General features: G+C 38.1%; 3 protein-coding genes and 1 pseudogene across 6 annotated transcripts; 2 read left to right on the forward strand and 2 right to left on the reverse strand.

Moving 5' to 3' along the window:
- The first annotated feature begins 15,154 nt into the window (after positions 1-15,154).
- Positions 15,155-18,340, forward strand: LOC103719262 (zinc finger protein SHOOT GRAVITROPISM 5-like). The gene is made up of 3 exons (XM_008808415.5): positions 15,155-16,114; positions 16,257-16,656; positions 17,297-18,340. The coding sequence occupies exons 1-3, from the start codon at positions 15,970-15,972 to the stop codon at positions 18,063-18,065; spliced, it is 1,314 nt and encodes a 437-aa protein (XP_008806637.2). The 5' UTR covers positions 15,155-15,969; the 3' UTR covers positions 18,066-18,340.
- Positions 18,341-26,524: 8,184 nt separating this feature from the next.
- On the forward strand, positions 26,525-28,664 carry LOC103719261 (putative clathrin assembly protein At1g25240). Its single transcript, XM_008808414.5, has one exon. It carries the CDS (start codon positions 26,868-26,870, stop codon positions 28,143-28,145), a length of 1,278 nt encoding a protein of 425 aa, XP_008806636.2. The 5' UTR covers positions 26,525-26,867; the 3' UTR covers positions 28,146-28,664.
- An 8,612-nt stretch (positions 28,665-37,276) lies between these two features.
- Positions 37,277-39,242, reverse strand: LOC103719260 (protein Barley B recombinant pseudogene; annotated as a pseudogene). 3 transcript variants are annotated; one of them, XR_015986918.2, is made up of 2 exons: positions 39,033-39,242; positions 37,277-38,907 (listed from the first exon to the last, which is right to left on the reverse strand). The product of XR_015986918.2 is annotated as a protein Barley B recombinant pseudogene, transcript variant X3 (transcript). The 3 variants fall into 3 exon arrangements; XR_015986917.2 differs by having other exon boundaries at positions 37,277-38,634; positions 38,752-39,242; XR_015986916.2 differs by having other exon boundaries at positions 37,277-38,634; positions 39,033-39,241.
- Positions 39,243-57,589: 18,347 nt separating this feature from the next.
- LOC103719259 (homeobox-leucine zipper protein ROC8-like) lies at positions 57,590-61,609 on the reverse strand. Its single transcript, XM_008808408.5, has 10 exons — positions 61,136-61,609; positions 60,926-61,043; positions 60,595-60,783; positions 59,893-60,351; positions 59,709-59,810; positions 59,410-59,619; positions 59,142-59,322; positions 58,796-59,064; positions 58,606-58,695; positions 57,590-58,500 (listed from the first exon to the last, which is right to left on the reverse strand). Exons 1-10 carry the CDS (start codon positions 61,228-61,230, stop codon positions 58,120-58,122), a joined length of 2,094 nt encoding a protein of 697 aa, XP_008806630.1. The 5' UTR covers positions 61,231-61,609; the 3' UTR covers positions 57,590-58,119.
- Positions 61,610-72,089: the final 10,480 nt, after the last annotated feature.

Here is a 72,089-nt window from a genome sequence, read left to right on the forward strand (position 1 = left end):
ACTTTATTGGCTTGTTTTTTTTTTTTTGGTACGGGGAATGAGGAAAAGTCAAATGCAAGTCAATGGCGTCTTTGACTTTTTTTTCTTGGAAGGAAAAGCGGGTGTGTGTATGCAATGATTGTATTTGGTGGGCCTACAATTTTAAACGCTTCTCCTTTTCTTAACTTCCATGCTATCTCTTTTGCGTTCGCCTTTTGTTGGCTGCCATTTTCTCAAATGTCCTTCACTATATGATGGAAATATGAAAGCTTAAAAAAATATAAACATAAGTTTATTTTCAGCATTTGGACACAGTTCAACAATTGTTAACAAATCAAGTCCCAAAGTAATTGAAAAAAATTATGAAAAGAATGAAAAAAGTTGTCATAGTCGAATATTAGAATAATAACAATCAAAATAGAAGTATAATCTTTCTAACACGTTAATGTTTTTCTTTATGGTGGCAAGAATATTAGTATCACAAGATTATAACACAAATAAATCATCAAATCTATGTACAATTTGTGAACAATTGGGTTGTTTTGGATGAATTTATGGTGGAAGAATAGCTTGCACAACCCATTCAACCTGAGAAAAAATTGAGAATAATCTGAGATTTTTCAATAATCTTTTAGCAGCTTGGAGAATAATGTGATCATGCTTGTAATAAATATCCGTGGAAGTGAAATAAAGATTCCAACTTTTGGCTAATAAAGATACAATATTTGTCAAGGATTAAGACTCAATTTTGATTTCGGTTGCAACAATTTTTAGTGCTATTTCGGTTCTAAAAATTTTACCTCAACTTTCAGTTTTTTGGTAAAAGAAATGGAAAAAGTGAAATAAGTTTAAAGTAGTAATTCCATAACATTTTGGAGTGCTATTCTTTTTTGAGTCAAATTTTATCTCTGCATATGAAGAAGCTATTTCTGTGGTTTGAACCCATAATCTTCGGATCACAATAGAGCAAACATTCACATTATGCCAATTCTCACCCTCTAATTTCTTAAATTATAATTATATTTTTTTATTATAAATAAATATAATATTTATATATTGAGCTTAAGTTGTTTAGAATTTATTATATTTAGCAATTGTGATGAATTTTAGTGCTCAGCATAACCCATTTTTGCCATTCTTGTTTATAACTCGCAATTGAAGAAAAATATAATGTTTTGAGAGGCCTCCCATTTGTCAAAGATTATATGCATCATCTATAAGCCAGTATCTCCTCTCTAACTCAAAAAAAAATATAGAAATGACTTTATGAGGTCATATAGACTATATACTGAAAGAAATGAAAGTAAAATGTTATTAAGGATATAGTTCAGAGTTTTGCCCCTTCTCTTGTACAGAAATGGAGCTATCATGGTATTCTAATGGTATAGTACCAAGGAGAAAGCCTAATCTTAGAATCTCATGTATTCAATATCTTAAATTGTTCACTTGCAGAAATTAATGGAACTTGAGACATAAGACAAAGATGGAACGAGCAGCAAGGACGTTTACAAGGAGACAACGGAGTCTAAGAAAGTATGATATAAAGAGGTTAAGACCAAGGAAATAAAGGATCTCAAGGGGGAGCATGAGGATCTATCGGGGAATATATTTAATCCTATATTTATTGTGCATTGTGAGGTTTTTTTTTTGTACTTATATAGGGTCAATAAATTTAAATAATATTTTTTGATTAACTTTTTTGGATGAAGTTTTGAATTGTTAGAAATAACATTAGAGCAGCTCGATCATTGACCTATATGAACTAGGAGATATTGCAGCATAGGCTCCTTTTGTACTAACAATAGATGGATTATAGTGCTTGTGAATGGATTTGAATTTTTTTTTAATCTAATGAGAATATGCTAGAGCTTAAACAAGATAAGCATGTGAGGACTAATCTAATTCACATGTTTAGTCTTAAGAGTGTCGACCATTTTTAGGATGGCAATGCTTAACCGTTTAATTATTTACTTATTTTAATCCATTGCAAATCGGATTATGTTACTTATTTAATAAAATAGTTGTATTTTAGTTAATTTTTTTGATTTATTTTAATAAATAGGTTAGACTTGGATTGATAGATTGTTTATCTATCATGTATCCAATCTAATTCATATCTGCGATCTGGTTGCCACCCCTAGACAATCTTTATATTCCATCCAATTGGACTGGAGCTGTACATCTTATCTTAGAAATCCTCCCTCTGTTCTCTCCTAATAAACAAAAAGAAAACAGTTTTTTCTTTGCTCAGCGAGCAAACCAATGTTTAATCAAGCAAAACTTTTTTTATTCAATATAAGTAATTTACTCCTACTATTCTGAATAATAAATACATGAAACTTCCCTCTTTTACACTAAAAAATATCAATAATTTACAATCATCGCTTCACGTTCTTCAAATGAATTACAAAAGCTATGGATCAGAGTTTTTCTCTTGCTTGCGTAGGAGGGATGTGATGGGATGTGCAAAGCTTCCTCCACAAACAACTTCCGATCTTAGAGAACCGCAGGACTGCCTTTCTTATAATAGTATACAACAGGATAGAACTATCCATGCACGTAGATCACCTTAACGTGCATGTTCCCTTCAACATTGTCTGCAGATTTTGCAGTCTATATGTCACAACCAATAGAACCCTTTTTTTTTCCCTTAAAGACAATATACAAAGAGAATCTTTACAAAATGAGAATAGTTTTCTTACACTTTAAGTTAGATCTAGGAAATTTGAATCATATCTAGGTGCAATCAACAAGAATCTTCACCTTCAACTCCTCCCTTGAGAAATGATGTTTTAGTACCTAAGTCACCTAAACAATGTGCAGAGCCTCAGTTCTATATATGTTACACAATATAATGTGATGTCAACACTATAAACTAACCCTTGGATACCCATAACATTCTGGTACGATCTTAATCCAACCACATTTTTGGGGCTCAGACAGACTGAAAAAAAGAATTCGGCACTAGAGCATCCCATGTCTCTTTTATAAGAGTTTGCATATTATGATCTGAACCTTATGTTATTGCAGTGCTTAGATCACTATTATTTATCTGAACCTTATTTATTTAAAGTTATTATTTAGAAATTAATTTCGCTATTGATATTTCAAATAGGTCTAGCGGAGTCGCCTAGCGAAGTATGACAATGAAAAGAGATAAGTAAGCTTTATACTCCTTACTAATTTTTGAACTTTTAAGTAACTCTAACACTCCTTATTAGTTTTCAAATTTTTACTTATTTTTTAATATTATGAAAATACAAAAATAATATTAAATGTTGATGATATCATGTTTTCTTAAAATCAATGATCAAGTATACGATATTATGAAACTCATGATTTATTGCGAAATAATTGTTCCATGATTGTTTTACCGTTAAGCACTATTTATAAACTATGAACTCCATATTTATGAAATTTGTATTTTTGTTATGAAAAGAATAATTTCATGATTATTTTACTATTAAATACTTATTATGGGCTATGAACTCTATAAAACTATTTAGTATTTTATTCATGTATGATTCAAAAAATATTTTAAACAAATTATTTTAAGAACTATTGGAATAGCTAAGGGCCCTGATACTACAACTTGAATATGGAACCTACATGCTGATGCTCATGATTTCAATAGTCATACCCAAAAAAACTCTCAAATAGCTATGTATGGCCTCTAAAAGAGGGGTAGATCGACATCTAGTTCCATATGACTCTGCTAACAGATAATAGTAGTTGGCATATAACTCTGCCAGGGAGTAATAGAGTTGGCATATGACCCTACCAGTGAAAAATAATAGTTGGCATACGACCCTATATAGTTGGCATACGACCCTACCAACGGATAATAGTACTTGGCATACGACCCTACTAGCGGATAATAGTAGTTAGCATACCACCCTACCAACGGGTAATAGTAGTTGGTGTTTGTCGGTTACGACCCTGTCATAGGTATAATAGTGACCTTAGCATTTCGTTTGAGATTAGTAATTTGATCAATGATATGGTTAAATGGTAAATAATTTATATTTTTATTTATGCTATACGCTTGGAACCATGTTTATGGCATATTGATGATTTATATATGTATAATTGACTTTATGACTTACTTTATCATATGATACTATGAAATGTTCTATTTTGCAATAATTATTATTTTCACATTATGATGTATCGATTCATGCAAAAACTTATGCTTGATCTGGTAAAGTAGTAAAATGTTTACTTACTGGGCTGTGTTACTCATATATCTATATTCTTATTTTTCTCTCTCCAGACGAATAGGGTCGATAGGAATGTAGAATGGTGCAGATTTGGAGTTCGCACTAGCAAGCTTGACCAATTTGTGAAAGAATTTTAGTATTTTAAATCGACTATAAATTTGTAGTTAATGATTTTTTGAATATTGAGGATTATGAGTTTAGTATTTATGTTTAGATTTATATACTCTGAATCAATATTGAATGCATTAAATGGACAATGAAATTAGACTTTTATTTATTACATTTTGTTGAGAGGAATTTGAAAGTTAAATGAAACGTTTGGCTTTGTATAATCATGGATTGTATCCCTCGGTAGCACGATCATATCATGCTTCGGATCTATGGCGCAACATATTATGAGGTTGTTTTTCTGCCAAATATTATCTCATTTTAAGTGCATATAAATGTGAGAAAGCTTAGATAGGGTACACATCAGTATTGGAAGGGAAAGTGCTGTGCACTGTTGTGTTGTTTTTTTTTTTTCCCTTGAGAACCAGGGCATCTTATTCTGTCCCCTGCTGTCTTCCGTCGCTCTCTCTTCCCCCTTCCCACATTCCTATCTAGATATGATTTCCTCTTGGCCTTTTGTTCTCCCTCGGTGGAGGAAGCTTGGCTTTTAAGGCTCCACTGACACTGCCCATCCCTCGCTACATGCTGTCAACTTCCTCTTTTTCCTCCGCGCCCTCTTTAAAAACATCACTCGCGTTCGCAACAAACGTAAGCAAATGGGGAAGAAATGAAAGAAAAAAAAAAACTCTGTTCTCTTTCCTTATATACTACAAAATTATAGACAAGAGGTGTGGCCTATTCCTTGAACCTGTCCTTTCCAAACCCAAATTTTGTGAAATAAGTGAACTTATCTGTCGTTCTGCTAAAAATTTTCTTGGGTCCTCAAACATCCAGTGTAGCTCAAGTTTATGATATTTACATACAAAAACCTCTTAGTGGGGCTTTGTTCTGAAGTCAAATGATTCTCTATGATGCATGTTTTGCACTATAGAGTGTTGTGCAACTCTGGACAACCCCTATATCATCTATTTTGAAGATGGACAACTATGGCTATGCTTGCAACTCATCGTGTTTGACATCCTCTATGACCATTTCTATTGCTGTGATATGTTATAACCGTCCATCTTCGAGATGGATGATGTGGCAGCTTCATGACGCACGACAACATACCCCACAGGTTTAACCTATAGGACAAGTAGGCCCAAGAAAAATTTTAGATAGTACCAGTCTAGATAAACTAAGATACTAGAACTTCTTATAATGATAAAAATTCACAATACGAAGTCCAACATTATTTTAAACTCGACTTATGTTGACTACATAATATTTTATTAAAAATACAAGGGACTGCTTCTAAGACCTAGTTTTCTTGCTCAACCCAGGATCCCATCTACACTATTTGTTGGTGTCTAAAAAGGACAAGAAAAACGAACGTGAGCTAATAGTCCAGTAGATCACCTATATCTCTTGTTCGATCAAACATATTGTGCATGAAATATCGATTTCATAATATAAGATTTTCAAGCATGCTGATGAATGCAAAATATGTAAATCATGTATATCAATATAACTTTCAAAATTTTTTAATGCATCTAATTAAGAGATAGATTTTCTAAATCAATGTAGACGAACCATCTATTTTCTCTCCTAATTATAACTTTGGCCACGATCAGCACATGGCAAGATCTCGAAGAGGCTAGATTCTGACTACAACATGCCCTCAATTAGCATATGCTAGTGATCGCTTCATTGATGACCTAGAAAGAAACTAGCTTTGAAATCACATAGAAAATATGCTTCCATCAGCATATGCCAGCAATTAGCCTCTACTGGCCAAGCTCGAAAGAAAATTAAGTATTATAAATATTCGAATGTAGGTGTAGAATTAAGCAATAAAAAAAAATTATATACATGATAAAATACTAGGGTAGCGGTGCTTATTGCTTAACTCACAAAGCACAAGAAAATTATCCAACCATATTACGCACAACCTAGATAGAATGCATTAACTATTAGGTTTAATTTCATTGAAAGAAAACATAGATAACAATTTAAAATCTTGGGCATACGAAGGATCCTTTGGTTCATGGAGCCCACCTCAGGTTCCACAATTCAGAAATCTTCTAAATCAGGAGTTGTGACACCAAATCCATTGGTTAGTGGCCAAGATCTGAATGCACAATCTTGACCTAATTTGGCCACGAACAATTTTCTATAAATCTAATATTTATATTTATCATAATTAAGTTAAACATCCATTTAACGAAATTGATCCTAAATTCTATTTTTTTCTCTGAACATCACCATTCCAAATTAATTTATCAAAATTAATTAAATGAGAGGATCACAATTTTTATCAAAATCTAAAATTTGAGATCACAGAATAAGATAAGATTAGATGATTTCCTGGACGACCACTCTCCTACAAAATTTGAGATCATATGATTAAGGAGGAAATAAAATAAGAAAGATGGATTCGGTATCCTAAATCTGATTAGATTTGAGGGGCACCCAACAAGATCAGAGGAAGATCCGATCCGAGTATGGACACATCGGCCAAGGCCATTGATGGCCCATGGGTGGGGGCCTCACAACAGGAATCAATGGTAAAAATAGCATCAGGGGAAGGAGGAGCAAGAGAGAGAGACGAGGGAAATAGAGAGGAGGTGGGGGGGTCAGGACGCTATCTGCATTCTGTGCCATGGCCACAGGGTGGGCGGAGGACCCACCTTGCCGGCCACATGCACCTGAGAGAAGAGGAGGGCGGGCCCGACGGCCATTGGGGTTGTGTCAAGCATGGTGGCGATCGACGAGAGGAAGGAGATAGCCGGCTTAGCTCAAATCAGTCATCCAAGAGAGCGACCATGTATGACCACCTTGCCGGCCGGCAAGATGAGCGAAGGCCAGAAAGAGGGGAAAAAACGAGTGAAATCCGGCAGGATGCCGCCTGCAAGATATCCGTGGGAGGAGTAGAGAGAGAAGAAGAAAAGGATAAGAGTTCCCGGCGAGTTTACTAGGATTGGAAATGAAAATTCTTTGCTTGAAACAAGGCAAGGTGGTCCTTCCATTTCCTCGCCGGAATCTGGCGAGGAGAAAGTGGTCAGCGCAAGGTCAAGGGCTGAGAAGGTTGAAGGAGGTGAAGAGATGATATATGGATTTGGGCAGTGGTGAAGAGCATTTGAGGGAGCGAAAGGGAAGAGGATTTGAAGATTTGGGCAAAGATTCCTTAGCATTTCTGCACGCTCTCGCCGATCGAGATGGCGCTGACCCGAGATCTCCCCGGAGGTCTCGTCTTGACCACCGCACATTGGTGGGGCTTCAGCCACTCAGGCCGGATTCGGCATCCTTCCCGGCTAATAAGTTACTGCTAGATTGACTCGGCTGACTCGGTTGAGTCGAAGCCGAGCCGGCCTGAGTTGGAGGCGGAGTTAGGGACAACACTTGCACCTATGCTATTTCCATCGTTATCATTTGATTATTTTATTTCTCGCTAATCCAATACCAGTGGCATGCTCACACAATCACCAACTTAGTTGGTAGCTTGTGCTCCTATCTCGACAGGATAGAGGGCAACAGGCATATGCTCAAAATGATTAGAAAATTTTCAAATATAAGAAATAGATGACTATTTGGACTTAATTTGGTAGGATACAAATTGGTTAAACTAGAGAATTAATAAACAATTTTGTTTAATTTAACTTATCTAACACATAAACTGACAAAATTTATGCCAAAATATTAGAACTAAGTATAGAAAATTGATCAATATTGAGGGATGAATCCTCTAATGTTTTGGGTGGGGATTGATCTAAGTTTGACCTAAAGTTTACTTAGGCTTTTAGTGTACTTTTGGCATTTTTTCTGGTCTTAGCCTAGGAGAATTTGGGTGCCACTGGGTTAAGGTTTTTGTATTTCCATTCTTAAAGGAGTTTTCTACTATCCAAGGATTCCTCATGCCTAGGGTTGTCTAAAAATAAACTATAATGAATGGTAAATAATTGAAATCAGCAAAAAATAGTGACAAAATATAACTTCCAATGAGGAAAGTTTTTTCAATATAGATGTTTGTCTTTTTTTAATGAGACAACAACAACTGATCAAACAACCATTCTTCTTGAAGGATTCATGTGCATTATATATGAAAGGATCACTCATTTACTATTGTCGAACAAAGACTTCTTTCCCATGGACAACTCACATGTACCCCGCCTGCCAGGTACTACTGTCTATATAAAACTCTTGGATGATAACTCTAAAGTGAGTAACATTGTGCAGAGCATAATAAAATTTAGCGTGTTATTTGTAAGAAATAAGGAAACTTTGATATGTACCCTCTCTGTTCTAACCATCATCCTTAGTGCGTATATAATATATGCTTATGCTTATCTCTACAATTATCATGCTAAAATATCGAAGCTTCGTTTATGCTCCTGAGCCTTCATCAGTTGTGGAATATTGCCAATTGTCTATTCTCAAGATGTTCGTTTTGTATATATTAGTATCCAGCATGTGCGATGCATGTGTAAGAATTCTTTCTCAAGGAAATGTTTCGTCATGAATAAAAGGATAAACATATATTTTTCCTATTCTAAGGATATGATATTTAAGAATTTAAATGCAACATCTGTTGCTTTTAAACATTGAGCTTTAGAGTTCCGTATTGTAGGGATCCTTACACACTTCTTCTGTTTAAGTACCGACATTCTCACCAAGCTAAGAGTCTAAATCTATTCAAATCCAATCACAAATACATCAACTCTATTTTCTGTCACTTCACTTGATTCTTCTCGGATAGAGAGTTATGTCCGGTCAAAATATTATCCAAAAAGAAAACTTTCAATTCGACCAGCCTATTTTGGGGTCTAAATGGTGGAATTTCATTTCAGTTCAAGCTTCTATTGTAAATCTCGAAAAGATACCCAATTTTAAAAAAAGATCACCTTAATCGGGTATCATATGATCAAGTTATGCCCTTCAAAAGTTTGGCATGGGACTCGACTTTTTGATGCGGTCGATTTCACTTCTGAACCCTCTCTAGCCCTGCTCGAAGTGGACAAAGCGTTCCACATCAAGTTAGTGATCCTCCTGAATATTCTTAGTAGCCAAAATTATCTACATTGAGTCTGGTGATCTTTTTGAATGTTAGTGGCTAAAATATTACATATCGAGTTTGGTGATCTTTTTGAATACTCGTAGTGGGCAAAGTAATCCACATTGAATTTGGTGATCATTTTAAATACTTGTAGTGGTCAAAGTGGTCCATATTGAGTCCGGTGATCTTTCTATATTAGAGCTCTCATTTTTTAGAAAATTTAGCTCCCGCTAAATCAGAACTAAAAATGAGAAAATGGTTGCTTTCTTGCTTTGTGGCTGAACCACTTAGTTTTGCTCGAAGATAGAGTGGTTGGTGCTCGCATTGAAGGCGTCACCAATCAAAACACAATCTTGGTGCGTTGGGCTATCTTCTTCTCTAGTTGCCAGAGATGTATCATCATTTCATCATCCATTGAGATAGAACTAGCAACCATACTTATCTTTATCCTTTAATATACTTCAAGCATGGATAACCCCAGAGATGTATCATCATTTCATCATCCATTGAGGTAGAACTAGCAACCATACTTATTTTTATCCTTCAATATACTTCAAGCATGGATAACCCCTCTCCTTATTATTTGTACCGCTCACGCATCTGAACCGTGCACTAAGGCTCTCATAGATGTAGAGGACTAAAGCTTTGATACCAAGTTGATTCAATCAAGGAGAATAAATATTTTTTCAATCTGCTTGACTCGGATCTCTCAAAAGAAAGATAGAATAAGATGGAAAGAATCGCAAAAGTAGGGTAACACAATTTGGGTTAGATTTCTCTTTTTAAATTTAGTAGGACTTTTTTTTCTAAAATAGACATCTCCAGTAGAAATATTTTAAAAAAAGCTAAAAATTTTGAAGAGATAGATCTTAACTTCTAATCAACTCTGTCTTCGGTCACCTCACTTAATTGTTCTTGGATAGATAGCTACGTCCAGTCAAAGTATTATCCAAAAAAAAAACTTTCGATTTGACCAGCCTCTTTTAGGATCTAAATGGTAAAACTTCATTCCAATTCAATTTCGTAGTTGTAGATCTCAAAAAGATACCCAATTTCAAAAATAGGTTATCTCAATCGGACATTATATGACCAAGTTATAGCTTTCAAAAATTTAGTATGCAACTTGGCTTTCCACTGTGGCGGATCTCGCTTTTGAATCTTGTCCAGCCCTGCTCGTAGTGGACAAAGTATTCTACATCGAGTCTAGTAATCATTCTGAAACTCGTAGTGGCTAAAGTGATCTACATCAAGTCTGATTATCCTTCTAGATGCCCGTAGTGGTCAAAGTGTTCCACATCGAGTTTGGTGATCCTCTTGGATATGCATAATGACCAAAGTGATTCACCTCAAGTTTGGTGATCCTCCTGGATACTCGTAGTGGTCAAATTGGTCTAAATTGAGTCCGATAATACTTCTGGATCAAAAACATAGCAAAGTAGTATTAAAGACAATACTAAAATAATATATTGGTCAATGTTGTAAAAATACATTACCCCCTATCCCGTTAAAACAATATGATCAAGCTTAATCTAATCTCCTATAATACAACTAGATCAATTTAGCATATGCAAATTCACATGTGATGCATCGACTGTTATATAAATAGTTGAGATTAAATACACAATTTTTTTTTATTCTTTATCCTTGATGGTGGTATACTTAACAAAATAGTCTATAAGCCCCTTGCCTGAAACAAGGGTCTTAGATCCGCTCTTTCTTAATTAGATAGAAATATTGTAATTTTCTCTCTAGAGTCTTTAAGAGAGAAACGAAGACAAGAAGACAAAATTGGAACATCATAAAGTAAAGCCATTGATTTTTTTGTTGGTTTCAAAAGAGGGATTGTGGGGCAATTTTTTTAACAAGGAATGCAATTACTAGCTAGCAAGTTGGGGAGCCATAAAAATTTTAACTATTGAATTTTTAATTTGCTTTACAAAATATAGATAATAGGACCAACTAGAATCAAACTGATCCTTAGATAAGGTGGAAACTTGAACCTTAATTAAGATCCTTATCAAATTCAAACAACAACACACTGTAATCAAAATTTTAGCCCACTATCGAATTTTTTCAGTATATAACTTCATGCGAACATGTCTCATTCTTACAAAGCAATTTCCAGAGATTCTCCATCAACAGCAGTATTGTAGCTTTCTAATTGCCTTTGGGATCATAATCCTAGCCAAGTGATGATTTGTGGTGCTCCGGCCCGATTGCATAGATCATTCCTGTCGGTCTCACAGTCTTAGCTTTTCCAGTCTTTACACGTAGGTCCACTTGTTATTGCAAAGGTGAGGTGCTACAACCGCCCAAGCCAAAGTAAGTAACGTGCTACTGCAACTCTCCAAATCATGACCCAAGATAAAATAGATAAAGATGAGCTTAGTCTAAGTCATCTACCAGCAAGGCTGCAGAAAAGTGAGAAGAGAGACCAAGGAAATTAACAAAAATAAATTAAAAAAAAAAATATTGTTGTTAGAAGAAGATGAGATCAGCGAGAGTTTGGGATGAATTTAATTTAAATTAAGAAGCCATGATTAGATTAGGGATTGAGAACGCTTGGGATGGATGATTGCCGGCAGTATTCTCTTTCAAGGGAATGCATGTGTTGAGATCCCCCTTCCATCATACACCCATTTGCCCTGACCTAATAAACAAACCAGAATACAAATTTACTTACACAAAGGCCAACCTTGATTAATAAATCCAAGTAAACGCGGCTTTCTCATATTCTTTTGTATGTGAGAGCATGCGACTCTTTTCTAAATGCTTGATATAATGCCAAGGCTTCAATCGCATGGCTTTACTTGACAACTGTGGATATTAGGATAAATTATGCTATGAAAAGTATAAAAAGCATCCTTTTCTTGATGTGAAAGTATAAAAAGCACCAGATAGCCGAATCCTGAGTATTCTCAGCTCACAACGTGCTAGCATTTTATCAAAGTATGCCTAATAAGAAAAAACTAGTGGTCTTTTTTTTCCATAGAAAACCATTATATAAACCTTTGGATTATTTGAACAATAAAAATATATAGGTCTCTTATTGTGGACATCGAGTCTAGTTAATTTTAAGCACTAGAAAGTACAAAAAAGATGCAATCATATCCTGAGCCTAAATGTTAGCCTCTTTGAGCAATATTAATCCCATAATAACTAAATTTTTTCCAATATTGACCATTTGATTTGCGAATCTTTTACCCCACAAATTCAAGTCGATATCTTCTTGTAAAGCCTTGATGGATATTTTAAGACACTAGTTCAGAATGCCTATTTGTGGATTTATGTGTCCAAAATTCATTTTGTAACAATATAGGGCCTCACCTAAAAAGTATGGCTAGAAGGTGTTATTTAGGTTCCTTAACTATACTCCTTCCGTTTAAGCCGGGATACTCTTGCTAGGTTAAGGACTAAATTTAATCAAATCTAGTCATAAACACTATGATCGACTTGCGATCAGTCCCAAATGGTCTCGTATTTAGTGTCCTCTGATCTAGGTTCGTTTGGATATTATTTATAACAATATAGGATCTCATTCAAAAAAAGCTAGATAGAAGATGTTATTTTACTTCCTTGCCCTATATATATAAATATGCAAGATCTCTTCAATATATAACCAATGTGGAAATAAACACTGGGTGATGAGTGTGACAACATTTGCTAGAATAGATTTTGGATACTTATACAAGGACAAGAAACTTAAGTAACATCTCTAATTAATCTTTTTAGGTGAGGTCTTAGCAAATGTAGACTAGGAGACACTACGATATTGATTTTCTTTGGGCTGATCATAGGTTGATCATGATGTTTGTGATTGAATTTGGTCCCTTAGTATGCCATCTATTTAGTCCTACATTAGTTATGTACAAAGTAGATCTTGGATCATATATAGGTCCAAGAAATTTAAGCTAAATAAAGTCATATTTTGAGCAAAAATTGCAATTATCAATATGGTCCCGTCATTTGCGGGGAACATCCCTATTAAAGGAACTAGCTCAGGAGTATCTCCCTATCAAGATATGCTATGAGAAGCATCCCAGTTTTTGCCATAAGATATTAAAGCAAAAATGCAGATAAAGTGCCAATATCCACCTATCAAGTTGACTAAGAGAACACATAGACTATATTCCATACTACCAAATAATATGCAACAACGAGCCACACAACATACCAAAGTGAGGCATCATCGATCGCCTATCCTTAAACCGAAAGGCCGTTTAATTAGATCATTTAATCATGAACATGAGAATGCAAAGGCTAACTTCCACTGAACCGCACCGCCGACCAATGGGCTACCATGAATAGTCTTAATCAATGTTGCAAAGTGTTGTGTTTATTATTGTTCCAAAGGCATGGTCCATTTTTACCAAAAAGTTGCCTCCTTTGTGTTTAAGTTAATCCGGCCAGCGGCATGAGGTGGGAGAATAATGGAATGAGCTCCTGTGGGTCCTAAGCTTCCTTTTCGCACCCAGCAGCCACCAAACATGACACATAGTCCTGGTGTCCGGGTCACCTCCCACCCTATCTCTTTCTTCAAAAGGAATCCGGTTGTGATCACCACCAGGTGAAAGTTTTGGACTCCATTCTTGTTCACAAAAGAGGCACTCATTCATATATAGTTCGTTCAAGAGAGAGGCTAGAAACCAACGAGTATATATATATGCATCACAGGGTATCCAAGGTAAACACTCTTGTTCACGAATTGAAAGGGAGCCCTTTTACATAAGAAGACAATCAAATTAATCAGTCTCGGATTTCACGTTTCATTGCATTGTTCACGTCTAGGGCCAGTACCTATTGTCAAGTGAGTTGCCTCCGCATGCAAACCTGATGGCTTTGGCATCTAAAGTTAGTTTATTAAATCTTTTCAGTATCGACTTTCTTTCGCAATTCTTCAATATCTTTCCATGATTTCCTCCACAAATGTCTCTGAATTTCTATATATCAATCTCTGGTCAAGCCATGTATTGCATTCCTTCCTCTTTTGTTAAAAAAATTGTAGTTGAGCTCATTCGGTGAAGCATGAATAATATATTTGAGATGGTTAGTATTAGGAAGCACAATGGTATATGTAAAGCTCTCCTTGGGCATCCTTTAATTGCTACAATATTGGCTTGAAAGGTAACATACCGAGAAGTTGAGACAATAATTCACTAATACTTTGACTGTGGTACTACGAATCATCAATTTGCTTGACATGATTAAAATTTAAAAGTTACTATAGTTATGCGATTATTCCTGTTCATCTATCAGTAGTTTTGTCTTGTTTTTTTCTTTTTCCCCTGGGAATAATGGTAGGAGCACCACAAATTAAGTAGCATTCATTGTGAGACAGTGTAACCATAATCTAGACACTTCTTTTAATAACAATTTTCAACATAATTCTAGGAAAAGATTTGTTTCTACATGACAGAAAGATGGCCAAATGTTTAAATCATGTCAGCTCTTTTTTTGGTGAAAGTTTAAATCACATCAATTAACACAGCCAAATAGGCTTCATTTGGTGCAAAGTGCGCAAAGGCATTTATGCTATGCTCAAAATCCATTGGAGGTTTCATCAGGAGGAGAAAAACATTGGAGCAATCATGTACCATCACTGCGTCCTAGCAATCATTTTAAGCCCACTTTTCTCAAGCATTTCCAAACTCCAGCAAGAAAGACGAAAGAAGAGAGGGAGAGAGAGGTGATAGCTATGGATACCAAGGCCAAGAATATATCCTCTGATCACCGGAAAATGATTCAGTTATTTTCCTCCACGGAAACGTTTTATAAAAGGAAAGGAGTACGTTATCCAGGAGGCGACACATGTATCGGCATTTACATGAGGGCGACGTACGTACGTAGGTAGACCATGTCATCCCTCGTATCCAAACACTCGATCATACATATAATATACTCTTTTGTGTATATAGAAATAGAGGAGAGAGGAGTACGTACGTAGCAGTGGTAGCTGCAGCACAATTAGCTTTAGCCTACCCGTAGTGAAGGTTGGAGATAGACGGAGAGATACAGAGGAAATTCACGTGTATTTGGGGACAGGCCTGCATTAAAGCATGCAATTTACTGATGGTGATGAAATTATGAGGCCTTTTGTTTCTTTGTGGGCATTCTCTCTCTCTCTCTCTCCAGGCTCCTTTGTGGTGGGCTCAAGTTTCAAGCCGTCCTCTCTCTCTCTCCCTCTCTCTCTCTCACACACACATACGGCAAATGTTTTATTTATTCGTAGTATTACCAGATCCCTCACGCCCTTGGAAGAACAACTCCAGCCCCAATACCACCATCACTTCCAGCAGCCCACTCCATAAAATCGCAAAGAAGGCTGCTATGTGAGAAAGCTGCCTTCCTGTGTGTGTGTGAGAGAGAGAGAGGTGTTCCAAACCGCCTGCCTGCGCCAAAAAAAAGAAAGAAAAAGGAGAGACCTTTTCTTCAATCTCTAGCAGTATTCTCTCTCTCTCGTTTTAATCTGTATCCCTTCACGCTTGTATCGCTAAAGAACTGATCCATTCTCTAATCCCCACACCTTATTCCATGAACCATGTCCATAGCTCCACATAGAAAGAAAAAGCCATAGATTTGAATTCAGCAAGCTAGATAGAAACAGGGAAGACTATAGGAGCAGCATCACACATGTTGGGCTCTCCATCACCGGCTCCGCCGCAACCTCTCAGCATCAATACCTCCTCCAACTCTTCCATCCATCCTCAACAACCCTTCCCTCCATTGTGCAATGCCAATGCTAGCAAGAAAAAGAGAAGGCCGGCCGGCACTCCAGGTATGAATAAAACCAACATATGCCATGAATGTTTGCTACTAGTTTACTTTAGTAGCATAGTTTTTTTTTTTTTCTGTCATCAAGAATTATATCATCTTTGTTGGGAAAATTGGGTGGTGATGTGGGTGGTGGCGAATGTTAGACCCTGACGCCGAGGTGGTGTCGCTGTCGCCGAGGACGTTGCTGGAGTCGGATCGATATGTTTGCGAGATCTGCAACCAGGGTTTCCAGCGCGACCAGAACCTGCAGATGCACCGGCGGCGGCACAAGGTGCCATGGAAGCTGCTGAAGCGGGAGGCCACCGAGGCGCGGAAGCGGGTCTTCGTGTGCCCCGAACCGAGCTGCCTGCACCACGACCCGTGCCACGCCCTCGGCGACCTGGTCGGCATCAAGAAGCACTTCCGGCGCAAGCACAGCAACCACCGGCAGTGGGTTTGCGCCAAGTGCTCCAAGGCCTACGCCGTCCAGTCCGACTACAAGGCCCACCTCAAGACCTGCGGCACCCGTGGCCATTCCTGTGACTGTGGCCGGGTCTTCTCCAGGTGCCATATTCTTGAGCTATCGAAATTTGATTTATAAATTCTTTTCTGTATTTTGTGTTAAAAAAGTAGTAGTAGGAAGAGAAGAGTTAATTATGTTGGGATGAAACGAGTGCCAGCGGTGTCAGTCTTATTTTTTGCTCAAAATAGCTTAATTTTTCTGCTCACAAGGACTCTAGATGAGAGTCGATTACTGAGGACATGATTTCATTTCTTTCCCATCAATTCCTTCAAGTTCTTGATCAGAAAGAAGCAAAGTGGCGTTGGGCAATTAAGAGATCAGGACCCAATTCCCAACACCTCCTTCCAATGGTTGCTTTCGTATTTGCTTTGCTTTCAGTCCCATTTAATGCCCATGAACCCAGAGCCCAAAATCTGATGCCTTGAATCTTTAAATCATCTCCCTGTCTCTTTTATTTGTTCTATTCTGGTCATGCTATATTTTATTTGCATATTTTGGATCCAAAATTTTATGATCCTCAGAAATAAATTCTTCATCTCCCTCCCTCCATGGCCGCCCTCTTTTCTTGCTCCTAATATTAGGACGAAATTATTTATTCTTTCCGTTATGCCCAACAAGCACTAATTAACAAAATAATCCGTTTGACTGCTTCCACTTTGGCATCAAATTTGGTTACCACAGGGTGGAGAGCTTCATAGAGCACCAAGATGCATGCAATGCCGGCCGAGCCAGAGCCGAGCTTCAGACACTCCAGCCTGCATGCCTATCAAGGACTGCGTCAAGCCCGAGCCGATCGAACGACACCAACTTCAGCCAAGCAGGGTGGCCTGGTCTACCAGTGCCAAATCCTGCCACCATCTTCCTCCACTCCAGCCAAATTCCCTCCCTTCCGCCGGATCGTCACTGCACCCACCACATTGAGCTCCGGCTTCTACCCCCATCCAATACCAAATCCCCAAGCCTCCCCTCATCCACACTCTCCCCTACCTCCGAAGAGGCACATGCCGCCAAATTGCAGCTATCCATCGGCCCCAGCGGTGATCGGTCACCTGACAAGGAGCCAGGATTAGCCACCATGAGGTTCGAGGAGGAGGCAAGAGAGCAAGTAAGGCTAGCAATGGCTGAGAAGGCATTGGCGGATGAGGCGAGGCATCAAGCAAAGCGGCAAATAGAATTGGCTGAGCAAGAATTCTCGAATGCTAAGAGAATAAGGCATCAAGCGCAGGTGGAGATTAATAGAGCGCATGCTCTTCGGGACCATGCAGTGAAGCAAATCAACTCGACATTGCTCCAGATTACATGCTATGCTTGCAAGCAGCAGTTCCAGGCCAAGCCCATGATGGCTTCTGACGATAATTCTCTAGTTGCGAGCTATATGTCGTCAGTGGTGACCGAAGGTGAGGAGGAGAATGATGACCAAAACCAGCAGCAAAAGATTTTTAGCACATAGTTACCAATATGTATTTCAACCCAAATCTCTCTCTCTTGAGTATACTGGGTCCTGAAATTGGGTACAGTGATGTTTGGATTTTCAAAATTTCAAGGGGTCATGTGACATGCAATGTTTTATTTTATCCCTTTTTCTTTTGACGATGGTGATTTTATGATGGCTTAGCCCTTTCTTTTCGTATTGGAATCTCTTAGGGTGGGCTTGTAATTTTTAAAGATTACCGAAAAATACTAGAAAAATCCTCATGCAATCTTAAACTCTCTCCTTCTCTCTCAGCATGTCTGTATCTCTAAATAGCTGTGCTGGCCAGATCTCTAATCAACTATTTGAAACCGTAAATCCGTTTATGTTGTTATGACTTGATATTGGCTTGTCTTTCTCCAAAAACAAAAAAAATATGAAACATGCAACGAGATTAACATAAGCTGGTTGGTGCTCGCCTTTTGTTCTCTTCTTTTCTACCCTCCACCTCTTCTCTCTTTTGTGCCTTCCTCTCTTTTTGCCTTCAGTTCTCTCTCTAATATGAGTTATATTGTTTTCCTGCAACGCTTTCTTGCTGCAACTTCCATGGAGGAAGAGTGAGTGGGAGAACGCGAACAATAGTGAACTGGGTACTGAACCAAATGCACTAGTGATCTTAAAAGTCTTAACAACCATCAGAACAGTGGAAGCTGCAGCAATACCACTACCAGCACTTTTCAGTGCTTTTGGTCTCTTCTCATTCAAATATATAATATTTCTCTTGCATATTTGATTTACATAACGACATCATGTAAAAAAAGAAAAAAATCAGAGGCATGGTTTTCAGTGCCACACTCTCTCTCTCTCTATATGAGTGAGAGAATTAGAGCAGTGGCAGGTGGTGAGAAAGGAGCCCAGCGTCCTTCCCTTGAAGAGTTGACACACAACACGGGTGGCCTTAACGTGTGGATTTTTCGTGTGGACCAGCAGTGGTAACCCTTCGCCACCACAACCGAAGCCAAGCTTTGGCTACATCTAGAGAACCCGGGCAAGGAACGCGATCTCCCTTGGCAAGCCAACGGGGTTTTCCTCGTTCTCCTTGCTTTCCTCGGCCAACGTGAGCTCCCTCCCTCCCTCTCCGCCCCTCTCTCTCTACGTTTTTCAGTAAGCCTTTCTCTCTACGCTGTTACTTCGCCTCCTTTCTCTTGACCTTTTCTTCTCACCTTTTTCACCTCAGTGAATGCACTACTGACTCTCCCGTGTTGGCTGGCACCGGGCAGGACGTTGCAGTGCCTTTGGGTTCAGAAAGTAGGTCAAGACCCAATAGGCCTTTAATTGTTGGGATCCTTGGAGTTTGGCTGCTCTTAGCCTTTTTTTTCGGCTTCCTCTCTTCTTGCGTCACTGGAGGTTTCATGCGCAAAGGAGGGGATTGATATGGCTATGTAATGGAGGACACGAGAAAATGTTTACATGTACGTCTTATCATTGTGAAGTGTGAAGGATTCGGTTGGCTTTTTCGTCTCTAGCTTAAATTTCTTGTATTATATAACCTAGCCTAGAAAAATCCTATGTAGGCATGTTTGAGAATTTTCAGACTAGGAAAATCTTTAATTATATATGTTATACCTAATATACATAATCTGTTTAAAAAAGAATATTCATGAAAGGTCACAACCATGATCTAAAAATGGAATATATGATGTAGCACAACATTTTTTTTAAAAAAAAACGTGATATCAACAAGAGACCAAGAAAGTAGAAATTGATGCTTTCTCTCGAGATATTTTATAGAGAGAGATTGGAACTCAATGGGTGACACGGGTGAAGCCCAACATATATACCAAGTCAGGCCTGCGCCCGGCCTAGCCTTCAAGCCTACTTCCTATGCCTGAGCCGGCTACCTATCGGATTCTAGGTTTTTGCGCCGAGCCCTAGGGTTTTAGACCGGGTTTCGGGCTTCTTGGACCTATTCCCCCAAATACACCAATTGGACAACGTGTTTGGCTCCTCGGCTTTGATGATGGGCTTCAAATACTTTGCCTCACTTTTCCAATTGGTGGTCGATGCCGATGACTACCTCCCTTTCTCCTTTGGGACTTAGGGCCCTCCCCTTAGTAAGCCATGTCTAGTGCTCATGCCGGTACCCCATCATCTACTGGTGAAGGAGAGACATGATTGTGCAAGGAAGAGGTGCAAGCCTTGGAATGCTTGATGTGGAGGAAATTTGGCCCGATGATCGTCATCTTCATCTCTCAGAATGCCATCAGAAGATTGTTGACGACGCCTTTGTTAGTGATTTGGAGGAGCTGGCTGACAACCGCCTTCGTAGCCGACAAGGTGGGCTTGAAGGTGGAGCGATGGAGGTTAGGGTTATGCATGAGGGCGATCTCCATGAGGGCCACGATAGAATGGTGTAGTGCACATCACCAAAGCCTTCTTAAGGATGATGACAAAGCAATGGAGGGCATGGGACTCAGTAATTGCTCTTGCAGATGGCAGGGTTAATCTTGACCAACTACCACAACGCCTTGGCTGCCATGGCCTTCATCTTAGCCTTGGTGGCCGGTTCATCTGCCTCACTAGCGTTGGTCCCAAACCCGGAGGACAATCGAAGCTTCCAAGAGAGGACGACGCCGTTGGTGGCTATGATAGTGGGTTTGGAGGAGATGAGAATGCTTTTCCAGGAGGGGATGACAGCATTGGTTGCTACTGGAAGGTGAGGAGGCGATAAACCTAGTTGCGCCATTTTTTCCTCAATCAATTGAATCGCTACTTTAGTTTAAACCAGTTAGGTCACCAAACTAGGTATGGATGGGTGGGCTATATATTATATATGTTATATTATATAGATGCTGGGCTCAAACCAGGCTAGGGCTGAAGCCAGGGATATCGACCGGTCTTCAACTGGGCTACAACTAATTTGAGATGCGCTTTGATAATCTTGACCAATTGGAAGCCTAACTAGTATTTACAAACTCAGACAAAGAGAAAGGTGACATATTCTTAGTGTGAGATTGGCTCAGTGCTGCAAGGATCCATGTGGATGTGTGTTTAGTCCTATAACGACTATACACGAGATACTTATACAGGCCAAGAAATCTAAATAACATTCTAGCTAGTCTTTTTCGGTGAGATCCTCAGTTTTACAAATGGTAGCAAAGTAAACCCACCTAATGGTCCCCATAGATTAGGGGACACTGTAGCACATGCCTATTTGGATTGATCATGAGTTGATCATGGTGTTTGTGATTAGATTTGTGGTCTTTATGAATGAATTTGGGATACATATGAATGGATTTAGATCCTTAGTTTAGTAAGCTCTATAATGTGGCACCACCTCTTAAAAGGTATGGCACACTAAGTGGCGAGGCTCAAATTTCATCATTTGGACTCCGAAACAAAACTGTCAAAATATTTTTTTTTTGGAAAAAATTTTTGACGGGACGTATCTCCTAATCCATGAAGAATTAGGTGGAGTAGCTGAAGATAAAAGTAATATAGAATTTGAGATCTACATCCTTCAAAATTTTAGCTTTTTTATGTTTATTTTTATAAGTTATGTCTATTTTGAGGAAGTTATTTCTTATTTGAACTAGATATAAGGACGGACCACACTAGCATAAAGTTTATTATCAATCAATAAAAAAAACCCAAACTATACTTTTGCCATTTTTTTAAAAATTTTCTAAATCTTTTTGAGAGAGATATTCTAGTTAAGTAGGTTTAGAAATTTTTTTCTTTATCTCGATCGGATAGTATATACATGCAATAGAAAATCAATCCTTACATGTTGTTGTACTTGCTAAAATCAGAGAGCCATTTTGAAAACTAGGTCAGCAAAATTTAGTTTGGGTTCATCAGTGAGCATAGCAGTTTGTTCCTCCATATATTGTTATGCTCAAATAACAAAAACCTTTATTTACCATTTTTAATAGAAATAATAGCAACTATTCTCTCAATTCACCCAATGATGGATTTAATAATGATGGCTCGTATGACTCTGGATATTAGCCAATATAACAAAAAATATCATACAATGATAGCTAAAGAATAGTATTTTCTTTTTTTTAATTTTGACATTGCTCACATAAAAGTATTATTCTATAAACTAGCATGAAGATCTAAATGTTAAAAATATTATTTGAACAAGATGAATTCTGATGTGAAATTCCGGATGCTTATAATCCATTCATACAATTCTTATCATAAAAAATGGCGACATAAGGCCTGTTATCTAAATCTGTTCTGTTTATGCATAATCTTCTGATAGGGCTTTCGCACTATTGTAGCAATTGTTATTCCGAACCTTACCCTTGAGTGTATAGAGTTTATAGCCCTCGAAATTGAGTGTTCTTGAAAGTTAAATACTAAACCGGCTTACAAATACTTAGGCCTAAGAGATGAGTGGGCACAAGTGAGAGCAGATCACCGTAGGCTACGTCCTAAGGCAAACAGTCCCCAGTTATTTGTATAACATGAATTAATGATCATGATGAACACAGGGATGGGACAGCCACATGTCCATCTAAAGTATTGGCCAAATTTGGACTTAAAGATCTAACCAGGTTGAATGCAAGCTGCGCTTGATTCAGCAAATTTGATGCCTGGTGATTAATTCGACCCATCTACTTTAATTGGCTTGGATCAGCTCGGGCAGAATTTTTAAGAAGGGGAGAAAAGGTTTAGGATATTATTGTTGGATAGGCAGTTGTTTGGTGGGGCATCAACTCCCCATCCTACATTTACACAACTTAATAATACAGCATGACCAAAAATATAGTTGCATAAAGCATATATATATATATGTAATTTATCATAAACATGTTAATAAGTTATTATTCGTGTTTTATTTATCGAACTAGATTTAAGCTCAACCATCTATCTAATGAGAGGGTTGGATAGGTCGGTTTTAGGTTGAGCGACATCCAAAGTTTACAATTATTCATTGATGCTCCAAGGGAGCAGATTGTCTTTTGGATATCTAATAATACTTTCAAGCAACTTCCCTCAAAAATATGTATAGACTGTGTACTAATTGCACTTCTCTATTGTTATCATGTGAATAGTTGAAATTAGCGTTATTGCATGATCGAATGATTTCAAATAGTTATTATCAGAAGGCATACGTTATCATCTAAGGAAACATAGGCTTGGATGTAGTCAAGATGATTTTGATTACACCTGAACATGATCAACTTCAAATGAAGTTAACTTCAAGCAGAAATTTTGGGATGAAGCTCTTGTTTGCTATTCGAATAAGCTTAATAAAACTTGTTTTAAGCTTGCCAAAGTTTATTTCTATTTTTCCCAAGAGATTTGTATATACCCTCAGGCATTCATTTTTAGACCTCAGTTCTATACCTCTCGGAATTACAAATATTTCTGTACTAGTCCATCATGCTTCATGACCCATTTGATTTGTATGTACCCTCCAACCTCCACTTCTTTGCCGTTATTCACCTACTCTGCCTCCCGGTCCCCTCAGTTTCAAATACTCCTGTCCTGCATGGTGAAATCCATACCATTGCTTTCATGGTCCCGTATAAAGAGAAATCTAACTTCTTCAACTTTCTTGTTATACTTGAGCAATTCAGCAATGACCTGAAATGTTAATGATTTGTTTTAGTTAAAATTCATTTTTATTTATCTATTCATATGTTTGATTTGGCATGATGTTTTTGTTGCAGTAGTTATCATCAATAAGTCATTAAAATGTATTGCTCAAATTACATTAAATATTTTTATCTATTTTCATTAGCATTCCAATGATATGAATCTTGGCTCTGCCGTTACTCTCGTGCCTTTAGAGAGGTCCATGTTCCAATAGATAAAAAGAACTAAGGATTTTTTGCATGAATACTCTCCTAAATATCGAATTTTACATAAATACCTTTCCAAAATTGATATTTGCATGTATACCTTCGTAAATACTTATTTTGCCATTCTATTCTTTTTTTTATTTTTATTTTTGCATATGTACTTATGCTACCTAACGACGTTAAAAAATTAGCGGTTTCAAACTATTTCAGGAGAAGACATCAGTAAATGCTTGCTTGGTCTGAACTAGGATTCTTTATGGAATCAGTTATTGGAATTTTCCCAATAGTTACACCCTTCTACTTGACAACAAGAGTTTCTGGGAACGAATTTTAGGTGGTGAATTATAATTATTTGTACTGGATAATTAAAGCACGACATCTTTTCCTCCTTTTCTCTCAAAAAAGTTCAGTTACGTAATTGTAAGTTAAACCAATTCCTATTCCTAGCGTCTAGACATCCAAATCACCCGTCTTCAAGAAACATATTGACCAAGGGTTTTATATATGCTTTGTTGGGTGTAGGCTTTATTTTGGTTCGAGAGTAAGAAACTCAGTCAGCTACATAAATAGAGTAAGTTGGAGAAGAAAATGGAAAGTTAAATTATTTATATTTTCATAGGAGTAAATTATTCATTGGTTAAATAATGTAAATGGGTTTGAATGAAAAAATAACATATCTACGTTATATCCACATGTTAGAAAGACCAATTTTTACATTTCTGAAAAAAATCATTTAATCTTGGTGCTCAAACTAGATTAGATTGCTTTCTCGTTCTTATTCCCCAACTAAACAAAAATATCAATTTATTTTTAAGTGATCTGTTGGACCTAAATAATAATAATGCTAATAACATGAAAATGATGGGCATCACAGACCATGATTTGAGATGCATTTTTCACCCTCTATCCACGTATCAATAAATATTTCCTAAGCTAAAATGTCGATAACATGGTAAATGGTGGTAAATGGAATTGAGAATTGGAACAGGTCAGCTCGAAATGATTCAGACGTATGTCCAATTTTATAGGCGAAAGGTGGTGAGGACTTTAGGATAAGCGTGTTGTGCTGAATTTAGTAGGCCTACCTAAAGATATAGCAACCTAAGAATGAGCTGCCAAAATGAATTCCAAAGTCTAGGGAAAGTATGGATTAGTACAAAGGAGGGATCAGCAGCTTGGGCTCGTTCACAAGAAATGTTTCCACATAAGACTAGTTCTACATCTAAAATATTTGAATGTATAAACGTATGGCATTTTCAAATCGAAGCAGCAGTTGGACTCTAAATGAAGTTATGGGAGGTGACAATTGCATGAGACAATTTTAAAGAGACATTATAAACATCATCCAGGCCAAAATAAACAATCGATGTCTTACCTAATTGGCACTAACTGCAGCCACTTGTTTACCAAAAAGAGCAAAAAAATAAACTCCATTGTGGCTAATTGACAAGTTACCTACATCTACAAAAAGAAAAATGCACCTTGTGATTTTTCAAAGAAATAAATACATAATTTTTGTTATATATAATACATAGTGATGGGAGGCAAAATGGATCGTTCTACTCCGGCATGGAGTCACCCAATTCTGACCGAGCAAACCCTAGAGCCGAGCGAGCCGAAGAGGCTCCCTCGACCGAAGGTACAATAACGTTCTGGTTCGAGTTCCGAGGCGCCCTGCAGTGTCGACCGCGAACCGAAGAGGCTTCTTCGACCGCAGACAACGATGCCCCACCAAGAGTCGAGCAGACCTCGATCCCGCCAAGAGCCAGGCCGACCTCGATCAGAGGCTAGGCCGACCTCAGCCTGCCAAAGGCCAAGCCAACCTCAAGGGGGAGGCTAGGCCGACCTCAGCCCACGGAAGACCGAGCTGACCTCGGCTAGAGCCAGGCTGACCTCAGACCCTGCTGAAGGCCGAGCCGACCTCGGTCCGAGGCCGAGCCATGTGGTTATAGGATTGTAGCAGTAAAACCAACATAGCGCACAACCCATGTGGCTACAGGATTGTAGCACTACCAGCATCTTTTGTAGTTGAATATGATTTGTCATGATGTTTGTGATTAGATCCTTTTCTTGGCAAGAATTTGAGGACTTAAACAAAGAAAATATATGAGAACCCATACATATGCAAGCATATATTTACTTCTACATCAAGTATATGTTAGGAGTGTGTTCAGAAGGTCTTAGATATATAAACAAGACCAAGGATCTAGATTAATAGCCTTTTGACTAGTCCTTTTTAGATGAAGTCCGGATGTTGCCCTAAATTTGTGAGCACTTTAGACAAGTTATATTTACATATGTAGATGCTGTCCTATTATAACCATTTTGCAACATTATCCACGCATTGTAATGAGGTTAATAATACTCTATGGAAAGTCTCCAAGTCTTGGTTTTAGTATTCATTTACGTTTCACTCATGACCTGAAAAAAGAACCATAACCATGCACAAGAAATTAAATATAAAATGACGGACAGACAAAGCACCAGAAACAATAATATATGTGAAGGTACCTAGTCACAATAATATGAAATCCTACTGAAAAGCCTCTGATTTATTTGCTAAACACAACAGAGGAAGCGAGGAACCTTCCACCCTCATAACTCATGTGAAATCCAGGTTTGCACCAAAGCTAACGTGCAAGCCTCTTGCCCCTAATTCAGGCAAATCATCTCTAAACAAAACAAAACAAAACAAAACCAAGTACTACGAAACCCTCCCCAGTTTTCCCCGCGGCCTCCGCCACCCTACCAAAAATTAAGGTACGCACCCTAATTCCAGCCAAAAAAACAACCACCGTTGGTTGACTCGGCCCTCCTCCTCTCCCCCACCGTCAACCTGAGAGACCATTTTTCTCAACCCCGCTTTCTTCCTGCTTTCCTTCTGCCGTCATGCTTCGTGCCGGCCACCTTCTCCACCCCCCAAACCAAATGCCCTCCCCTTCCCACCTTCCATAATGCTGCTGAGAACCCGCAGCCGAAGACGGAAACCAGGCGACTCCCCCGAAAAATCGCGCCTTTCCGCATGATGTCGCCGCGGCAGTGGTGGCGCCGCGCGGCCGCAGCCGCCAAGGACAAGCGCAGCCTCTACCTCTCCCGCATTACCGGCGGCTGCCGACACCGCGCCCTCGCCGGCTCTGGAGGCTTCCGGAGCTCCGCCCTCGACGCGGCGGTGATCCACGCAACGAGCCACGACGAGCGGTCCATCGACTACAAGAACGCCGGCCGCGTCTTTGCCTGGGCCCGGACCTCGCCGTCCCTCCTCGACCCCCTGATGTGGGCCCTCGCCCGCCGCGCCGGACGAACCCGCTCCTGGCCCGTCGCCCTCAAGGCCCTCATGCTCGCCCATGGCCTCCTCCTCTGCTCCGACGAATGCCCCCCGGCCTTCTGCCTCGGTCGCCTCCCTTTCGACCTCTCCGACTTCCGCGACCGCTCCTCCCTCCCCTCCCAGTCCTCCGGCTTCTCCGCCTTCGTCCGCGCCTACTTCCACTTCCTTGACCTCCGCTCGCGCCTCCCATCCCATGAAACAGGGGACCACGACGAGAACTCCAACTCCGACTCCGACTCCGACCGCGACCTCCACCGGCTCGAGAGGCTCCAAGCCCTCCTCCATCTCTTGATGCAAATCCGCCCCTACGCCGGCGGCATGGAGGTGGGCCTCATCCTCGAAGCCATGGACTGCGTCGTGATCGAGATCTTCGATGTTTACAGCGGGATTTGCAACGGCATTGCCTGCTTTCTCGTGGGGATTCTCGGGCCGTCCGCATCGGGGGAGCGCGGCGAGGAGCAGGAGGCGATGCGGCGGCGGCGGAGGGGGGCGGTCGGGATGAGGATTCTGAGGAGAGCGGCGGAGCAAAGCTCCCAGCTTTCGGCCTACTTCGAGGCGTGCCGGTCCCTGGGGGTCCTCAACGCCACCGAGTTCCCCCCTGTGGAGCGGATCCCCGATGAGGACATCCGAGACCTCGAGAGGCTCGTCATGGGGGGCATTTCGGGAACCGACGAGGACGAGCCGGAGGAACAGGAGGCGGCTCCGGCAACGTCGCCCAGGCGGTCGGGGACGGTGGTGACGGAGGAGTGGGTGGTGTTCGACGACGGAGAAGGGGTGGCGAAGGGGCACTGTGGGAATGCGAAAGGGGAGGGGAATTCTGGGAACGGGAGGTGGGAGAGGCATTCCGGGAAGTGGAACCCTTTTCTTTGCTCGCCGGAGCGACCGTCGCCGGCGCCGTCGTCGTGGGCGGCGACGGTGAGCCACCACGACGGGGTTCCAACGTTCCGTAACGGTAATTTGATAGAGCAGTTGTGACTCATGCGTCCTTGGTTGTTTAATGAAACTACCCATATGCCATTATTCTTTTTCCCTTGTGTGTTTCATTGGAGAGGGACTTCAGCTCCAGTAATTGGTAGGATTTTTAGATTTGAATCCTTCGAAAGAGCCTGGGATTTTTGATGACGTTAAGGTGTGATGATATTGAAGCTGCTGCTTTTAGGCTCAAGGAATTAAATTGGATTAGCCTTCGGTTCTTGCACCTTAATGCAGGGAAGGACTTGTATATATGTAATGGCAAGTGAGACATTGTTTCAAGTGAGAACTAAAGTAATTATCCCACTGAATACATTGGCCAAGATGCAAGAAAAGACACTACTCAGATTGCAAACATCAGGGGAAATGGATGCAATTGTGCAATGAACATGGTACATTTGGGTTGAGATGGGAAAGTAAATTGGGAGCAAGGACGTACAAATCTATAACCTAAGCTCAAATTGATGCTCTATATGTTGCTTTTTTATCGTGGAATATATTTTTTAAATTAACAATGTTAAATTTGTATATGTTGCAACATTTGGCATCATTATTGTTGGTGGTAACTGACCAGCAATCAGATGGTGGTGGCAGCAGCAACAGCAATCACCAAAATGGTGTTAGCTATGATACGATGGTGATGACTATAATAACAGCAAACAAATAGTAATAACATTTAGAAACAAAAAAAATAATAAAGAAAATACCTCAAGAAGGGCTTGACTTGCTGTGTATCATGATTTTTGACGAATTTTCTTCTTTGAGTTTCCACTCCATTTAGGTTATGTATGTCTAACTAATATTATATCATAGTTGACCATTGTAAAAAGAACAAAAGAATAACACTAAATGGTATAGGATCAAATCATTCTATTTAGTTTCTAATTACCTTTGCTTCCATAATTGTTTTACCTCCAATAATTACGATCTCAAAAATCCCAATAATTTGCAAGCTAAAACATGAAAAGAATAAAAGGGGTGTGGGGGTCAAAAAGAAATTAGTTTTGGATTCACAAGGAGCAAGTGCTCCTTGATGAAAGTTGGTGCGAAATAAACAATCAATTTATACCTTTATCAAACTGAAATTTGACTAAACTAGTTCTCACTGGGTCACATCTGTACATTTTTTGTCAGATTTTGAGAATCAGGTCCCGTGGTTGGAGCCATTTGAAAGGAGATAAGAACAAAAGCTACTGCATAAACATTGGCTTTTATGCGTTCGCCTGACCAAACTTTGCCATTTTTAAAGGATAAACGCAATAGTTCAGAAGTCAAACTAATTATATGTACAAATAAGCAACAAAAAAAAACCATCTAATATCAACACCAGGAACAAAACACATCATCCAGAAAGACAAAACTAGAGTCGACAGTATGCAGAAGGCTTGGTTGTTGAGACAAATGCAAACCCAACATGTTCAAGTTGCTGATATTTCATGGTTACTAAAAGTCACATCAAACGTTCCTAGCATTTGCCACGTTCAAAATAATATAAATCAAAAATAAGATTTAATAAATAATGTCATAGATAATTATCAAGTCAAGATTAAGTACTAGGGTAATTCCAGAACTTCCATGACCAGTAATAAGTCTGGAAAACAAGACACAGCTAAATAAATAGATAAATGGCAACCAGAACAGCAAATCCTTGCAAAATCCAGAGCATCATGTGTTCTTTATCTCCTGAAATCTTCTTTTCACCAACATGATCTAACTATTCAACAGAAAAATGCGAGCATGCAACTAGTTTGATAAAAGGAAGCTCTGCTGTAATATCAGATACTACTCAGCACACAACAGCCCCTTCCTCTATCAATCCTTATTTTTGCAAGAGAAAATTTCCAGGCATCTGTAATATCAATCCCCTGAAGGAGCTTCCTCCCACCCTTGCCTCTTTATGAGGCTAAGATGAGTGCGTATGACAGATGCAGAGGGTTGCATTTCTATATACCACTTGTTTATTTTTCAACAGGATGTGTTCTCATCAGAATAAAAATGGCCCGCTTAATATTTTGAACTACTTTCATTTGAATGATCTACAATTTTACCCATCAATCTCAAGTCTGGTATGAAGAATCTAAAATGCTAATGGTCCCAGCTAAAACACTATAAAACATACCCAAGCATGGAGCACGAAATCAGCCACAAGCAATTTGGTGAACACCATACAAAGTAATCCTATTCTAGTCAAATATGCAGTCCTTATGAAATGGCAGCCCGATCATCAGGTTTAGCCTTTTTCATGATTACCCAAACTAATTGCAGTATATATTTAAGTAGATCTATAGGTACAGACTTGTGGAAACACCCAAACTGATATTCATCAGAAATAATGGAACCACAGACTCAAATATGACGAGCAATCGCATGATAACACTGCAGTAGTAGAAAAGCATCAACCCTTCAAATCATTTAAATAGTGTAGTATTGAGCGCACACAAATAGCAAACCATCATTGACCTTCTGAACATTCAGTACACTTAGAAAACATCCCAAAGTGCTTTATACAAAACACTGAAGTACTATCTAGGAGCCAAAAAACTGAAGAAAAAAGACCATCCCAATCATCATTCGAGATCAGTAAGTTGTCACTAAGGCTCAATCATCATGTCAATTATATGTCAAATATTCCTTATTATTATACTAAAGTGAATTTAGCATTGACCAGATAAACTCATAAACCAAACATCTGGCCTCTCTGGAGTCTAGAATTTTTTATTGCAATGGAGTGCACACCACCCCCTTCCACCATTTTTGCAACCCTTAACAAAATGTTATGGAAAAGCTCCTGATTTGGGGTGACAAAAGTATTAACTCAAGACACAGAATCAGTAGGACCATTGCACATACAAGCTTTAAGGAGAGACAAATTACAAGCACTGTTCACAGTGAAAGGCCTGAATAAGAAAACAAGATACCTTCCAAAGCAACGGAGAACAGACTGCAGGGAAAACAAACAAAAAATATATGCCATGTACTCATCAAGAAGGAAGTTAACTGAACTTTCGAAGAAAGTATAGAGACCAGAGATGCCGTAGTGATTCTGTTGTGGCTAACAATAATTTTTGACCTAAGGCTGGGTTAAAACATGCACTAAAACCAAAATCTTATTTCTCCATTAACCTTATTAACATAATCATCTAACAGTTAACTGTCCAATCATCTAACATCAAGATCTAATTTGATATTGATGTATTTGAGAAGAGGTTCACTTGCTTAGTACTCGGGAGGAAATTTTGGGGTAAAAAGTGTCAAAACTCAGGTATCAAGTTTAAGAGGCCTTTGTTTGCATTATTTTAATGTAATTCGCTTTATTAGTTTTCAGTTATTTACCTAATGGATGTTCCAGGTGGTAAGTTATAGTCATCCACCTTTAGACAATTTCTACCTTATTTAATGTTGTGAGGGCAACATAACAGAGAACGATGGGAAAGACATTGCCATCCTTCAAGATGGCAATAGGGATGTCAGGTCAACCCCCACTATTAAGAGAGATCTGCCTGATCTAATTATCTAAATCCAGTAGCAAGTTACTTGGCATCCTTCTAACCGGACTGAAGTTTCATTGCTACTGATGCAAAATCAATCACGAAACATCTAAGTTGAAAATCCAGACAATTAAACATAATATTAAAAAAAAAATCAAAAAGCTTTTGGCTTCCCTTCTTATGCATGGTCATCCAGAAATAGACAATTTTGATGGTACAGAAAAGTATTTTGTTTGGATTTATTATTTAGAAGTATTCAGTAGATGAATTTTAGTTGTATGTCCCTTAAAATATCTAGGCCAAGACTCATGGTGTGGGTTCTCCATTTATATGACCAAACAATATTATTTAGAACACAAAATCTGTTGGTATTTTTCAAAAACTTCTATCAACTTGATAGATACACAGAAAACCTTGGGACACATGATTTTTTATTTAAGATGCTTGAGATACTATAGAACACAGTCAACAGTGTGGATCCTTGAATTTAATGGTAATTTCCATCTATATAATTATGATTATATCCTGCTAGATGGATGCTAGCTCATCTCTCCCTAACTTTATAGTCATATATCATACATATGCATGTGCATACATATACATGTATAAGTTACATAGCTCCGCTCAAACCAACTTGGTCTTACCAGGGCATGAAAATTTGACCCCCTTTGCATTACACTAGTTAGCCCTCTGCATGGATGGGGTATATTGTTATGTAATTAATGCCACTAATGCACCAAGAAGATAAGTGACTATTGCGAGTAACATAGATGCATGATCAAATTGCTTAAATGCAAAAGTGCATTCATGCAAGTAAAAAGCCAATTAGTGCAATACATGAAGGCTAGAATTGTCATTTCTGATAGGTACTAGTCATAGGCTTAGGCTGGCCAGAGCAATATAACTATGTATGCATGTCCAAACACACACTAATACCACAACTGTTCAGGCTTCCCTAACCCACACCCAACATGTGGAACAAATATGGCAGGTTAGATGGGTCAGAAACATGCTAGGTAATTGCCTGGGTCCAAAAATTCCAGCCTTAACTTCAATTGAGGTTCCCACTCAAGCAGAAAACAAGGGGGAAGAAAGGATAAAAGTTTGGATTAACAAGACAGGAGAATGTCCTAAGCATCCTCTTTTGCTCCTAAAGTTTCATCTCTTTCCTTTTTAGACATGGGGACCATTTTACAAGGCCTTACTAGATTTCTTTCAGTTGAAATTTTAGATGAGTCCCATCCCCAGTAGACATAATTATGAAGGATTGTTTTGGGTTTAAAAATGAGAGAAAATATATTGAACTTTCTAAACTTGGAATAAGTTTCTTGTATGTCATTCTCTATTTTATTCTCTAGCATCTTTTCTTCTCTTAAACTGCTAAAAAACTTGATTGTTTGATGATCTCATAAAGAAAATGATAGATCTGATTGGGAGATCAGATTTTTATCGTACTGGTCAAAAGTACCAATGTCTAGCCTCCTGAACATCAAGTTGGTCTTGTACATAATGATGAGCAAAGCAGTCTGTGAACAGGTTTGGGAACATGAAGGACAATTAGGAGGAATGATTCTCAGCATGACTTGGAGCAATTCTCATGAAGAGGACGATTATCATGCATTTACAGAACCTTCACAAAGGTATGTCATATCTGCTCTCATCTTCATCAAATTTTGGAGACCAGGACAAGTCAAAATCACCGGCCTTTCAATTTTCAGGACAGCAACCGGTAAATTTCCAATTCAAGAGTAGTCTTATGCTGATTTTATCATTTGGATAGAGAAAAAAGCCATGAGATATATTTATTAAAAATCCAACTTCAAGTATGAATTGAAACAGATAGAACACTTTAGCTAGAAAACTTCAACCAAGAATATATTGAAAAGGGGCAATTAAATGCAGGTTCAGATATACAGGAGAAAGAATGTTTAAGAGAATTAAACAGACAGACTTGACATCCCCAAATGATGTAGATGGACAGCTAACAAGAGTTTTGATGCCTGTAGACTGCAAAAAAAGATGGGCTTCAAGCATTAGGAAAGCACAATGAATTTCAGAATTTGGTATGATAAAGAGGCATTTTCAGGGATCATCATAATATATGACACTAACAAGATCAAGAGGGCATAATGGATGAACCATACACAACAGGTGGAAGATGTGTCAAGCTAACTGAATAACTTCAGTGAGCAACCACAGCTTCATGAAAGGCCCATCAAACAATGAACTGGGTCCAAGTTTGGTATTTGGTGAATGTTAAGATGTCTTGTTACAACAGAGATAGCCCTAAACAGGAATGTTTGGTGAATGTGGCTCCACAAAGCCAATCACGAAAAACTGCAAAGGCTTGGCTGTTTGGTTATGGTTTTATTAGCTCACAGATGGTTGGAGTTTGTTGTATAACATGGAAAATTTAATCAGTATTAGGAAGTGCAGGGATAACCGGGACTGCACAAACCTGCTTGAAAGGAGGAATGCCTCTCACAAAATACCAGAACTTGCTCTTTAAGTTTCAGAAACATCATGGAGAAGACAACATGGATGAACTCATAGAGAAGCTGACGAGGCCTGATTTCTATAAGCCAGCAGTAGGGGAATAAGATCGGTATATAGTTTAATATATAGCTTTATTTCAGTACACACAACAGATAAGGCATGCCAGATGAAACCATGGATTGTGATGATATGCCAACATGCTAGTTTCGGACAAGCATTATTTCGAGTGTCAAACCTGCCAAAAATACTAGGGGACAAACAAGACCAGATGTACAGTAGAGTAAGAAAAAAGGTGAAGCAGCACTTACATGCTTTCAGCCTCAGGATGTTAAATACCTGGCTAGTGCTGCTTTCCTCATTTTGTGACAATGGCAGTAGGGAAATCAGAAGTATCAAGAGGTCACAAGGACAATAGTGTGGCAATGAAGTAGGGGATGCCACCCAAAACTTAACTACAGAGTTTTAATAGGCTTTTTTTCCTATATGAGAGCCAACCACCTGGTTATGATATGCTATCAAGATACTGTCCACTTGCCTGGCTAGTTGCCTCAAAATTTCCATCTTTCTATAAAGCCCTTTCACCAAAACTCTATCACCTTTACTATTAATTCACCCAACCCAACATGTGACTCCACTCCAAATTTCCATTTCTTAGGTTCAGTCGTACTTAGATATCCTTCTAGACCTTTTCTATGCCAACCAATCAAATGGATCATCATAAGCTACATACTTTGCCTGAATAATCTTTTATCCTCCTTGCATAATTTAACACAATTTATTAACATGACCAATGAACAAAATGTTTTTTTATAAACACAAATGGAGGAAACAAGCAACTGGAACTCTCAAGTAAACACTTGCATCCTTTAGCACTCTCCTTCATTACCAGTCTCCATATTCCATGTAGAGATAAATCTTTACATTAGAAGGAACAATTGCACCACCCAATAATCTTGGAAAAAAACTCAAGGTAAGAAGCTTGGTTTCTGATAAAGCAGACACCAATGCCATATATGTGCATATGTGCATCTTTTATTTAATCGACCTAATTGCACAACTTTTTCACAGTATGTACATTCTTTATTCTTTATAAGGACCTTCACTCTTCACATCAATAATTCTTACCTTAAGATTTCTTTCAAAACCTCCATAATTTTCTTCAATTTTTCCCAGAGCATACTGGAAGTTTGTTAATTTTAGTTTTCCCTTGATGCTCACAGAATTTTAATTAGTATTCATTTGCAATTGTGGAAGAGTTAGCTTGCAAGATATGTGAGAAAAGCATATGTTCACTCCATCCAACCATGGTTAACAGAGAACCAGAATCGACTCATACAGCATGATATTTTTGTTTCTAGAGCAAGTCAACCCATCAACTCATACAATTCATGAATGTTTAATATAATTTGAAAAAACTAGAAGACTGAGAAAAATAATATGCTATTAATGAAAAACATTTCACAGAAATACCATGAATATGATATAAAGAAACTCCTTAGATTATGTTTCCATAAAGCAAAGTAACATGTTATCATAAATAATTGACATAAAACATATATTGGTATCTTTATAACTTGTTATGACAAAAAGTAGTTAGTCCATCCCTTATAATTAGACTAAAATAGTCACCTTTCATGATGACATAGCACACACTCCTAAATGCCAAGATAATGAAAAGTGGACCATTCAACTATCAAATTCTACATATTTACTAATTCTATGATATACAATATAGCCTTCAACATATAATATGTAGTAGCCAGATCTGGAACTCAGAATCATCAAAAATAAATCCTAAAAGCATAAGAAACATAAAGCACTAGTTAAATCAAGTAAAATCAACATGTAAGATCAGAGTTAGAAAGCAATTAAGTCCTTGCTCTCCTGATTTGTACTTGGTCACTTTATACTTTGTTCTCTAACATGGCATTATCTTCCCATATTCCACATAATCCATACAAAATTTCTATGCATGTCAAAATTTATAACTTAAAATAAAAAATGGAACATCAGATTACAAAATACTAAAGAGGTGGACTTGCAACAAGGAGGAAAACAGGTCATGCTAGGATTTCTGATGATTGATCTGCTCTATGTCTTAAGTCTTAACATTAAGATATATTTGAATAAAATGAATAATAATTACTTTAAAATCTTATGTGTTTCCTTTTCAACAAAATTATTGGTTACTACTATATATTTTCAAATTGTTAAATAATAAAAGGAACATACAAATGATTACTAATTAAAAAGTAACAAATGTACTTGTAGTACAAAAGTATGCTTGAGCACATGACTAGATGCTTAGTACAATAGATTACCCTATAGTGAGTCAAACCATTCAATATCAGTTACATAGACAAGCGTTTTATTTTTCCCTAAAAAAATTGGAACTCCATTTAAGCTGCAAAAATTACATGGCACAGCTCTATTAACTAGACAAAATGTGCTGCTTTTCCTTAGAAATGTATTGGCAAGCTTAATCAACAAGTTTCACCAGTTGCCACTATTTTTCTAAATACCCATACTAAAACTGAATAATGGATTTCATAAATGTGCAGATAATTTTACTGATTTTTTATGCAGTCATATTTATTATAATAACCTTTCTCACTGGAAGCGATCCATGCTCCTGATACAGCAGCAATTAAGATATCATTGTGCGCAAGAAAGTGGGCCCACAATTGATATTCAAGAAAGAACTCTAGTTGACAAAGGACTGACCGACTAAGCATGTAATTGGTATTTCTAGGCAGGAAAGTTCATAAGACAAGAAAGGAAGCATCAATAATGAACCATACAGAACACTCCCACAAGGGATGCTTCGCAGAACAACGAAGGAGCTACTCAATAATTATTGCTACTAACAGATGAAGAGGTAAAAAGACGGAAAAAATCTGGAACCTAAAAACAAGTAAAAACAAAGCATATAAGAAATTTTTTTGCCATAAAATGATGGTTGGACTGTTCGTGCAGTTCTAGTAATTCATATATCTAGCATGAGTATCTAACAGAACCTCGAAAGTTTCCACAAAGAATTATAGCCTATATGTGTAGAAATATTATTGACTGCATGAGAACAAACAAAATTAAGGGTGTTCTATCTTAGACAAAATAATGGATGCAAGTATGACACTAGCACCAGCTTGGTTACCAAAAGAAGAGAGAATTTTGTAGTTTAACTCAGTCATGTACAACAATATAACACAACCAGCAAATATTATACATATCGAACTCCTAATAAGCCCATTCACAAAAAAGTTAATTCTAAAAAGAGACCAGACATGGTGAAACCATAAAGGGTGACAAAGACTTTCTGTCTATTAGTTAAAGTGCCATCCTAACAGATGGTGATGTTTTCTTAAAACTGCAACTTGTAAAGAAAAGAAAAGAAACAGCAACACATCCACCTAACTTGAATGTGGAAACCTAAGAAAGCATGTAAATGACTACGAAATAAACATCAGAGCCACAAACTACCCAGAAGGCCTCTGCAGAAGGTGATAGACCTATATATACTGGAAGAACAAACCAAATGCAGAGCCCAAGTCATACTTTAAGCTAACTAACATCGTACACCTTTACCTAATGGTCACAAACTTGTTGGTGCCATGCTTGGCCCAGTAAGTCTTCAAGTCAATTGGGTTAGAAAGGTTATATCCTTCTCCCGCAAGCTTCTCCAACACCTTCTTAAATGCACCTTGGCTCATCTTCCGCCCAGCAATACGCGCCCCCCGCCTCTTAGTGCTCATAGGCAGGGGGTACATCGAAATGCTAGTGGTACAGCATGCTGACTGCCAACCTCCAACACCCCACCGATAGCACTGCTGGGGAGTGCCCGTACACGAGCAAACTGGAGTGGGAATCCCCGAGATATCCAAGTCAATCCCATTGATAACAACGTCCATGCTCTTCCTCACATTCCTCCCTCGCGGAAGTGAACCATTGCTGGTCTCGTTCCTTGGGGCAGCAACTTTCTTGGGCTTCTTGGGCTTTGATGCCTTAGCATGGGCCCTCTTCTTCAAAGGTGCCTCCTTTCTGCTACCAGGATCATCCATCATTGGGATCATCTTGTCGTCTTTGAGCGGCTCTGGTGGCTGCAGCATCGGGAGGGCATGTGCTCCATGGGTATCGGGCAGTACTGAGTAACTGGGATTCGCAGGCATCATGTGGATCATCTTGTTCTCCCGGTGGCCGATCCACCCATCCCTCACATACTCTATCGGACCAGGTGGCTCGGGCATGCTGCAGTCGCGGTGGAAGAATCCCCCATTGGAGAGAAGTGGCTTCGTGGCGGTGCGGTCAGCCACCGACGACATGAGCTGCAGCCCTAAATTCCCCTTCAAGGGCTGCTCATAGTAGGCCCAATTACGCATACCCAGTCCCCCATCATCATCCATAAAGGCAAAGGTTGGGCGAACTACCGAAGCTACCACAAAGGGGATTACGGACCAAAAAAGCTATCTTTATACTAAGATCGATCAATCCATCTACCACATTGCCTTCTTCTGGACAAACCAAGAAAATCCATCACACCAAAAGAATCAAAGCTCGGAGAAATGGAACCAAATCAAGCAAAATTGAAGAAAATTACTAAAAAGGAAGCATCTTTTTTTTACACAAACCTTAATAACGAGAAAAATCCAAAATAAGAAAACGTAGGTAGGATTTGGCCAGACTCCCACCAAAAGAAACCCTAATAGACGGCATTTCGTGAATGGGAAGAGAAAGATTGAATCTTTTAGGGTTTCAAGTTAAGATCTTTCGATGAATAGGAGCAGCTGGACGTTAGAATTTATAATGAAAATAAAAGAATTACAGAAATCAGAAAGGGGAAATGGAAAGATAACAGTAAAAAATGGTAAGACATAGAGAGGAGTTGAAGGGGAATAAAGGAAGTACTTACTTTAGAAAGAGCTGCCGTCTAGGGTTCTTTGCCGCGGTCTGATGGAGAGAGAGGAAAGAAGAAATGGGTAAGATAGAACTTCTGTATACGACTCTTTATGCATAAATATGCCGAATATTATATACTCATTCTTCGAATGTTTTACTTTTCTAGATAATTCTTTTTGTACTTGCAAGAAAAAGGTGGCCCATGGAATTAAAAAAAAACAATAAAAGTGAGAAAGAAAGATGCTCGGTAAACAACCTTTCTCTACTGTTCCTGTCCATTGTTTCCAATTGAGGGATATGGTTGTTTTATCTGATTTAGTTTGTATACGCTATCCCTAATTGGGGGATGCATGGCTTAGGCCCAATGTGGGCACCATTTGATCTCGCCCCTTGGAACTGTTTGTGGGCTCTCCTTTGCCGGTTCCAACAAAAGCTTTTTGGCTTTCTTTTTGGTCAAGTTCAACAAAAATGAGGAAATGACATGGACCTCCAAATTCTCTATGAGGAGAAGTATTGTTTGTTACCTGTTGAAGAAAAATAGAGAGATATTAATTGAATTATGCAGAAATTATCCCAAAATAATCTTATCTAAGAAAAGTGGTAAGAGTTGAAGTGTCGACTAGGAAATTATCCCAATATATTTATATGTCATCCCTAGAATACAATAAGTCCAACCATAAGTTACAACTCTGTATCGCTTGTAAAGTGAAAAGATCTTCAAATGACACCTTCTTTACCTAGAAAATATAACATAATGCACTATAGATGAAAAAGAATAGTGAAAAGTATATAGATAATATGCAAGCAAATAGTGAGTAAAAAGAACTAAAGCTGAAAATTTTCTAGAGCTCTCGTTAATTTGGCCTTGCTTTATTTATAGGCCAATGGAGGACATCTCAATTAAACAAGTTTTAATGTGTAAATGTTGTGTTTTTTTTCTTTTCAAACTTGTAACTGGTCAGTGACTGAAAATTAAAATATAAAATTAAAATCATTATGTAAATATTTTGTTGTCAAATTTGTAATTTGTCGATGAATAAGATGTAAAATTAAAATCATTCTATTTTAATGGCTGAATTTTTTTCAAATTCAATTTTAAAAATAAAATCAGCCAATGTAATAATTGATACTAAATGTCTTACAAAAACTCTTTCATTTTTTCAGTTTTATAAAAAAAATACCAACAATCCTCCACTTAATTTTATAAAATGTAGATAATAAATATATACATATTTCTGGGTAAGGATAGAATAGCGTGTATAATAAGGGTGCTAATATCTTGAACCTCCATGCACTTAGTGTTTCAGTAGTGTTACTCGAAAGCCAATAGTGAATAATGTCTTAAACTTTGGCTATGTTTTGGGAGATATGACATTGCTTCACATACATAATATTCTAGTACTTTACAATGAGCTTCAAAGCAAGCATATTACAGCCTTGTGCTTGATCTCAGCTTCCATGAGTGACTTGGAGAATTAGCCCAATTTCATAGGAAGTGGTCCCACCTCCATGCTCATATTGATGGATCTATCAAGGATGCTCCTATTGCTCTAACATCTCACTCATGAGGGCTATAAACCATATTAAGAGTTTTAATGAAATCTCAACCATAGGGATTGTCACAATCATAAATTTAATGTATATAATTCAATCACTCTATAATTTGTTCTTCTTTTGAACCTGGTTCTTGGGATCTCAAATCCCCATGAAGGGTTTCCTCATAGGCAGTTCATTTCTTTTTGGCTTAAATCTCATCCCCTCGATATAATCAAGACCTTTTCTCTAACTAGAGCTTTGGTAAATGAATTCACAAGATTATCTTTTGTTTAAATATAGTCTGCATTTATTGAACCATTATTTATGTAAGATCTCACGGTACTGTGTTTTCTTCTAATAGATCTAGATTTTTTATTATAATATTTAGTGAGCACTCTTTTGATGACAATAGTGCTGTCACAATGAATTAAAATAATAATATAGGTTTTTTCCAAATGGGATTTTAGATAAAAGATCATATAACCAACCTGCTTCTTCACGGGTTGAGGCTAAGATTATTAATTCTACCTCCACAGTGGATTTAGCAATAATATGTTGTTTTTATTGGTCCACCATCCAAAGAAAAAACATAGCTAATGGTAGATAAAGAATCTTTAGTATAATAAACTATAATGCCCAGTTCTTTTCAAGTATCTAAGTTATATCTTTCCAATGCTCATTACTTGATTTACTAGTAAACTTTGCTAGTGCTCCCATGGCATAGGCAATATTAGGTCTAATGCAATCTATGGCATATCCAAGACAACCAATAATGCTAGCATACTCATTTTGATTATAAATATCATTTTTATATTTTGTAGAAAATAATTGCATATTTGGGTCAAAAGGAGCGCTCACTAGTTTACAATTAAAAAATTGATATTTTTTTCAAAAATTTTTTTCAAGTAATGAGATTGGTCAATAAATCAATGCTATTGGAAGTTTGACTAATTCTCATGCCAAGTATCATATTTGGTTGTCCTAAATTTTTCGTATCAAAATTATTTTTAAGTAATAGTTCTACATCCTTTGTAATTTTTATGTTAGTGCTAAAAATTAAAAGATCATCGACATATAAACATATTATCACATGAGCATTATTAATAGATTTACAATATATGCATGTGTCACTTTCATTTGCTTTAAAATCATTTGAAAGTAAGAACATATCAAATTTTTCATGCTATTATCTAGGTGCTTGTCTCAAACCCTATAAATATTTAAATAACTTACATACTTTATTTTCATTACCTTGCATGACAAATCCTTCAAGCTGACCTATATAAATTTCTTCCTCCAAGTCTCCATTCAAAAAGACTACTTTTAATCTGTTTGATGTATAATAAAATTATGAATAGTAGCTGCAGCAATAAGTAATTTAATAGATGCAACCTTGGTGATTGGAGAAAAGATATAAAAAAAATCAACGTTTTCTTTTTGTTTATAGCCTTTGGCTACTAGCCTAACTTTGAAATTTTTAATTGTTCTCTCATATTTCAATTTTCTTCTAAGTAATTTACAACCAATTGTCTTACAACTTGGAAGTAAGTCTAAAAGTTTTCAAGTATTATTGAAAATTAGAGAATCCATCTCATTAATGATAGCTTCTCTCCACAAATCTGAATTAGGTGAAGATAAAGCCTCTTCCAAGGAGATAGCGTCACCTTGTACATTATACGCATGGTAGTTAGGGCTAAAATAATTTTCTATTCTAATTCTTTTACTCCTAGTCCTCGTAGGTTCCAATTCAGTCTCATCATTTTCATCTCTTGGCCTAGATGTAGATGGTTCATCACTAGTTTGTATTTCAGGCCCCCTCCTAATTTTTGATTTGAAAGAAAATTTATTTTCATGAAAAATTGCATCTAAAGATTCGATAATGGTATTGTTATCAAGGTCCAAAAATCTATAAGCTTTGCTATTCAATGCACAATCCAAGAATACACATGGGGATCGGCAAGCAGGAGGGGACCCTTACATATCTCGGGATCCCTATTACAAGACGTCGCCTACATAGGGGTAGTGCACATCTATGGAGCTCGGCATCAGACACGGATTGGAGAGCTGGCAGATGGGTGCGTTGTCGATGATGGGATGAGTCACTCTGGTACTGTCAATATTGAGTTCACCTTGTGGCATTGGAGACTATTTGCCAGCTGATCAGTAGGGGAGGGCTTGGTATCCATTCTCTGATTGAGTGTAGGGAGTTATTAGCGACCAGGATGGCAACCAGGTTTCTTCTGGAGCCTGAAAGCCTTTGGGGCTCATTGTTGAGGGCGAAGTACGGAGATCTAGCCCTCCAGTTCGCCCTCCATGCTGGCCGAGGAGCTTCTTTTATTTGGAGAGAGATCTACGCCTGCACCCGGGAGTGATACCGAAGATCAGGTGGGAGATTGGGGATGGTCGGATGATCAGCATTTTGGACGACAGGTGACTATCTGAGGTAGCATTGCAGGGCTGGACCACTGTGATTGACCATGGCTGGTTGGAGGGACACAGAGTGTGTGCCCTGTTTGCCCAGAGGGAGCAGAGGTGGGACGAGGGCCTCGTCCGACAGGTATTCGGGGAGCACCTTGCTGAGGGTATTCTAGCTCTGTCGATCTCTGAGAGAGAAGCAGTGCATAGGAGGGTGTGGAGTCGGACTGGGAGGACAATTGTAAGTGTCCGGGACCTCCCGTGGGTAGGTAGAGGGCCCACGGTGCGACAGATGGATTGCAGCTGGATATGGAGGATGCACATACACCCCCAAGTGGCCTTGTTCCTGTGGAAGGCGGCTTGGGGGTGTTTACCTACCAGTGGAGTTTTGGTGAGGAAAGGAGTGATTATCCCTGTCAGATGTGGAGCTTGTCAAGCGACAGAGGAGTCCATTTACCATGTTCTTTTTGGGTGCCTGAGAGCCAGTCAGATATGGAGATGTGCCTCAGCTCAGCCTTACCAGGCACAGATGTGGGCGTCCACCGAGAAGTTCCTACGGCATTTGGAGGCCTCAGCTCAGAGGTCCGGACGGGAGGAGAGGGGGACTTGTAATGCCTACCTGGCCTATCATTGCTGGCTGGATAGGAATACACGAGTTTGGGATGGTGACAGCCTCCACTCGAGGATGGTGGCGGACTAAGCTCTACGGCATGCGGTGGAGATCATTGGCACCATTGAGGCTTCACCTACTGGGTTGCTTAGGAACATCTGGGGACCTCCATTCTGCTCTTGCAGCGTCCAGTACGATATTGGTATCCTAGGTGCCCCCACCCCCTGGCTTTCTCAAGATGAACTTCGATGGGAGGGTAGCAGAGGACGGGAGTTGCAGAGGTGTGGAATTTGTCATCAGGGATCACGACGCCAGACTTATGGCGGTAGGTGGGCAGAGAATTTTTGACTCGTCCTAAGCTTCGGGCGGCCTGGGAGGGTGTCTCCTATGCGAGGCGGGTACTAGGTGCGGGTCTTATCCTCCTCGAGGGGGATTCGACCACGGTGATTGAGTGGATCCGGGGATGGGGGTGCTCAGTTGAGAACCGGCCGCTGCTCCATGATATTCGCAGAGCATTAGGGGAGGTTGACTTCTACCAGGCCACGCACGTATATCGGAAGGCGAACGGTACTGCAGATTGGGTTGCTTCCTTCGCAATTCATCACTCGAAAGATTTTTTCTAGCTAGACCACGAGGCTATGCCTTTGCGCAGTTTTTTTTTTTTTTGATTTTGTTGGTTGTTTTCCCACTTGTCAGGTATGAACGTCGATGTACAAAAAAAAAAGAAAGAATACATATATAGAATCTCTTTTCCAAAGTTTTGGTATTTTTGGGTCAGATAACCTTACATGGGCCAGACAACTCCAAACTTTTAAAAATTGCAAAATGTACTTTGTAATTTATCCACAACTCAAAAGAAGTCAAAAAAGTGCTTTTATATGCTACTCTATTTAAAATAAAATTTGCTATGAAAATAGCTTCGCCCTCTAAATTTTTAGAAGCCAAGAACTAACAAGTATAGTGTTGGCCAAGTCTATTAGAGTTATATATATATATATATTTGGTTTAGTAACACCATTAGAAGTAGGTAAATATGGAGGAGTGACTTCATGAACAATACCAATAGATTGAATAAAATTATTAAAACCACTGAAGTCATATTACTTACCTCCATCACTCCTAAAGCTTGTAATCCTTTTACCAAATTTATTCTCAACTTCATTAAGAAAATAGGAAATTTTTCAAAAGCCTCACTTTTGTGTTTCATAAGACAAACATATGAATATTTAGAAAAATCACCGATATAAGTTGCAAAATACTGATTACCACCACATGTCGAATTGTCTTTGAATTCACAAGTACCAGCATGAATGAGTTCTAATTATTCAGAACTATGCCCAACACTTTTAAAAGGTTTTATAGTAATTTTAGCCATATTAAAAAAATCATTTTTAATTTTTGGAATTAAGCCTAAAGAACTCATATTTTTTACATATTTTATATTTATATGACATAATCAAACAATTAAAATATAAATAGAAGAAGTAGAATTTTCATTCATTTCTACATTGAACAGCATTTATAATAACTTGTTTAAAACTAACTTTGTTCAAGAAACTAATTCTTTCAAATTTCAGGAGCATGCAACATATCTTTGAGAGTCATCTCTCTTCCAAAAATAAATTTAAGAAGAAGATCTCCAATGCCAACCACTTCAGTAGTGTGAGATTCACCAAGCATAATTTTTTTTTCCTCTTCCAGGATGGTGTAAGTTTTGAAGAAGGTTTTGTCATAGGAGACATTCCTTATTGCTTCTAGAATCTGGCCATCATCTACTTGAACCTTCAAGGACATTTACCTCGGTAATCATAGCCACAAGTGGCTCTTCTGTTATGTTGGTTTATGTAATTGGCCCACATTTCTAGTAGCGGCATATTATAGTAGAATGGCCAGGGTACCACACACATAGCAAGCATAATTATTTTTATTATTTGTATGGTTGCCATTATTTGGTGGTTGCTTTGAGTGAAACTAGTTTTTATTTGGCCTTCATTTCACATTCTTTCTCTTAGGTCTTAGATGGCCATTATTATTTTACAGAAGCTTTTGGCATATTTTCATTTCAGGCAATTAAATTTACCTTAGTCCCATTGGAGCCATTGCGTTTCTCAACCTTGTCTTGGTTCCTTACTTCTTCCTCCACTCTCAAATGGATAATGAGTGCTTCAATATAGAGTTCCTTTTGTTTGTACCTTAACACTTTGGCAAACTCCTTCCAGGATTCAAGCAGCTTGTCAGTGATGGCTGAAACTTGCATTTGTTCATCCACATGAATCCCATCAGAATGAACTTCATGAGCAATCTATTGTAGATCATAAACTTATTCAACCACGGATTTGCCTTCCGCCATTTGAAATCTAAAGAAACGACTGCAAGCATACTTTTTAGATCCAGCTTCTTCAGTATCATATTTTTGGTGTAAAGCCTTTCATATTTTCCTTGTAGAAGACTAAGCTTGGTCACAATAATCATAAAGCTCATCAGAAAAAAGAATTAAGCAAATAATTTCTACAGAAAAGATGATCCTTTTCCTATTTTTTCACCTATATCACATGTTGAGAAAGCTCTTCTCTAGACATATTTTTAGTTTCCTTTTTCTAAAGATTCTTTTCGGTCAAAACATAGACAACATGAAATAGCGTAAGGTAAAATAAAGTCTTTTATCTCCAACTCCTAAAATTAGCACCATGGGAGCGAAATGGTTTGTTAAGATCATCAATTCTAGTAGAGTTTCACACAATATTAATATACTCCAAAGATGCATTTGCATTCTCCATAATGTATCATCTCAAATTATTGGAGAAAAATGAAGAGATATTACCAGAAAATATGCAGAAATTGCCTCAAAATAATTTTGCTTAAGAAATGTGGTCGAGTTGAGGCACAAACCAAGTTTCATCTACAGAATTTTCTGGCATAACGGATCAATAATTTTTAGCACATCGTCCCTAGGATATAACAAGCTTAATTATCCAACTGTATATCTTACATGTCTGCACCACTTGTAAAATGAGAAGCTTTTCAAATAGCACCTTCTTTTCCTAGAAAATATTATAAGCTCTATTATACATGAAAAAGAACAGTAAAAAGTATAGATAATATAAGAGAGAATAGCAAACAAGAAGAACTAAAGTTGAAATTTTTCTAGATCTCTTATTAATTCGGCCTTACTCTATTTATAGGCTGATGGGAGTATCTCAATTGAACAAGTTTTAATGTGTAAATATTTTTTTCTTTTTCTTTTCCAATTTGTAACCAGCCAATAAATGAAAATTTAAAAATATAAGGCTGCAATCATTATGTAAATGTTTTCTTTTGTTAAATTTGTAACTGATTAATGAATGAGATATAAACTGACATCATTCTACCTTAATGGTTGAACTTTTTCAATTTTAATTTCAAAACTGAAATCGGCCAAGTTCAATGTAATAATTGATACTAAATAGGTTACAAGAACCTCACTGATTTTTTCATTTTTATAAAAATTTGCTAATATTATATATTTATTATTAATCTATTAATATAGTGTAAACTTTTACTAGTGCAAACTCTTGTTAAACATCCATCATATGTTAAGGTAAACCATCGAGTGCCTGCTCATATAGTATCAATCCTTGTTGCTTGAGAAAGTGGTTGAGGATTTGGTTCTAATTGAAATCAACCCCTTGATGGAGAGGTGGATGTGGGATTAAATAGGTGGGGTTAGCCCCTCCAAATGTTTGTTTAAACAATCAATATAAAAGTTGAAGGAAAATGTTTGGTTATACTTACAATTAGAAAAGAAAATGACATATTAATAAATCTAATTCCTAAGACACAATATCTCAACTGCCTCTTTAAAAAAAAAACCAAGTTGGTTGTCTGCGTAACTATCTCACACAAGTGCAAACCTCAAAGTTGAAGGGATTGTTTTCACTCCCGTATGAATCGAGTTGTTCTTCTTATGTATGAATCGACTTGTTCATACCTAGAATGAATGGCTTCTCCTCTACCTTCCCCTATCCATCTCCATCTCTCTTTCTTTCCCCCTAAAACCCTAGGTGAGGATGACAGAAAGATGGGAAAAGAGAGGTAATGCTGGAAATAGAACCAAATTCTCATCTTGATTCTTTATTAACATCATAAGATGCCTCGTCGGGAATGCTTTGCTTTTAAATTTTCCACGTTAGATTGCTTACAGGCAACGTGCGGTGACATGATTGTCACTAGTAGACAATATTGAACTTCATTTGTCTGATTTTCTGATGATCAAATTGACCCAACCAAAAATTGGATGACTCAATTGCCAGTATCCCTAAAGTTTATGGTACAAAAATATATTTTTTTATTTTTTTTTAAGTCACAGGACAAACAGACTCTATTTGTAAAAGGAGTTCCATTCCATTTTGACTTTTCGGTTTCCACCTTAAGATGAATGTAGTAAGATAAGTGGCAAAGAAGAAATACTACTCTATATGATCTCCTTTGGTGCACGCGCCAAAAGATTTTTATTCATCAAATTGGACCACTACTATCAACCCGCCGAGTTGATTCAAGTATTTTGAGGGAGGGAAAAAAATCTTTTGTTTCTTAAAACCCTAGCTATTCCTTGCTCTCACTCCCTTAAACCATCTCATCAAGATCATCTAAAACTGATGGTAGTTGTGACGATCTCATCACGAACATCTAAAACTAGTGGTAGTTGTGACCAAGAACTACGAAGAAAGAGTTTAAGAAAATGATAATGGGGAGGAATAATAATAGTAGGCTTGATTAGAGGCAGGAGAGTGTGGGATAATGACAATAATATTAAGTCAAGAGGCCTTCAAAGAAGCGAATGATGGTGATGAGCTGCTTAAGTTAGAGGTGATAGAGAAAAGATGGGGCTATAATTAAAGGTCTCAACCGTGACAAGGAGCTTGATGTTGATGGGTGCTAACATTGGAGGTATGATTGGAGATAGGTCTGGATATTGGAGATAGGTCCGGAGAAAGGTCTTGATGGTGTCAAAGTGCTTCATGTTGAAGCATGTAGGAGAGAAGGGCAAGATATGCAAGTGTGGGAGATTAGGGTTTTTGTGTTTTGACACATTAAATGCCATCATATCAATGGGGTTTATATAAGATTTCAAGAGTCGAGGAAAATTTTAGCACTAGCCATTATTAATCTGGTTGATCTAAGGCTGAACCATCATCGAACCTGAAACTCATAACATGACTACCTAAGCAGTTTGGTCTGAATTAATAGGTTCCAAGTACTTCATGTTTGGTTTAACATCATCAACCTTCAATCTTTATTGTATTTGACCATGATAAAACAAAATTGCAAATAGCTTAACATTAGTCTTCACTAACTACGTCCATCTCTCATCAAAGTTGATCATATCACATTTACCATTTCTAGAAGCTCACTTTTTACCTATCAAAATTTCCAGTTTGGAACTCATATTTTTTGAGGGAGGGGACAAAAAACTAGTATCTTGGAGGACTCAAAACTTTTAACCCTGAAACCTAGTTGCTCCTTGGTAGTTGGTCTCACTCTTTTAGCCATCTCATCATGATCATCTAAACTGGTGGTAGTTGTATTTATTCAAAAGAAACTATGAACATTAGATTGAAGGCAGGGGAGTGAGGGATAATGACAAAAATTTCACAGAGGCCTTCGAGGAAGGAAATTATGGAGCTGCTCAAGTTAGAGGTGATAGTAATTAGGGGTCTCGATAGTTATAAGTAGCTTGATGTTGATGAGTCCTTCTAACGGAGGCATGAAGGTGATGGATCCAGATATTGGAGGCATGGAGGAGAAGGGTCTTGATGGTGATGAACAGCTTGATGGTGAGTGTGAGAGATGAAGAAGGCGTTTGAGTTTTAAGACATTAAAAATCCACATATCTATGGTGTTTATATATAAGATGTCAATATAGCTAGAAAAAATTTTAAATCAGCCCTAATCGAACCAGTTGATCCACGGACCGAACCATGATTGAACTTGAAACTCATAACTTGGCCACCAATGCGGTTGGTCCGAATTAATGGGTTCCTACAAACACTTCGTCTTTAGCTTAGCATCATTATTCTTAACTTTATTTGACCATGATAGCATAAAATTGCATGTAGTTGAATATAATTTTTTGAGAGAAAATATAGTAAAATATAATTGGTTGACTGTGTTCATATCTAATCAAAGTTGATCATGTCACTTTGACCACTTCTAGAAGCTCAATTTTGACCTGTAAAAAGGTCTAGCATTACACTCATATTTCAGAAATCTCACTTCCCTTGGGCTTACTTTTAGTAATTTCTGAACTCATTTGTTGCTAGAATAACCTATTGGTTTCGGGCATTAACTAGCCAAACATGACACTCAATAATAGGTAACTCCCAACACTGTCCACAACTCACTTATTTTTTCGAATTATGCATTTAATGCATTGGATCATATTAATGGTTGTTTAATTGGTTTTAATATATTTTAACCAAATCAATGTTTCGAAATAAAGATCGGTAAATCCTATATTACATTTATTTTACAAAATTTGCATGTCTCATTATTTAAAAAGCTTGTCTTAATGCATGAAAGTATGGTTTTATTTGGCAATTTTGCCAAATCTTCCATTTTCTAGTTCGCACTTAACTTGATTTGGAGTTGAATCTGCTTCAAGTTTAGTCCTGTTTGGTTTATTCTGGTCTGGTACTAATTCAAGTTGGATTTGCATCAATGTAGGTTGGGTCCGTGTCATGTTTCTTTTTTGAGAAGTGCATTGCGCTCTCCAAATGAGTGTTTTTGAGTTAGAGTTGGCTCTAGATTGAGAAACTCTTGGATTATAATGGGAGGCTAAGCCGAAATTTTTTGAGAGAGATGAACATCTTTTAGTCTTGTCGTCTAAAAGCACATGGCAAACAACCTTACATGTAATCTTTGCTTCTGTGTCAACTTAAATATAATATTAGGTTGATCTTGGTGACCTAGAAAGCATGCATTTGCCATAATGGATCCAAACGAAAGCCTGTTTATGAATCCAATTTAATTAATGGATTGAAACTAAAGCCTGGTTGGCAAGTAGTTTGTTGTATATTATCTTAGTTCCTAAATTTTGAATCCAATTTGCATATCATGGTTTCAAATTTTAGGACCACTAACAAATTGCTGACTACAAATGGATTTTTAAGTCCTAACCAAACCTTACGTAGGATTAAATTAGGGATGTCTTTCAACCCAGCCCGAAATGTTAACCTAACCTAACTCGACTTAACCCAATATATAGTTAAAAAAGAGAGTACATATTTACATTTCATGTAGATTATTTATATATTTATATAGTTATATTTTGGTCTTGCCAAATTATGCATAAATACACCAATGAAATTAATGAATAGTTAAGATCCCAACTAGAGAACATTAATCCAGTAAAAATATACCCAACATATCCTTGATATTAGAATTCCTATGCAACTAGGTCTGACCTGATTAATGCGCCACAACACAGTACAACCTGATTAATATTTAGTTAAAAATATTTAATGATACTCTTTACATACTTTTATATTTAATATGATTTTACTTATTATTGATAAATAATTAATATATTGATTATATCATGGTAACATCACAGTTCATCTTAATTTGGCCTCTGAATTTTAAACCATCGATCCAAGGCCCTTCTTTTTGAGATAGTATAAATATGAAGTTTAATTTATAATAGATTGGATTTGTTTAGTTACACTTAGCTGGGACAACTTGACTATCTCGGCCTTTCTCTTAAATCAAGTTTAAACTAGGTATGCAACATCTAATTGGATCCGACATATTGACTTGGGTCGAGAATTTAAGACTTTTTAGTAAAGTTCGTTAAACTACTCTCGAAGGTCGTATCGGCCATCATTGGTTCAGTACGACACTAATCCGTACTCTGCCATTTTGAAGCGCATCAAAAATTGGCAAAGGGAAGGAGAGAGGGAGAAAAGGAGAGAGGAAGCGAGAGGGAAAGGAAGAAATGGGGAGGGTTGAGGAAAAGCCTAACCCTAACCCTAACCCTAACCCTCAAAGTGAGCGAGGGAGAGAGAGAGGGAGGAGAGAAAGGGAGGAAGGAAGGGTGGAAGGGGGAGGCCGAGGGAAACCCTAAGCCTTGGAGAGAGAGAGAGAGAGAGAGAGGAGAAGAGAAGGAAAGGAAGGGAGAGAGGAAGGGATTATTAGAGGAGCTCTTAGACCATTCCGAGCAACCGTTGGCATTGGAGGGGGGGAGGGCGGGTGTTTGCAACTGGTGGAAAGGAGGTGCTCTCTTAAAATCATGAGTGGAGAAATGCAACTTATTGCGAGCGGGCGAGCTATCCTTGATAAGTGTGAATCGATGTTTTATAAGAGCGGAGGAGGGATGGTTTAATAAGAGTGGCCATCCTTGAGACCAGGCGGGCGGGGGAAGGGGGTGGATAGTGGGAGGGGGGTCTAATAAGCACAAACTAGCATCTCAAATTTATAAGTCGGATTGTGCCGGTCTTCAATCAGCCCAATATAGCATGGTTTGTCCATCCTTTTCTTTTAGGATACAATTGGATTTAACTAAAGCCCACTACTAGAAGAACTACTCATTATTTGCACCTTAGTCAGCCTTGCTTAAATCCTCGAAATAAGCAATCATAAACATAGAATTTAATCAATATTTATTTTAAGCAAATAATGGGATCTAGGATCCAATTGATACTTTGGTCAAACAAGTTAATTATTTTCTTCCAAAAGGCATAAATAAATCATAGTTATCTATTTCATACATAAAAGCACTAGACTAACTTTAAGCCAGTGAAGCATGTAAGTAATAATTTGGAAGGTAATCTTATGGTGGAAGTTTTATGTTTTAAATTAATTTGATTATCATGATGATTAATAGCTGGTTTCAAATTTCAGCAAATCACAGTGGCGTTTGAATCAAAAGAGAAAAGGACTTTATACTTCAAAAAAGAAGAAAAAACACAATTAAAAGTCCTCTCTCTCTCTCTCTCGAGCTCTCTCTCTCTCTCTCGTCACACTCACTTGCACGCGGACGAATGGACATGATTCATCTTGAGTCACTCATTTCATCATTTCATGTACACTTTTGGCTCCCAACTGCAAACATGGTCACATCCAGGGCTAACTAATCCTGGAGTACTGGTGCTCATTGATTCAGTTGGTAATTTGTGTTGGTACGAGTGATAATAGGAACTTGGGCTTGGAATGCACCCTCACCTAAATCTAACTGAATATTTTATCTTAATCTTTTAAAAAATTTCTGCCACACTAGAGCTCAAGACCTGCGGTGACACAGTAAGCATTAACCAGTTTCGTCAAAGTGGAGAAGGCATCAACCAGTGTCCAGTCAGCCTTATAACTCTTACTTTTTGGTAGGAGTTTCAGGCTCACACAAACATGCAGAGAAGAACGACAAGAAGAAAGAGAACTAAACGAGAGAAGAAGAAGACGAAGAGTGCTGGAACTGGAGTCTTACGCTAATAAATGCTCTCATTTATTAGTGACAAATCATCCATTTACTACGAACAAATTCTCTTCCAACTTTAAGGACGTTCCCAACAACCTATATGCCACCTCAGCTCCAAAAGGTTACAGATTTAAATGCAAGCTTAACGTCTTCCCACATGCGTCACGTCCGGATCTGAATAGTATATTAGTATGGACCCATGCACCCTACACCTTGAACATATAAGACGTAGTTGGAGCTCAACCATTCACGTGATTGAACCCATAATTGACATGGTTGAAGAAATATGGACCCAACCCAAAATCCAGGTCAGCTAAGATGTGTCGACTTGGGTTTGAGTCAAAATGTTCCAATCCGATGAACTTGCCTATTTATTGGGTAGGCCCTGTTAATCAAAATAATCTCTTTTTTTTTTATTCATATGGTGTGTGGTACCAAAATTGGGCTCTATAGTAAGTTTATATTCTTCTTGCTAGGATACTTGGTAGTAGAACTTTTTGCCATTTTAGACAAAAGACGAGGGTTCGATTCTAAAAGACATCGGCTCTCACTTCATTCCTGATCATACTTATGCCATTGCAGAACGAGCAGTGATAGTGCAAAATAATAGATAGGGAATTGCCCTTCCTAGTTTCGAAAATGAAGGAAAAGAAAATTCATACTCTCATTGGATATATGTTTGATTTCAAGCAACCAAAATCTGTTGAAACTCATATATCTTAATCTAGGTTATGAACTCCTGGTCTAAACTTTATCAGAATTATGTGCTATATACTATTCTACTAGATAAGGTCGAAAATGGGTTGCAACCAATTTAACCCAATCCATCTCAACCCTTGTTACATTCAGTTTAAAAAATTCTGCTGATTCAGGCTTGGATTCGATTTAGTGGATTTATTTTCCAGACTAGTCCATTCAAAGGTTGAATGGTTTAATGATTAGATTGAATTTGGAGCAAGTGCAAAATTTGACCTGACGTGCCCGCCTTATTAGGTCCATGTCTCCGACCACTTTAGGTCAAATTTGTAGGTAGAGACCCACTTCAAACATTTCATGACCTTTTCACATTTCTATGGTTAGTGAAGCTCCATGGTAGGTGAACACATGAATCTCCAAAGGTCCTAAGATTTATTGATCTCCACTTCCATAAATTGAAGTCTGTACCCTAAAGAACAGTAGGCATGAAATAGATACTTCGCCAATTCTCATGGGACTATTAGGCTTGGCATGTTCACCTTTGTATTTTTGGTCTACAAGCCTGTAGGCCCAAGAGAATGTAGCCTGACGTACAATGGTCAAAAAAAAAGAAAAAAGAAGGAAAATCCAAATCTTGTTTGTTTCATAAAGAGATAAAATGGTTCAGTAAATAACAGAGAAAAAAAGGGTTGCCATGGAATGATGATTTACCAGAACAACATGCACATAATGGAACATACCTCTAATACATCTCCTAATATTAAAATGCATGATCCTTGAACCAGTCCATATGTCCCATAAGATAACTAAAGGGATCTCTAACATTATCCAGTCCCCAAAACTCCTTCAAGCATACTTTTTACACACTTCAATATTCACATCCACTTACTTTTATTTTTGTTATCTTTTGTGGAAGATAAGAATCATACCAGGCATTAATAGAGGTGTATATCTGAAATGAAACTTTAAAGGGTTTTGCATATATATTCCTGCAAATAAAGTGTATTGCATATTTACCTTTAAAAATCACTATTTGCATATGCATACATACATATATATGCTATCTTCAATTCATCTTGTTTTTGTAACAATACCCATTCTATTGATGATATCTACAAATACATATTTTAAATATAAAAACAACTTATACCCTTTCACATCAATATCCATGAAAAAAATAGTCAAAATAACTTTTTACAATACAAATTGAAAGTTACAATTTTTTTTCAAGGATACTAATGCAAAAAATTATTAGTGTTCATTCATGTTTAAAATATATATTTTAACACTATCAATCCAAAATCTAACAAGATATGTAGTATTGCAAAAACAAGATGAATTTAGAGTATATATATGTTAATAGTAATTTTTGAAGGATAAAATGTGCAATACCCCAAATTAGGAGGGGCATATATATGTAGAAAACACAAACATTAATTAGGTAGGAGATCAACACTACCATATTTCCTCTCATCCCCATATTCATGTCCAGCACTAGTTTGGTTGGCCTTGCAGGCTAATTATCCATAAATTCTATGATAGATGTACTTCATTTTTTAACAAGTATCCACCTTATGATGCCCTTCTATATCAACAAAGACAAAAGAAGTCCATAAATACAAGATGTATGAATATACATGAAATTTCCTACAATATAACCATTTATGTGCATTGCATATATTAATTGCAAGCACTGTTTTTTATTTTTTGGATAACCAATTGCTAGCATTTTTACAGCAAATAACCAAAAGTAGAACGATGTAAGGTGGATGCACTAAGCACATCTTTGGCAACATGAATTTTTTCATCCTTCATCCATGGTTGTTGAGCTTCCATCCACGCCAAAGCCCCACCATATCTCTATTTATGAGACTCTCACATGCCCTCTTCTTCAAGGAAAGGATTCCAAATTAGTTAGCTTTTTGCTTATTGGGAGAAATTAGAGGATTTCACCAACTCCTTAATGTGATTATATCTACTAATGCTTTCCCACATAGTCCCCAGCCAATTATTCTCTTTTAATGTGCATTGCACCTGCCTAACACTATTTCTACTTAACTATATAATAAGCTAGAAGCTTCTACACTACAAAAAAACTTATCTTTACTGATGCTTATAAGTATCGGTAATTTATGTGCCGACGCTCTAATAAGCGTTGCAAAATCGTCGGTAGGTGTAGAGTAGAAATATTTGTTGCCGACGCTTATTGAAAGCATCAACAAAATGCGAATTTTTACCGACACTTTTAAGCGTCGGTCTACTTTGGGCGGAGGAGGAGAAAACACCTCGGACAGAGGCTAAGCTTACGCCGAAGAGGAGGGAGGAGGAGATCGAACGGGCTAGGGCTCCGGAGAGGAGATCGATTGGGTTGGTAGCTGGGCGCCGAAGAGGAGGAAAAGAGGCCGAAGGCTTAGAAAATGAGAGCTACAAAACGATCGGGCACTGGTTAAGTGGGGAGGTGGCTTCCGACGATGCTTATAAGCGTCGTCTTAGCTTCCGGCCTCCGACAATGTTTATAAGCATCCTCTTAGGGCTGCCTTATGACACTTATAAGCGTCGTCCTTGGGTCAGCTCAGTTTGGACTCCGACGATGCTTTTAAGCGTCATCTAATTCCTTTCCTCCTGTTACATTTGGCCTCCGACGACGCTAATAAGCCTCATGCTTTGTACGACGCTTACTCGTAGTTTCATATCAACCGATGTTACTAAGAAGCGTCGGCAAATTTTGGCGTAGAGTCAAAATTACCAACGCTTCTACCTAGCGTCGGCATGTAAATGTTTTCATAGCTTTCTTCTATTGTAGTGCTACCTAAAGTTTTTTGTTTGAAAAGTATTTCCATCAAACATTTTTCAAAAAAAAAAATCAATTTATGTTATCCATTAAAGAATTTAAACAGGTGGAAGTAAAGAAGAATTGAAGAATCATGCATTAAAAAAGGCCATCATCACATCAGAATGAAGAATGAGAAAAGGATTCCTCAAAACATGACCTCAGGTAATTAATTTGAAATAAAGCCCTTCTGGTGATAATGCAGACATAATTTCTGTTGTTACTTTTATTATGTAAATGCTGACTTAGAGATACATTATGTGCAGTGATGACAATGATGGCAGCAACAAAAATAACACTGAAGTGCCCAACTTATTCAGAAGTAATTGATCTGTACTCGGTTTTGAAAATTTATGGCAGCAATGCATGGGCTTTAAATGGAAGAGGGGCCAGAAACTTCAAAGCAGCAATGAGATTGCACAGCGAGAGTGACACCATTGCCAGAATATCCAACTACCACGAGTAGCAATAACCAAGCACATAACTAAAGCTAGCAGACCTTTTAATTCTGCCTAATATAGGAGCTGGTATCACCAACCCAAAATAAAGTGAAGTCAATTATATGCCCTATCTTAAAGCATGCAACTGGTGGGCCCCTCATCTACTAGCTTTCTAGCGAAGCAGAAGATAGCCAACAATTGGTGACCCTTATCCATTGTTGAAATATAGGGAGCAACATCCTTAAATTCCAAGTTCAACAATTTTGATGTTCAAAGTTATATATCCATTTATTAGCATATGAACAAGAATATATGAAACAAAGCAAATCTAGCATACTCCAACCTTAATTGAATATTCATGCAGCATCAACAAAGTATACAACTCAAACTAGACAAACTTTTTTTGCTTAACTTATTTAATCAACCACACAGAATAAATTTGAGTTTTCTGATGTCTGATCTCAAGTGAATGAATACTACCGATGCAAATCGAATGGCTTCTACTGCTAGTATAATTAAAGCGCTGCTCCAACTCGAATTCTGACTGCAACATATTGTTAACTCAGTTCTTCATTACCATGTTTAAAGCTATGTGTTAGCAAACCAATAATGAGAATAAAATTAAACACTTGCTTGCACTTTGGGAGCTCTTATCTCCAAAATGTTCATGAGTGAATATTAATGGACAGAAGTCAATACCCGAACCACTTTACCCTTGCTGCATGGCGTTAAGAGTGAGAATGAGAAAAGGGATAAGGGAAAAGAACAAACAAAATTCAAAAGAAAAAAGCCTCAAAGCTAAGGAGTTATGACAGCAAGGAAAGAGACAAGTATGGTGCGTTCTTGACTCCCTCTTTAAAGGCTTCCTAAATGTAAATATGACTTGACTCCTTGTAAAAATCTTTGAAGTTGTTATGAGACTGGCATCAGCATCAGCTGCAGTTCCAGCTCCAGTTCCAGCTCTTGATGAGAGCATTCAAGGCCCCAACCAACCAAAAGAGAGCCCCAATTAAACCTCCTCTTGAATGCCCACATCAAAAGCCCTCTGAGCCCATCTGGTATGTTGCAGTTAAGGGTGGTGGTGGGGGGGTTGTGGGGGAGAGCTTCTGAAGCCTCTTCAGACCATCAGCCACTGGTGCAATTCAAGGCAGCCTTTATTTGCTGCACAGTCGTGCTAATGAGATTATTGACTGTTGTCACCGACTCTACGTTGAGCTTCGCAGAAGGAAGGCTGCTTACAAGGATCTGAAATGCCACTGTGATCAGCGAGCCTGAGGAGCCTCCCATTGGGTTTGAGCTCGTCGTAGCCCCTCCACCTCCACCGGCACGGCCGTCGGGCAATATGGTGAACCCTGATGGCAAGAGAGGAATGTAAGATGGGTCCTCGCCGCTCATCACAATGTTGATAGACGGGAGGTCGATGGGGGCATAGATTACAAGCGAGCCCGAGGCATCAGTGCAGCTCTCCTGGAGTATCAGCATGTTGTTCTGGCTGGCATTGAGAGCCTGTTTTGTTTGTTCACCATATCATCACACCCGAAATATAAGAAACTGACCACAACCATGGAAAAACGATCAACTAGTAAACAAGAATCCAATCATGAAACTTACACGAAGGAGAGAGATACAGTTCCCTGGATGCGAACCATTTATCACGCAGGCAACCTCTTGAACTGAATTGCCACTCGACAGAACATCCCACTGAAGAACACGCGCAAATATCAGTCGTAAAGGTTCCAAGCTGTGGGCTTAAGATTATGAGCATAAACAGTAAACTGATCTAATGGTTCCAGATAAGTACCTGAGCTCGAGTGCGTTCATCTTTGAAGAAACTGAAGACCCTCTCGGACGATATCGGTAGCCATATAGAGGTTGCTGCGCTGAGGACGACGCCATTGGGCTGGCCAGGATTTGTGCTCTTGTGAACTGTGACTCGAACTCCTACATCATTCAGTCCTGAGAGCGTCGTCCATCGGTTTCCGGTGGACGCACTTAAACTATAGCAGAAATTGTTAATCATCCTCTGGGATAGCTTCATCATGCTCCGCTTGCCTTCGGGCGAGGGAATCACTGAAGGCATTTTTTTGAATTCAGCATCACACCGATGTTCTTAGCTTCCAAAAATATAAAGATCATTAATGCATTACCTCCTCCAAGGTCCCTCGAGGAAGTCCCCGCGGCCATTAGACATGCAAATCTTTCACACATTCTCTGTAGAGTGGCGAGCCATCGCTGCGCTCCGAATGCCGCCCCACTGCTCACGAGATCCCTGTAGAGCCGGTGAACAGGAGTCTTTTCTTCGATTTCCATGTGCTCCACCCAAGTCACCTGAATCAAAATTTGCCACTTATTTCTCCATGAACAAAGAGTTGACACAAATCCAGCAGATAAAAAATTAATTGCATGCACAATCACCTTGGAGTAGCCACTGGGCATATCCTGAATTAAGCAGCCAGAAGGAAGCCTCCGCGATCCGAAAGGAGGCACGAATTGATTCTCCCTGGATAAGTCTACCGAGACATCAGCTATGGCCCATAAGCCCTGCTCCATTTGCTGACAATATCGCAGGAAATAGAACTCACGTGTGGGCACGACCGGCGAAAGAACCTGTATCTCTTCATACATCTGTATAGTATTCAAATAAGATCAGTGCCACCAAAAAACATGCAAAGGATTACAAGCAAAAGAATATGTATTCAGACAAGCAGTTATACCAGAAGCAGAGATCCGCTCCTACTTCCTGCCATTCCACCAGCAAGGACTTCTAAGGTTCTAGCCTTGGAAACAATGGTAGGAAAAAACTCTGCCCACTTGCTCTGCAACGAGAACGAATCTCTCTTACTCCAAACACCATAATTAAAAGGCCATGAGTATAATTAACTAAGCATAGAGACTTACTGAATCCATAAACAAATCAACCAATGCTACAGCATTCATGAACACCAGTCCGGAGTCCCTCGAGGCCTCGGTGCGGATATCCGGACTCTTGAACTGGTGCCTAAGCTTTGGGAAGATCCTATCATACGTTTCGAGATTGAGAATCTCCCTCCCATCACCTCCAGGCTTCGTCCACAGGGGTTCATCGGTCTGCACTAGCCTGATCAGCTCTTCCATTGCATTGGTAGCCATGTCTGCCATAATAGGCTTCTCGATATCGGACACTGCGGTCGAAAATGGAAAAGGCAACGCAGAAGAACTCCCAGTAAGGAGATCAAGGTCAAGTGAAGGGCCAAGCGCCAGGTTACCGAAACCCCCGACCGATAAATCTAATGAAGAAATGGGCACTGGCTGCACTGGGGGAAGTTGTGTAACTGGCCTGCCCAGATACTTGGATGCCATGCTCGAAACCCGGTCGAGCTGCAAACACATCAATTAACCAAAAGAGCAAAATTGAATCATGTTAACAGGAAATACAACTTCTTCTTCCTTTATCAACATCTTTGAACAGTGGAAACAATGTCATCCTAATTCTAAAGGTGGCTTCGAACGAACAGAATTCGATTGCTGGAAACATCACCATCACGTTAATTCTACGGCATGGTGGACGGTTAACAGCAAGCAATTAATTGGAAGAGGAAAAGGACTAGGAGTGGTGGGTACCTCTTCTTTCAGCCGGGCGTTCTCCAGCCGGAGCTTTTGCTCGTCGAAGTAGGAGTCCTCGGTGACCGGCGGCCCGCCGCAGGTGGGGCAGATGACGTTTTTGAGCGCCTCCCTCATGGCGATGTTCTCGCAGCGGATCTTGTCGTTCTCCGCGCGGAGGGCGCAGTTGTCGGCCCTCTCGTGCTGGGCCTGCCAAACCACCGCAGGTGATCAGCGAAACCACCCAAAGGTGCCTCCTTTTTGGTTTCTCTCGACCCACCACACTCCGTTCCGCACGAAAAAGGCCCAAAGAAGGGAAGAAAGAAGGGGGGGAGGGGAAGAGAAGGCTTGCCTTCATCTGGGTCCTCCTGTTCTGGAACCAGAACTTGATCTGCCGAGGCTCCAGCGCCAAATCTCTGCTCAACTGCATTCTCTGCTTCTCGTCTGGATGTGGGCACTCCTTGAACATCCTAAATTCCACCGAAACAACACGAAAAAGCCATCAAAATCCAATCTTTGGGAAGAAGTAGGACAGGGGGAACCAGAAAAGAACAGAGTATACGCTTCGAGCTGCTGAATCTGGCGAGGGGTGTGACGGTGGTAACGCTTCTTCTTCCTCTGCCCATCTGAGGCATCTGGGTCGTCCCCGGAATCCATTTTCCTCTCTTCCAGCTACGCTCTCTCTCTCTCTCTCTCTCACACACACACACACACACCCCTATAGAAAAACTCTTCTACTCCCACCCTCTAAGACTTCATATCAGCGAGCTTTCTACAGGGGGCGAGAGCATGGAGACGAATTCGGAAACCGCCGGGGGGGAGGGGGAACTGGGGGCGTCGGAAATATCGGCAACAAAACGGGCGGATTCACCCCCTGAATTAATAGAGGGCCACGCCCTCCTCTCTCTCCCCTCGTCCCCTCTCTCCTCTCTCTCTCTCCTCTCAATTCCTCACCGGACGGAGAAAGAAACAAAAAAAAAAGGAAACATAATCACCCCATGCCTCTCCCTCCCCTGCGCCCCTCTCTTTTTCTCCCTTACTCTCTCTCGCGCTATAATTTAGTTTGGATTTTTAAAATATTTTAATTCTTATTAAGTCTCTTGCATGTAATCAACTATTGAATAATTGCTGCTCTTCTATGTAAAAAACATAATAGTTGCTTTTTAATATTTTTTTAAAATTTATAAATATTTATATTACTAAAAAATAATTTATTAAATATAATCGGTGATGAAATCAACTTATATTACTATGTTATTATTGTCATGATTATTTTCATCCCAAAAACAAAAAATAATAATCAAGCATCCATATCACGGTTTAAGACAACATTTCGCGAGAGTCGCGAGAGGAGAGTTATTGCATTATATCTGTGAAAAGATAATCTAATTGAAGTCAACCTCTAAATATGAAGAAATGTGTCGATTATTGATTATTCATTTATAATCAAATAAAACAATTATTGCTCAAATCAAAATTTTATGCCACTTGAGAAGTAATTTTTTTATATAATTAATAGTTAAAATAATTGTTTATTTAGCTAAGTGTAGCCCAGGTGAATAATCCATTATAACAGCAAACAGATATCACTCTCCTTCTGTTAGGACATTAGCCACTAAATTGTGTCTGATAATCCAGTAAGCTTTGTAGTACATTCAGTTGTGTTCGCTGTTAGAATCCTTTAAAATGGTACTAACAACATTATAGAAATGTTGGTTCTTATAGCAACTATTCAATTGGGCCCAAAAAACATTAATGAACGGAAATATTGCTGTTAATTATTTCCGTTACAACAGTACCCTCAAAGTGAACGGGTCCGTTATTTCAGGCGCATCGACGTTATTAAAGAACTGCGTCAAACAGGCGCAGGTGAGCTGCACGTGCTGTCCAGATCATCCAGAACGCGGAACGCGTCAGTCAAGCCGACACGCGTCGACGTCAACCCCGGCCGGCGTGACGGTCGCCGCCCCGCCTCCGTTAGGTCCACCCTAACGGCGACGACCAGCTCCGCCCAGGGGCGTTCCGGGAACGAAAAAGATATCCGGGGGCATGATGGGAAGAGACTCCGCCATTGATTGCGATCCGACTTTCGCCACCAAACCTCCGTCCGACGGCCATAAAGGACGAGTTATTAGAACTTCGTACGGACGCCCTGACAAAGACAGCTCTATTTTTTCTAACTCAGTCCTTTTTAAAAATATATTATTGTAAGCCAGGTGTCGAAAAGAATGATATAGCCATGAGAGTTCTTGGAGGGGTTCAGGAGGGGGGATGGATTGATATTAGATCGGGGGACAGGGATGGGGACTGAAAATGGAAAGAAGTTGACTCGTCCACTTCACTTCGTCTCAGTTCCAAGACAAGTTAGATCCGTTTGACCTTCTCCAATTTGTGTTCCCAAAATGCCCACTTGATCTTTGTCCTTCTCATGTTAGCCCAGATGAGCCCACAAACCGCACAAAAAAAAGCTTACGATAGTGGCCTTTTTTAGCCCCCCTGCAGTTGAGGTGAATGAGTTCGTCCTCTGTAGGACTTTTCTTTGGCATCACATATATGGGCAAGGACTGCTATTTATTTATGCTTCATAAATCAACTTCAATGGCCTGATCCGATTATTATTCTGAGAGCTATGATATAATGATAAACTTCTCATGAAATATGATATTCCATGGGTGTTATGTGATGACATGAAGAACTATAGGGATCTTAAGTCTCATTGTCATAGTTACTTGGTAACTAGAGCAAAAGTTCTCCTAGGAATGATGGGTTGGTTTTGGATGTCATTATTAGTAGTAAGCATTTAGTTGAATTAGTCCACCGTTGATAATTGTTGGCGATTATGTGTTGTTTTATTTAATATTTGTTCTGGAGTTGCTTATTGATGTCATTTTAGTTAATTAGACAACCTATATCCGAAAGCATAAACCTTCATTATTGAAATATGCCTAAATCCCTATATGGCCACTTGGTAAGATTATCGTAGGCTTGTAGGTGGATCACTCTTACTCCTCATTCAATATCAAAGTAATCTCAATTTAAGATTTAGGGTTTGTTAGAAAAATTCTATAGGATAGAGTTATCTTTTGGCTGAATTCATAGATTGGGTAGCTTATTTGGCTGTGACCCATATCAACTTAACACCCTCGAACCCAAATTTTATGGGAGGAAAAAATGGATCTCTATAAATTTTTTTTTTTCTTTCAAAGACCAACGAGTCCACAGACCGGGATTTAGGTTAGCATTTTTTAATGAGCGCTTAAAAGACTACGAGGTAGCGGGACCAATAGACCTGAATCCTGCAGGATTATTAAAATATGCCTTTGGAGTTTATCTATTTGGTGGAACAAGAATATGTAGTTTACTAGCAAAATCTTACTTGCACCAATTTTATGTGAAATCAATGCATAACATAATTGAAAATTAAAGACTTATGCATGCCTAACCATGGATTTTTTTTTGTTTGGGGGGGGGGGGCGGGGGGCGGGGGGCGGGGGTACGTGGGTAGGGTGGTAAAATTCCAAACATAAAAGAAAAGGAAAAGTATATTTTCTTCAAGGTAGTCCAAGTCTCATTTAGAATGCAAGAAAAGTATATCTTCTTCAAGGTAGTCCAAGTCTCATTTAGGGCCTTCATTTGCTAACCAATCAGCTGATTGGTTGCCCTGACAAAATATATGTGAAGCTTTGAAAGCAAGATGCACTATCTTGAATTGCTATATAGGTCTCCAAGGAGAGAGTGGTGATATAGTCCGGATGAAGATTTAGAATCATTAATCCACTGTAAGACTGCGTTTGAATCCCCTTCGAGTCATAGTTTGGTAGCCTGATACTTACACTGCAGTGGATATATACCCCACCAGGTCACATTCAATTCAGCTTCACGAACCGAACATTTGATGAGTCTTCTTGCAGAAGCTTGAATCAGTTTACCGTTAACACATCCCTTTTAAGGAATACGGCACCAGCAGATAAGGTTTTCACTGAACTGCCAAAGCTCACTTTAAACACTCCTAGGGGAGGGAGTAGCTACCTGACTGAAATTGGAGAAGGGGAATGCCTACCTATCGTGGTGAAAGGAAACTTGGATTGAGCAGAGAAGAAAACATCAGCTGGGAACGTTGCTTTCCCGACAAGAACTTAGTTTGAGGACACCTTCGATTGGAACAATCTCTCATTCCTAACAGACCAAAGAAGCCTTCCAGCGGACATAATCCATGTTGTCTTCCTCTTTGAGATTCATCCCAGCAAATGTATCAAGCAATTCAGCGACTGACGGCCGCTTCAGTTCAAGTTTGGGAGTAACTGCTAATGCGTCAAGTTTCCAGCAGAAGCCCAGTGGACCATCGTGTAATAAATATTCATCCCAACTCATTGCACAGATCACAGAAAATATAGGTAGGACCAACTTAACGCACAGAATATAAAGTGACCTTATACGGGATTCTTCTCCACTGAAATTGCCACCCAAAAATTCTCACATGAGGAAGAATGTGGAAGCTTTCCATATCCAAAAGAGCCAAGAGACTTTGTAGATACGTGCTTCTGAATTTCTTTTAACATTGATCTTGACAGTTTTGTTCAAACCCCTTACCGAATGATCAGCTCATAATCCCTTACATAGATTGATGTTGCAGATATCATAAACCAGCTCTGGTGGAAAAATAGAAGCTGGCTTCTAAACATCCTCCCATAGCCTTTGCTCAATCAATATATCTGAAACTTTAATCCCTCCTGGTATTCGTCCGCATTCGCAGGTGACGGGCACTTTATTAAATGGTATAGAGGACAGCCAAGTATGCTTAAACAAATCAACCTCCCTTCCCGAATCAATCCACCATAAAATTCCGTCTTTTTGGGGAATTAACCTCCAAATGGAAGAGCATCTCAATTGTAGACATCCTCGGGCATCCACTTTTAAACTCTTAAGCCTAAAATCAATAAGGATCATGCTACTAAATTAAAATCTCCTTATTTATGGTAGATTTTCTTTTTACTCTCTTTCCTTACTTCAGTTAGCCAAATATTGGTCAATCACATCTTCAACTGATCAATTATTCTCTCAATTAAACCTAATCATATATGCTTAGTTGAATCAATCGATCTAGTTTCTCTAATTTTAATTCCTAATCCACTGACTTTGACACTATATATGCTAATGTCACGCCCCGACCCAATAACCCGAGCCAAGCATGTGGTAGAGAACTGCACATCTATAGATTTAATCCTACAGGACATGCAAGATCTACCTTTTATATATATCCTCCAAATACTCAAGCTATAGTCTTAAGAAGCAATTAAAATTCTAAAATAATAAAGAAAAAAACATTTTTACAATCTTAGATATTAAGAAAAATTTATACAAATACTTTATCTAATTATTTGTTTAGAAGTACCAACAACTAATCATTTAAGTCCTATATCTTTTCCGCTCAACCAGCTCAATCCCATCTAATCCTCTACATCTGGAAAAAAATAGAAAAGAGACAGCGAGTTATATAGGATCAATAAATTACTAATACCTCTAGTTGGATCAAGTATACTAGATAACTTTTCCAAATATAAATAATTTAACAATTCAAGAAATAGGTTACTTTTGATTGCATCTATCAATATAAATTACTTTCCAAAATATGCCATGCTTTTGTTCAATGATTTTTTCAAATCAATATTGATAATTAATAAACTCTTTCTCAGTCTTTGATGACTACGACCACGATAAGCCCTGTGACAAGATCTGAAAAAGACTAGCCCCTAAATATAGAATATGGTGTTCATCAGTTTGTGCCAGTGATCAGTCCAGACTAGTTAGACTCGGAAGTGAACTAGCTTTGAAATCAATGACCATGATTTTTTCTGCGAGAAGGCAAAGATGCTAGCCTTGAGAATAGAACATGTCATCCATCAATGTGCGCTAACGATCAACCTCCACTAGCTAGGCCCAGGAGGAACTAGTTTTTGATGTACAACCAACTATTAGTCCTATTGGCTAGATCCAAATCATAGTCAGACTAGAGAGTTTTTGTAATATTTACTCCAAACCGATTTTCTAATACATAAAATAAGCCTAATTGTTTCAATAGTATAAATGGTATCAACCAAAATTTCACATCTTATTTCAAATGCTATATATGCGGTATTGAAATAGGATAATCATCTAATTTCAAATTCTTTAATTATGCAAATAAATTATCATATTTGTAATCTTGCCATAATAAGAACCTTTATACTTGATCTATGATTTTTTAGTTAATCTTTTTAATCAAGTATACATAATATATATATATAAACATGGATAATTTCCAAATTTCCAAGTTCAAATATTTACAAATATTTCTTTTCAATCATTGGCTCAAAAACTAAGAAATATAAATTTTAATTTTAAAATACATGGCATGCAATGACAAAATAACCAAAGGTAGAAGAAACGTATAGTCTAGGTCAATTTGATCCAAAAATTCTTTTGATCAGACTAATCACAGCCTACAAGAAATTTTTCAATTCATTAGGCCTTCTTCCTTAATTCTACGCATCATCCTAAAATCTGAAGATTGTCACATCCTTTGAGACTTTGTATCACATCAATTCCTAGTTTTAAAATCTAACTGGGGATTTTCAATTTTAGAACAAAAAGGCCAAAATAGGATTTATAGTGGTTACCTTAGATGCTTGGCTCAATCTTTAAATCTGATGTTCCTCTGGAGTTGAAGGCTTTGATTAGAATAACAAATATCGTTAGCCCTCAACCCAAAAAAAAAAAGATGAGAGAGAAAAAGATAATAAGAGAAGAGAGAGAAACTCAATTTGGGTTCAATCAAGGGTTTGGGTCTGATCCATTGGTGATAGAGAGAAAGAAACAAAGAGAAAATTAGAGGTGAATTCATTCCTAGTCCACTGGTCAACTAGAAATGATAAATAGGAGAGAGAAATTCATGAGAATGGGTAGGAGAAAAAGAAAAAGGAAAAGAAGAAGACAAAAAAAGGAGGAGGAGGAGGAATAGAAGAAAGAAGAGTGGCTTTGGGGGGGGGGGGGGTGAAGGTGGTTAGGTGGGGCATGGCAACAAGGATGAAGAGCCGACAGTGGTGATAGCCACCACGGCTACAACCGGTGAAAATAGTGAACAACCAAAAAATAGGGTCAGCCAAAAAGAAACTCTTGTGGCTAAAAAATCAGGAAAATAGGGTTTGTTTTAGAGAGAAAAAAAGAGGGTGAGGGAGGGAGCTCGCTGGAATTGGCAGAGGTTGAAGAATCATGGCCAAAGATGGCAGATTTTGGTGGCATTGCAAGCACAACCGGAGATCCAGCAGCAAGCAGTAGTGAGTGGAAAAGAAAAAAAAAGATAGGGCACAAGGCAAGGAAGGTTCATCCCAAAAAAAAGTGATCCGAGGCCTGCCATTAAATTAAGCCTTAGCTCGCTCAGTCACAATTAGACTCTGCTGTGGACTTAAGGGAATGAAGCAGGATGAAGGTCTACTCATAGGAGATAGTGGTTCAGGCTAGGGTGTGCACAGTTCTAATCAGGTCGGTTTAGAGATATTTCTGAAACTAATCGACTTTAAATTAGTTTTCTAAAATTGAAACCGAAACCAAATTGACTTTATGCTAAAACTAGTTCAAACCAATCTGAAAAAACTGGTTCAGTTCAGTTTGGTTTATCAGGTTGTGGGCTATTGGGCTTCCATCAAATGGGCAGCTCATGAGATGGGCTAAATGGCATGTTATCCATTTTAAGTCCTAACTATGCTTAAAAGAGTACTGTAAAACTGGTTACCTGTCACCCATTCAGTGTTTACTACAAAAAACATTATGGGGCATATATAGCACATTCCCAATGGAGTTGATTACAAGTCCTCTAGTTAAGGTCAGTAGCAAATGGACAATTATCCACCATTTAGCTCTATCTTTCTGTGTGTCATTCTGCTAATTCTCAAAGACCTTTTATGAAATAATGGAAACCAGGGGCAAGTAAATTTGGATTGAAAGAACATATATTATCCCTTTTACGACTAGGTGGATTTTCAAATCTCTTTGTTCTATTCAATAATTAGATGAGGGTGTGACTGCTAGCAAAAGCAAAAGAAATCCAAAGCAGAAAAATACATGTAGATCCTCATATTTTTGAACAAAGTTACTATTAAATTTTGCAGTTTCATGAACAAATCTGCCATCATATGCAAGGAAGATATGAAAGAAGACGATGTTGGTTTATTATTAAAATATTTAATTTAAATATTTGAGATTCTAGAATTCTATATTGGATATTTATCTAAACATAAGCCTACTTAAATATAAAACCTTATCTTATACTCCCAGATAACTTGATTTTCTAAATAGATAAAATTTAGTTTCTTATCTTTATTTAACTCTCCTCTCTTAAAATTCTATGAAAATTCTTCAAACATACCTCTAATTATTTCTCATATGGTATCTTAAAAAAAGTGTTGAGATGTTTTCTCTTTTCACAAGACATCCCAAATGGATGCTTCGCAAACGGACTCTTCGGAAGACTTTCATAAATGAATAGATGTATTCTTAATCCCAACAGACACAACATTTGATGAATAGATAGATTATATGAAGGGATGCACTCAACGAAAAGATGCCTAAGCATCTAATTATGTTCACTCTTTTATATCTATAAATAGAAAAGAAGTCGTACTTTCTATCCATCAGAACAACATCTCCTTTCATCTGAATAACGTCAAATTAGCGAAGAGAATTGAGAACACTAAGTGAGTGAACTCAAGTAAAAAAAGGATTGTGTATACATAAAAGAGGTTAAAGAGCTTGCTTCAATTAAATTTGTTGATTTTAAAGCATTTGGATTTGGCTAGTTCATGTTCGATCCTGATTCTCCTTCATAAGAGTGCACTTCAAGAAGAATACGAAGCGGTTCGTTATATCTTGAAAGTAAACTATCATCAAATGTTTGCACTTGGGTTGAACAAATTTGCTCTAAAGGAGGTGCCTTCCATAGCACGCCTCGAGCTAGGTAATATCAAAACTTAATTTATTTATTTAGTATGTATAGAAAACCATTAATTAAATATTAAAGATAAAATAATAAAATTTTATAAAATAGATTTATAATACTTTAGAATAAAGATTTTCAACAGACGACACCTCGACTAACTCATGGAACATAGAACAAAGAGATATGAATTTTGTAGTTTCCTTTTTTGAACCATGTTCAAAAAGGCAGGCTTTCTGAAAGTCAAATTATAGGCAGGCTTTCTGAAAGTCAAATTACACAACCTGGAATGCTCTATTTAACTGCATGTTTTTACTGTTCATCACCAAAATAGCTTGTTGGTGTAGGTTGATTGTTGTAAGATTAAACATGTTGCAGTTGCAAGTTGATATATTTTTTAGTTTCTTTCCCTATTGCATAAGTCTTTTATGATTTGTTCAATAAGGATGAATGCAATGAACTGTTGGAATTTCTCATAAAGGTGGGCTTCCATTGATATGGATTGATTATAATTTGATTTATTATGTACGGGCTAAGTTGTCATCTGAATGAATGTTTAAGGAGCCCATAATTAATTAGATATGGTTATTTTGGGCTCTATTTTTTTAGTTATGTAGTATGGTGAGCATTGGTGTAGGCTTGATTTGGTTAATGGGCTCCGTAATAGGTGGATCCATTAGCATTACTAACTGGACAAAGTCTCTATTCCACTCCTATATATATCTTTCTGTAGAGAAACTCTAGGGCATCAAGGTCTCTATGTTCTTAGGGAGCACCTATCCTATTAACGAGATAAGCATTAACGAGAAGATGGAAAGGAAGATCTACCATATTTTTGTGCTTTCTTCTTCCATAGGATATTGCTGTGGTGATCATCATTGTCGCTTAGGGCTCTAAATGTATGCTTTAGTCTTCTTTGACTGGGTCTATAATTTTTGTGTTCTAATCTTTTGCATGGTGTCAATAAAAATCCAACAATGAACATCCTGTAACATGGCTCTTAATTTTGTTGAAATAAAAATGTTAACTAAATAGATGTTAATATCATTGGAGCAACATTGCTAGTAGTTTTGGCTTTGAAAATATGTAACTTCTCAAGCATCACCTGACCAGCTTTTGTAAGACATGTCCTCTTATTCAACTCAGATTCTGCTCTTCCATCTACACATCAGCACATCACACAAGATTACTCTAAGAACTATAGGATAAATCATCTGACTAAAATTGATTCAAATTTTTGAGAAAGTTATGAAGAGTGGTCACATAATACTATAATACAGAATTGAAAGTGCTGCTACAATAAAAAAAAACTGTCTAACATAAGCCCCATTACCCAAAAAGGATAAATGACATACAATTGTTTTGAGAAACAACTTCATGGACATGTCATAAAGTCCATATAAAAGGCCATGAAAACCGCAATAACATTGTAATAAGACTATTATACTGAAAAGGAATAAATTTCAAGAGAAGATTCAGGACTAGCTCCAGCTACCACCAGCACTCTGCATGATTTCATAAATAAAATCAGATATTTGCTGGTTTCTATATGAAATCAAAAGCATAAATAACAATACACATATCAAACTTGCTATGATACAACAATAGAGAATCGATAAAGCATGTGACAAATAGTGTTGCCACTTCCCACAAATTATTGGAGAGCTTGAATATGACTAGATTGATTTACCATGTCCATTTGTATCATTTTCATCTCCTTATATCCCATTCATCAATAGGTTAAGTGTTGGACATTGAAATCAAGGAAGGAAATAGAATCTTAAGTGTTGGAATAAACAATAATTAAAAGAAAATATGAATACTACTAGAAATAGATCGATTTTTGCAAAGAATGAACAAAGTCAAAAACTTAGAAATGAAACTAATTGGAATAAACAATAAGAAATCAATCTTGTAAAAGAGTGAATTCTCTTGCCAAAGTTGAAATTCTGAAATTGACAATAAATTAAGCTATTTTTTCATGATTTGAACAATAAATTAAAGTATATTCTCATAAAAATTTTGAATAGACAATAAACTTACCTGATTCAATTCCTTCAAGGTCATCCATGCTTTCTTCAATATAAGATAAAAGTGGTGAAGCTTGTAACCAATCTTGTGCACATATAAGTGCCTCCACTAATTTAGGAGTCAAAGAACTCTGCAATGAGCCAAGTACATGACCACTAATATTACATGCGGACTTCGATGCAATGGTATAAATAGGACTAGCTAGCACATCTCTTGCTATTTGAGAGAGAATTGGATACTTCAGAGTAATTCATCTTCTACCAACCCAAAATTTCAAATGTTGCATCATCTATTTTAGAACCATCCTCTAAGTACCGATTCACCTTGGATTTGTTGTTGTCATCTTCTTGTTCTATAATTTTTTAAAACTAAGATGGAACTAACACATGTTGACCGTGCTCCAGTTGATCAACATCCATCTCAATTGAACTTTGAGCTTTCTTAGTGGATTGCACACTTGAAGTTTCACAAACACTATAATTCTAATACAAAGGTAGCAATGTTTCCTCCACTTTAC

This window comes from Phoenix dactylifera, chromosome 5, assembly GCF_051530095.1.
Source record: "Phoenix dactylifera cultivar Ajwa chromosome 5, Ajwa_hap1_PhDact_Kaust_v1.1, whole genome shotgun sequence".
Lineage (NCBI taxonomy): Eukaryota > Viridiplantae > Streptophyta > Magnoliopsida > Arecales > Arecaceae > Phoenix > Phoenix dactylifera.

Bases quoted from the DNA above. Each gene is read 5' to 3' on its own strand.
- LOC103719262 (XM_008808415.5), top strand. From the start codon at position 15,970: ATGTTGGGCTCTCCATCACCGGCTCCGCCGCAACCTCTCAGCATCAAT. The intron at 16,115-16,256 runs GTATGAATAAAA...GGCGAATGTTAG, and splicing joins AAGGCCGGCCGGCACTCCAG to ACCCTGACGCCGAGGTGGTG. The intron at 16,657-17,296 runs GTGCCATATTCT...TGGTTACCACAG, and splicing joins TGTGGCCGGGTCTTCTCCAG to GGTGGAGAGCTTCATAGAGC.
- LOC103719261 (XM_008808414.5), top strand. From the start codon at position 26,868: ATGATGTCGCCGCGGCAGTGGTGGCGCCGCGCGGCCGCAGCCGCCAAG.
- LOC103719259 (XM_008808408.5), bottom strand. From the start codon at position 61,230: ATGGATTCCGGGGACGACCCAGATGCCTCAGATGGGCAGAGGAAGAAG. The intron at 58,696-58,795 runs GTACTTATCTGG...CGTGTTCTTCAG, and splicing joins ATGAACGCACTCGAGCTCAG to TGGGATGTTCTGTCGAGTGG. The intron at 58,501-58,605 runs GTAAGTTTCATG...CAAACAAAACAG, and splicing joins ACTGTATCTCTCTCCTTCGT to GCTCTCAATGCCAGCCAGAA.